Source organism: Aythya fuligula, chromosome Z (assembly GCF_009819795.1).
Source record: "Aythya fuligula isolate bAytFul2 chromosome Z, bAytFul2.pri, whole genome shotgun sequence".
Classification (NCBI taxonomy): Eukaryota; Metazoa; Chordata; class Aves; order Anseriformes; family Anatidae; genus Aythya; species Aythya fuligula.
Genome location: NC_045593.1, coordinates 113,813 through 180,174, shown reverse-complemented (window position 1 = coordinate 180,174; position 66,362 = coordinate 113,813). Strand labels below are relative to the sequence as shown.

General features: G+C 46.3%; 4 protein-coding genes across 4 annotated transcripts; 2 read left to right on the top strand and 2 right to left on the bottom strand.

Moving 5' to 3' along the window:
* Positions 1–9,225: 9,225 nt before the first annotated feature.
* SEC11C (SEC11 homolog C, signal peptidase complex subunit) lies at positions 9,226–14,675 on the top strand. The gene is made up of 6 exons (XM_032206402.1): positions 9,226–9,313; positions 9,503–9,612; positions 10,851–11,000; positions 12,751–12,870; positions 14,107–14,164; positions 14,571–14,675. The coding sequence occupies exons 1-6, from the start codon at positions 9,272–9,274 to the stop codon at positions 14,622–14,624; spliced, it is 534 nt and encodes a 177-aa protein (XP_032062293.1). The 5' UTR covers positions 9,226–9,271; the 3' UTR covers positions 14,625–14,675.
* An 11,096-nt stretch (positions 14,676–25,771) lies between these two features.
* GRP (gastrin releasing peptide) lies at positions 25,772–30,034 on the top strand. The gene is made up of 3 exons (XM_032206611.1): positions 25,772–25,919; positions 26,852–27,102; positions 29,981–30,034. The coding sequence occupies exons 1-3, from the start codon at positions 25,772–25,774 to the stop codon at positions 30,032–30,034; spliced, it is 453 nt and encodes a 150-aa protein (XP_032062502.1).
* Positions 30,035–38,684: 8,650 nt separating this feature from the next.
* Positions 38,685–40,445, bottom strand: RAX (retina and anterior neural fold homeobox). The gene is made up of 3 exons (XM_032206533.1): positions 40,163–40,445; positions 39,839–40,065; positions 38,685–39,137 (listed from the first exon to the last, which is right to left on the bottom strand). The coding sequence occupies exons 1-3, from the start codon at positions 40,443–40,445 to the stop codon at positions 38,685–38,687; spliced, it is 963 nt and encodes a 320-aa protein (XP_032062424.1).
* Positions 40,446–48,707: 8,262 nt separating this feature from the next.
* Positions 48,708–65,782, bottom strand: CPLX4 (complexin 4). Its single transcript, XM_032206581.1, has 3 exons — positions 65,616–65,782; positions 62,377–62,464; positions 48,708–48,935 (listed from the first exon to the last, which is right to left on the bottom strand). The coding sequence occupies exons 1-3, from the start codon at positions 65,780–65,782 to the stop codon at positions 48,708–48,710; spliced, it is 483 nt and encodes a 160-aa protein (XP_032062472.1).
* Positions 65,783–66,362: the final 580 nt, after the last annotated feature.

Below are 66,362 nucleotides of genomic sequence, written 5' to 3'. Positions count from 1 at the left end.
GAAGGCTGTCCTGTTCATAAACAGTCTGAAAAAGGGAGCAATAGCAAAGTCACAAGATTGCTAATGAGACAAAGTTACGTAGGATCTTATAAATGAAGAATGATTGCAAAGCAAAGCATTGCATAAGAATATCACAGTAATGAAAAAGGTGAAAAAGTGGCAGTGGAGAGTCAGTGTGGAAAAAAAAAAGTGACATGATTCAGAAGTGAACAAACAGGACCAACTTTATGTACCAAGTGACAGATCCTGAACCAGCAGTTGCTAATCAGGAGAGAAGACTTGGAGCAGGGACTAATAATGCTATGAGGTTGTCCTCCTGGCACTCAGTAACGATTAAGAAAGCAAACAGGTTAGTAGCACAGGAATACAGACATAATTATAAAACATAGTTGTGCCATTGAATAAATCCATGAACACCTGTCCAGGGAATTCAAGCCTTATACAGCTTAAATTCCCCAGCAGCACTCAAAAGACAGAGCAGACCCATGCAGCACAGGGAAGGGCTGGAAGAGGGGATGGACACAAGATGGACTTCTGTACAGGGGACATCACAATGGGGTAAGGGATGGGCAAAGCAGGTGTGACAGAGGTTACCAAAGCCACAGTGATAATGAACAGGGAATGACATCTCCCTTCATAAGATGCAGTGGCATCTAAACGAGGCGTGGAGTTCCTACAGGAGTGCTACATCCTGTGCATAGTGAAGCTGGGAAACTGCAACAGGATGTTGCAGATCTTGACAGTTCATATGCACCAAAAAGTAATTAGACAAATTTCTGGAAGAAAGACCCAATCAGTGATCTTCAAATGCAAAGAGAGCTTCTCTGACTTGGGCAGCACCTGTCCTTAGAGCCTCCTCCAGGCAGACGGTGGTCTAGGCTTTGTCAGAGACAAGGCTGGAGCTGGACAAACCTCCGCTCTGATCTGGGCAGGTTGGCTTTAGACTCCTTCCGATCCTAGCTGTAGTTTTCTCTTGGAGGCTGTGATGCTGTCACGACCTCCTCCTGCTGTGGTGCCAGGCTTGGCTGCTTCCTGCCTCTGGGGGATATTTGCAGACGCAGAACTCAAGCTGCCGAAGGCCCAGATGCTCTCAGTTCTTAACCGCTGCTTATCCACAGGGAATCCAGCATGCCAGGCCTATTTAGTTTTTAAAGGATTTTTATATAACTCTGACCTTTTCATTCTGTTAATATTACCTTTCTCAGTGCGCCTGGCATGCACGCACAGCTGCCAGGCTAATAATGGGACACAGAAAAGCCTATTTTATTTTAAAACCTTTCTCAAATATTAGGGCAGTTCAGGAGCAAACTCCTCATATTTGAATTTCAGATTATCACCAAAAGGTTACCCGTCCAGGCTCCCAGAAGGGCAAAGACTGAGTAATGGAGTGAAAAGAGAAACGAGGCCAGAAGGCGGCAAACAGCAAGCGGGCAGCACCCGACCCCCAGTGGGGCGCTGCAGCTGGGGCTGGGCACGGGTGCACGTGAAGCCATGCGTCTCCGTCCTCTGAAACGGTTGCATTTCCACAACGGTTTGGTTTCCACAACAGCGGCCACACAAAAGCTGTTTCATCAGTATTAATTTTTGAGCTTTGCAGGCCACCAGCAGGCAGGGAGACGTGCGGAGGATGCTGGGCACAGTGAGCACACCCACAGCGGCGCAGGGAGCTCTGCAGCAGGGTGAAGGCGCTGCCTGTGCGAAGCACCGCACTTGCCTCTGCTGCGACAGGGCACGTGAAAGGCCCAGGGAGAGCAGGGTGCTGGAAATGACTTGGATTCCTCTGGAAGATGAACTGGAGGCACTACTGTTGTCTTTTCTGACACGCTGGTTCCTTCGCTGAAGGGAAAAAATGTATTTGGAACAGTAAAGTGACTATTAGCAAAATAATCTGAATGTTGTCTCCCTCACAGATGTGTCCTGTAATGTGATTTGACAGAAGCCTTTATCCAGTTTGTTTATTTTATATTCTCAAATTCTGCCGTTTTGTATCCACAGATTCTAATGTGATAGTGGTGATATGAACGCGCTGCATTGTAAGCAGTGCCCCGAGTGTGCCTGCTAATGCCACCACAGCACTGTGAGCCAGATTGATATTTGAGGTCAAGGACAACGATATTTCCTACTTTAAGTGACTGTCACTTTCCCAGTTAAAATGCAGAGCAGTTCTTGATGGAATCAGACTGCAACTGGAGGAGCTGCTTGCTCAAAATACCACTTGACCATTACATTTACATACTGTTGCTGTTAGCAAAACGAGCAGGGCCCTTTATGTGCAGAGAAATGTCTCTTCATCAGGCAGCTCCAGCACTAGATGGTTTACCTCACCGAGATGTTTCCCACACATGCTGTGCTCCAGTCATGTAATGTCAAGTGCTTTCTAAATGCTCATAAAAGTCAAGGCAAAATCAAATATCAGGCTCTGTGGCCGGAGGCCAAATTCATCTCCAGTGAAGTCAGTTACCATGGATCAGATCAGTTTATGTGCTGCTATGACTGAGGCCTCCAGGAGCCATCACACGTATAATTTCTTTTCTGTTTTCTTGGACAGTGCTTTAGCCTCTGTCCTTCAGCACAGGTTAAGCAAATAGCAAAGTAAATGGGTATCATTATCAGCCTGAAACACTGCTGATCTTCCCAACTGTTTTACAACAGTTACAGAAGGGAGAAGAGATCATGGAAGAGGCACTGATAGTTCAAGACGTGGTGACAAGAAATTAAGAGCTGCAAATGAGATTCGCCAAAGAAGTCAAAACCATTTAGGAATGAAAATGCACTGTGACGGCCCAGAAGTGCCACGAACTTTGCTCCACACAAACGCTGCCGTCAGCCTCCCAGCTCTGCAGCAGCCCCCAGCTGCGGCTCACAGCGCACCAGAGCCGCATCTCCCCGGCAGCAGAGGGGCTTTGAGGTGCCCCCACGCCTCCAGCTGCCCTCAGCCCCGCACCCAGCTGCCCGGGGCCTGGGCAGCGGCTGCAAGCGCCTGCACCGGCCACTCTCATCACATCCCTGACACGCAGGGACGTCAGAGCATCAGTGCCTGGGCACACGGCACCCCAAAAACATCAATCCTTACTGCTACTGCTTTATTGCTAATGCTTTCTTTTTTGAGAAAAAGAAACAAAAAATCCCATAAGCCAGCTCAGCACCATCCCCTTCCCCAGCAGTAAAATGAAACCTAACACGTTGCACACATCTCAGGCTCACCAGGAGATTGCTGCTGGAAAATGGAAAAGGATGAAATGCCTCATTTTGTTGTTGTTGTTGTTGTTGTTTGTTTGTTTGTTTGTTTTGTTTTTGTTTTGTTGTGTTTTGTTTTGGAACTTTGTTACTGCCCCCTTATTTACTCTTGGGTAGTTTTAACAATTAATAACTCTTTTCACCTGAAAAATTCTAAACAATTTTTTCAAGTTATTCCTGATTTTTGTCTAGTTCTTGGAGGAAGGGGAAGGAAAAGAGGGTATTATTATCTGCTAAATTCAATCAAATGTTCAGATAGTTTGATTCCTCACTATTCTCTGCCTCCCCCCCCACCCAGCAAAAACAAAACAATCTGAAACACATCCACACAGCTGTAACCACATTAGCTATCCAGATAATGGGTTGCAGAGCAGAATGAAAATGTTGACTTATACATTTAGAAATACAACCTTGCAAAGTGACGTTTTGCTTGAAAACTGTGCTTATCAGTAGATCCTTGACAACTATCGAGACAGATAGCAAGATTCATGACAGAAGGTACACAAGCCAGATGCCGTATGTGCTCTGAAGCAGGCAGGCTCTAAAGCAAGGTGCACACAAGAATCCATTGGGGTTCAGGGGAGAACAGAGGAGAGGAGAACACAGGAGAACAGAGGAGAGGAGAGGAGTTCTCAAAGACTATTTAAAAAGGAATTGTTGCTGAGATATTTTAAATTAAAAAAAAAAAAAAAAAGTTGCTGCCCACCTAGCATTTATTCTAAAAGCAAAGAAAGGAATTTTATTGAGATAAAGGGCAGATAAATTTAAATGCAATACAAAACCAAAATAAGACTCTATGGCAAAATAAGAATGCCCCTCGGAGGCATGCACTGAAAATAATAGATAATCAGGACCTACACCAAGCCCCAGGGAAATGTCTATACTTAGATTTTCAGCCACTGAAAGAAAACCCTCTCAGAAGAGTGAGACTTAATCCGGAAAGGCCCATTAATAACCGAAACATGAAGGTCTACATTTCCAACAATGACAGGTCATTTTGCACGTCTTGCCTGTCGGGTGTCCAATTTTAAGGAACTTTAATGGGATTTCAAAGGAAAGACATGCAGCATTTCCTGAGACTACTTGATGTGGCATCTGAAATGACTTCAAAATCACCTCTGAAAGTAAAGATGTATATGTGGAGTCATATTATACCGTACCATTTCTCATATACAGAAAAACAGCCCTTCAGCGTGTCCATGGATATTGTGCATGTGAAAATGAATGAAAGATAACAAAGCCAATAAACCACACGCCAGCAGCAATGGGTACCGAAGGCTCCTGGATGCTGACGCAGGGGAGCAGGTAGCATCCCTGTCTTTGTCAGAAATGTGTTTTTATGCAGATGGAGGCACCTGAGGCACGCTTACATTCCAGCAACCTGTCCAGCCCATCCCCTGTCATCACCTCGGCTTTGTGCCTCAGAGAATGGTACAGTGACCAGTGACTGATTGTACTGAGAAGCTGAAGAGAAGTACACACTGGGGCTGATGTGGAATCCTCCAGGGCTTGGCTCAAGTATGTAAAGTTGGATGAAAAGATCTGAACACAGAGACACCTGGTCTTGTGTAGCTCCTCTGACAGCAAACCAAAGGTAATGGGTAAAAGTAATCATGGTCCTGCTTATGGACATAGCAAAAGAAAATCAAACTGAGGCTGGCCAAGCAGGTGATGAACAGTATTGTCTGCAGCATAAACACGAGCTAGTGTTACTTCCAAAGCACAGGTTCAAGGGAGATTTGTTTAGCGCATACACAAGCTGCTTGTTGACGTTCACAGTTCAATCCCTTCCTTCTGAAATACAGCCTTTCTCTGGTATGCATCTTTTCCCTTTCAGAGTTGTTCCTGGGCAGATATAGCGGAAGCTTCTTTCATAGCAAAGGTGGCTTTCCACTTAATTGCACTGCGATGCTGCTACTGCTCTGGGCAACTTAGTGCTCCAAGGATGAGGAGCCAGAGAGGAGCCAGAAGAGAGTGTGAACCAGAAGAGACTGGTGTGAGTGGCATCCCGTTGCTTTTGGACAGCTCTGCGTGCATTACTGGCTGCTCTAATAGCCTGTTGAGTGAGAGGAACAGAAAGGAGGCAAGTCCAAATGTATGCTGAAAAAAAACAACAAAAAAAGAGCTCACTCAGGAAGTCAGTTATTGCTTTTTTGTGTGTGTGCTTTACCCTGAGTGGCTGCAAATGGACTTCTGCAGCTTTCTCTATTAACCTACATTTTTCAGCTCAGGTGCAAGGTGCTAGTTATTTGCCCATGAACAATCTCTTTGAAAACAAAGAGCTGTAACTCAAATATTATACATATATATATATAGGTAGCACTAATGCCTGGATGTTTGAAAAGGTCTGGCAAAACAGACAGAATGTCAAGAGCTACATTTTTCTGTGGACTAAAAAAATTAGCATAATTTTCTAGCCGCTGAGCTTCAGAAGATCTGCTGTACAAATATTGAAGTCAAACATCTGGAGAATGGAAAGATTCAAAAACACGTGTAACCTTTGATAATCAAAACCATTCAGACAGTAAAATAACAAAGCCACCAGCAGAAGTGTGGGTGAATCCTAGCATCTGTGGAAAAGTGTGATCCTGAGATGGTTCCCTTGACTCATTGAGAACAATGGGTGCCCAAAAGTGTCTTCTGAGCTTTGGAAGGCTAAGCAACGGCAAGTTGTTTCCCAAAGGTACTGTCAAATGTACTCTGGTCTCAGAATTAAGTGTAGATTTGTGCTTTAGAGAAAAGAATGTAGCATCTTCTGTGACAAACAAAAAACAGACAAACAAACAACAACAACTAAGGGGCTTCAGTCCTCCTGGGTCACTCAAAGGTGCATTTTCTTTTCTTAATTCTCCAGAGACTAGCTCTGCTTTGTCTTTCTACTTGTTGCCAAATTAGAATTTACCACATGAATTTCCTTTTTTATTTTCTTCACCGAGAATGACTGCAAAGAACCATTCTAACACTGCCCAGTCTCTGGGCATTTATTTCCTCTAAGATGCTGCCATTTCCTTGCTAGATAGCTTGTCCTTAAACGCAAGAATTCATGCATTCCTAATTCACAACAGGCAACAATATTTTTTGTGCTTTGTGAATGTTTTGTGAATTAAAGCACTACCTACAAACAACAACAGAGATCATTCTCCTGTCAGCCATTTGGCTTCATGCTGCGTATTGCAGCATTGCAACTCTAGTCTCGGATGCAAAGTCATCCATGTACTTTCAGCCATTCATTTTGTGACCTCTTAACTGCAGCGAGACTGTACAGAGCTACATTTGCAGGGAGATGTAAGAGCACAATAGCCTCCTAAGCCTTGCTGTCATCTTTGCACTAGTGAATTCCTGAAAGAAATCAAAAAAGAAATCAAAACTTCAAAAGTCTCACTATTTATTCTGGATTGCAGCAACTACAAGAGCACTGCAAAACATCAGCTAGCCCATGGCTTATCGGCCATGCTTTCTTGTATCTGTGCAGTCCATTTTTCATATTGCAGCAGCAATATTTGAGGATTGCAGAGTTTGTTTACAGTTGGCCAGCTAGGTTTCAATCATGCATCACAGCAGTGCACTGTTCAGTCGTTGAACCAGTCTGAAACGGCTTATTGGAAGAGATGTGGTTAACCAACCTGAATGGCTCTCAAAATCACAGCCAGTATAACTTTGCAAATAAGGTTTTAAACTTGCTTAGAGGAGATGGGTAACAGAAAAGTGCAAAATTCTCACAATTATATATAAACAGATAATTAAATGCAAAGTAAAGCTTTAAGTTTATTCTACTTTAATAGGAATTTGGGAGTGGTACACAGGATTTTGGAACAAAAGCACTTATATATATATATATATACATATTTAAAGCAAATATAATATTCTGCATTAATACCATGAATTAATAGCTAAAGTGAAAAGTCCCTCTATAACCACAAGAAATACTGTAAAGATTTCATTCCAATCACACAGTAAATTTAACAGACTTAACTGTCAGATGATTTCTCATTGCCTATGACTTATGATGCTAAACTCAATTCTGCTGCCTCAGTGTAAATTAATGTATATTCAAAGAAATTTTCAGATGTACTCCAGGTACAAATGCTTTTGGTGTAAACAAGTATAACTTGGACTTACTTTCCTTGAAAGGAACAATTTTCTGGGAGAGAAATACAACTAGACAGTAAGTAGCTTGTGTGTTATATTTTAATTAGTAGCTTTGTGATCATCATCTCTCAGTTGTATAACTATCAGTCTTCTGGGAAATGCATTTATGGGAGCAGTCAGCTATTGAGAAGGAGGACAGGCTCATAAATAGGCATGGATTATAAATCATCATCACAGTATGCACCTAACAACAAGTCAGAAGCCGTGACTGACAGTTTACTCATCATGAAGAGACTCATTTCAAAAAGGAGAACGTGTGAGACACCATGAGCTCTTTTAGGAGAATCAGTAATTAACTGTTTTTAATTAGAGGAGCAAATGAAAAACCCCAAACCCCTATGACCACCCTCTCACAGTAACAATTCTCATGGTTTCATCGTGGGCAGAAGGTAACCAACAGGTGTTTGAACTCTTCATAAAGCTTCACTGAACTATTACCTTATCTTTCATTGCCTCTGTCTTATATGGACACCTCTGCAAAAGGACTCAATACACCATAGAATATGCCCAAAAACCTATACGCAGCTACGGATTTTGTGGGTAGCAGAATCACCTGCAAGAGACTGTGACTTGCTAATCCTCCTTACGCTGATTGCAATCTATGATCACGTTGTCTGAATCACCATTTTAAATCTTTGTTTAAAAAAAAATAAAAATCCAAGCAGATTCATACCCGGAAAAACTCTATTGTTATTTTTTAAATCAGTCTAAGTAAGTATCACGTTATGAAAACCTGCTCCAGGGGTATTAAAAAAACTTTTTGCTAGGCAAGAATCTATCAAGCGTTACAGCGGGCAGATCAGCCGTTTAAAAATTAAATACCTCTGTTCCACAGTGTTTTAATTCAGGTCTTAATTAAACAGAGAAAATTTGGAAACCTTCTAGCCACCTTTGGGTTTGCTCTTGTGCGGTTTCCTTCCCCTCGCCTGTCTTGTTAATTACTTCTCAACGCTGCCGCTGCTCAGAGGGGCAGTGACAGACGCAGATCGCCCTGCGCCCAGTCGCTGTGGCCCGAGGGACGCGCAGCGGCCCCGCTCCGCGGCGGTGCCCAGCTCCCGGTTTTACCGGGCGGCTCCGGGGCTCGGGCTGAGCGGGCGGGCGAGGCGGCCACACTACGGCCGCCGCCTGCGGCACCACGCGACGGGCGCGCCGTGAGCGCAGCGCCCCGCCCAGGCGCGGACGGCCGAGGGGGCCGCGGGGCTCCCGCTGCGAAGCCGCCCGCAGCCAGCACCGCGCCCGCTGCCGCCCCCCGGCACGGGGAGCCCCGCCGCGAGCGGCCTGACGCGGGTCGGTCTCTGCCCGGGGCCTCTCGCCCCGCGGCCGGCTGCCCGCTGCCACGGCAGCAGCCGGGTCCGGACGGCGGGGCGCAGCCAGGCGCGGCCGCCTCCCCGCCGCCCGCGTGCTCGTGCCCCGTGGGTTTGCCGGAACCGGCGGAGCCCCGCGGCACTCCCGGCACCGGCGGCCCCGCCCCGCCCGCCCGGCCGGGCCAGCCAATGAGCCGCGCCCACGCCTCCGGCGAGAGCTGCCCGGCGCGTGCCTGACCGAAAAGCGCCGGCCTCCCGGGCCGCCGCCGCCGCTCCGCCGCCCTGCAGACGCGCCCGGGTCGCTCCGCGCTGCCGCGGGGCCGCGGCTCGCCGCCGGGAGCCCTCCGGGCAGCAAACCGGCCGGGCGCCTGAGGCGGCGGGACGCGAGGGGCCTCGCCCGCGGGGGCCTCGCGCCGCGGTGCATGCTGGGAGTTGTGGTCCAAAACGGTGGCGGCCACACGCAGCGTGAGCGGGGCGGGCGGCGGCGGAGAACTACAACTCCCGGGGAGCCCCTCGCTCGGGGCAGGCGGTAGTGCCCTGGGGCCGCGGCGGTGGTGGTTGTGGCGGGCGGCGGGGCCGCCATGGACCTCTTCGGGGACCTGCGGCGCATGAACAAGCGGCAGGCGGGTGGCGGCGGGGCCCGGCGGGGGGCGGGACGCGGGACGCGGGACGGGACGGGACGGGGCGGGGCGGGACGGGGCGGGACGGGACGGGACGGGCGGGTCTCGGCCCGGGGCCGTTGGCCTGGCTGCCCGCCGGGGCTGCGCCGTGCCCCGGGGCGCCGCGCGAAGCCGTGCCCGTTGTCTCCGCAGCTCTACTACCAGGTGCTGAACTTCGCCATGATCGTGTCCTCCGCCCTGATGATATGGAAGGGGCTGATCGTCGTCACCGGCAGCGAGAGCCCCATTGTGGTGGTGCTCAGGTGGGTGGAGGCGGAGGTGGAGGCGCTGCCGGCCGTGCCCAGCCTTGTCACAGCCCTCGGGCACCGTCCCGCGCCCTCTGGTAACGCGTGGGGCTTCGGGCATCGCCCTGCAGGAGCCCACAAACGCTTCCCGCTGTGTCTGTGTCCGGGCGCTGAGCAAAAGCTGCACGCAGTTGCGATTTAATTTGGTGAAGTCTATGGAAGCAGTAATCGAGTGAAACCTTTGAAAGCCTGGGTTTGTCCCCGTACCGTACAGATCAGCAACTCAAGGTTGGTTGTCTGTATTGCTACCTAGGCATAGTAATCCTTGGACAGAGGGGTTATGATTCCAAAACCCAGCTCGGCTTTAACAGGAGTACACATAATCCTGTGAGGCTTCTGTTGTCTGAAGAATTCAGGAGGCGTATTGCACCTTCTAAAGGCACTGAACATTTTCAGGTTTATTTGTTCGTTTCTTTTTTACCATTTGTGCATTTAAAATTGCATTACAGTAAAGCTGCTTTTTTAGTAAATTACACTTCTGCATGGCTTTTATCACAATGCTAACTTACTTCAGGTACGTAAAGACCCAGTCCTGGAGGCCCCTGAGTACTGACCAAATACACAAACTCACAAACTTTAAACATATGTTAACGGAAGATTCAGCCCTGTAGAAATTGAGTGTGCATCAGTAAGGACCATATGCAGGAAATAACAGCGTTTTGATGGAAGAAGTCTGTTACTGCAGATGGTAATGGCATCTGGAGCCCTACCTTTAAGGATGTTACCAAAACCTACTGTGTCTGGCTTTGGAGAAAAGGCATGGACTTTTCTGGTCATCAGTAGTAATCATTGGTGCAGCTAAAAGTTTTGCACTTGTTAGCTCAACTCAATGTAGAGAAGTCTTTCTGGTGCTGCTCTGAAACATCTTTTGGGTTTTTGCTAATGGATTGGTTGTCTTAAGCAGAATGGCTTATTTTGTTCGTTCGTGATAGCTACAATACTGTTCACTTTTCTATAGAGCTTATTTGTTTTATTTCTTTCACTGAGGCAGTAAGAACATCTTCTATAGGCTGGCTCAGCTTGGAACTTGATGAGGTTTCAGTTGTGTGTTAAATGTCTGTATGGTGTTGCTGAATGGTGGAAGCTACAGATTTCAGTTAAAATTGTGAGTTTATCTGTAAGAATTAACTGCTCTCTGTATTCATGTTTCTTCCTTTGTTTGCCATAATGCTGATACATTTTTTCTTTGTTTGTAGTGGCAGCATGGAACCAGCTTTTCACAGGGGAGACCTGTTGTTCTTAACAAATTTCCATGATGACCCAATCCGAGCCGGTGAAATAGTTGTCTTTAAAGTTGAAGGCAGAGACATTCCAATAGTTCACAGAGTAATCAAAATTCATGAAAAGTAATGCAACTTGGCATTTTCTTTGTTTCTAAATATAGTTTTCCTACTCCATGATTTTCACTTACATTATAATTACCTAATATTTTGTGAAAAAGGCAAGCAAGGATTTGCTCTAAGATACAGCTTGTCTCTAGGATGTGATCAGCTTCTGCTCCCCGTTCTGTGGCATGCTTCTTGAGACTCTGGCTCCTGTCCCTCAGCAAAGTTGGTCAGGTTCAAAGTAGGTGAACCTACGCCAAAGAGGAGTCCAGAAACACAAGCTGTACACGTCATTTTTTTTTTCAAATACTTACATCCAAGAACTACCTCTTTTATTATTTATTTTTTTTTAATACTTAATTTGTCTTCATAAAAACTCCTTATTTGTTGATATCACTACTGGCAATTAGCAGCTTTTTGAGAAAACTAATTTTGAAGACTGGAAACCTACTAACTTTTGTTTGAATGGGAGTGTTAAGCCGAAATCTTGCACATATCTGCATGTGCATAATGCTTAAAAGGGAGCAAAACATGACAAGTTTTCTAACAGCAGCAGTTAAATTATATCATGTTGAAAACAAAATGTAAGGTGCTCTGTCCATTTGAAACAGTAGGGAAAGGCAACGATTTGTGTGAAGGGTTCAATACCTGTATTCCTACAAAAGGAATGAGCCGTCTAATGGCCAGGAGAAGTCAGGACATCAGCTCTGGCTGCAGGGGAGCAGCCAGGCTCTGAGCACTGCGTATGTTTGTTCATGTGGGGGAAAGAGTGCAGTGCCACCTACTGAAGCTGTTCGCATCACTTTGCTTTCCCCATACATGGCAGTAAAAACCCTACATAATAACTTTGTTCACCCAGTGTTATTTCAAGGCTTGTTACGTGTATTATTTCTTATCTGCCCCATTAACAAATAACAAAGATAAATGAAGTTTTGCCAGGAACTTGCTATATTGTTTAGCTAAACAGTAAGTGACTTGAAAGTGTATTGCAGTGACAAAGTATTGACAAAATATTTAATTTTGATGCAGATTTGCAGCTATGTTAAGGGGTTCTCAGTATTTACTTGCATCAAAAGGAGGACAGGACTTTATTTTGATGAAAATGCGATTACTAGGAGTTAAATATAAAAGAGAAGTACGTGGAGCATTCTGTTATACTGTTTTCTTTACTACAGGAAAATCTGGGGGTATGCCTCATGCTTCATGAACCTTGTGGTTGAAATTCAGTTAAATTCATTCTGCAATGTGCGATGACTTCATGGGGTCTTACTCAACGTATTGTCATAAAAAGAAAAAAGCACAAGCCTTTTAAGTTTTTGCACTGTTGAGATCTTTGATAAATAAAATACTGTTTCTAGTTTTTTTTGTTTGATTGATTTTTAGCTTAAAATTTCTGTTCTATTGAAAATAGAGAGGATTTTTTGTTTTGTTTTGTTTCCCTCCAGATTGGCATATCCTGATTTTGTTAAGTAAATTTAGTGCCGGTTCTGGACAGAAAATATCCAGATCATAACATCCTTTCATATTCATTGTGTAATTGCTTACATCAGATGACAGCCTAGGAAAAATGTCTCTTGTTAAAATCTGTTGACTCTGTCAGTAAAGTCTAAAATGTTAATGATTTAATGGTGTTTGTTAAATAAGCAGGACAGGCAGGACTGGAAGTAAACATTGTTATCTAATCTTGTAGTACGTTTCATTGTGCTTTGTAGATGTCAATTGTGGTTTTTAAATTAAGTGGTATTTACTTTATCACCTTGTTGCCTTCTAGAGAAAATGGGAACATCAAATTTCTGACCAAAGGTGATAATAATGAAGTTGATGATAGAGGCTTGTACAAAGAAGGTCAGAACTGGTTAGAGAAGAAAGATGTTGTTGGAAGAGCAAGAGGGTGAGTGATGCAAAGTCTGTTCTCTATAACTAAAATAGAAAAAAAAAAAAAGAACTTAACATCAGTTCCACTCTTCTATGTAGTGTGGTATTTATTGAATTTCATAAATAGAATGGTAATAAAACTAATTTACCTGGCAAAGTGGTGTTCTGTAGCCTTCTCACTAATGTGGACGGGGAATATTTTTTTTCTTTTTAGAAAAACAGCACACTTAACACACCAGTGAAAAAAACCTAGGCAACCTATCCTTGCAATTGTTAGAATTTACTAGGAAATGTTTCCACATCTCATGAGAATCTTATGCAAAGTTTGAGCTTGTTTCCTTTTCCCCAGTTGAGATAAAAATTCAACCTCTTAAGACTTTTCTCAAATAATCTAAATTTTTATGTAAGAAATACATAGGCATATATATATATATATACACGCACACGTGTGTGTGTATGTATGTATGTTGAGATATATAAACTTAATTCCCACGTCAGGTGTGCATTACTGACAAGTGTAAATGATGGTTTTGCACACTTGTGATTTTGGTCACTTTTGCTCAGAGCCTGTTGCAGAGCATTTTTTGGGCTAGGAGAATGTTATTAATGCAACAAGAAGCTTGATGCGTGTTCTGCCATATTCAGTGGGCAAAGATTAACAGTGTGGGCCAACCCTAGTAGAAAGTAGGACTTTTTGTATCAGGTTATACATCTGTGTATTTTCTTGCCTAATATAAGTGTTCCATAAGCAGTCATAAATATAGTAACTTGCATAACAGTACAAACTACTTTTCTGGAATAATATTTATTTGCTTGTTATGTTAATTTAAATGTTAAATTAAGTTCCATATTCACTTAAAATTCTTTCCGTTTTAGATCATATGGCTTTTATACCTTCATAACAACTGAAAAACTGATTCTGATGTGTTGCAGGATGTTAGGCTTGTTTTTGCCAGTACCCCTCATTTTGGTGATACTTGCCATTTTTGGGGTGCATGTGTACTCTTAATGCTATGAATAATATTCAGCAAGTTGAAGGATTTACATGATGGAAGGAGTAGGGAGTCAGAAATCTCGCTCCCAAATTTGCATTATCAAGTACATACTGTCTTTAAAACCTTTGTTATCTGTTTGAATGTTTTTGTTTTCTCTGAAATCCATTATCTAAAGTTTTCAAAACCGAGTAACATTGAAACATATCCATGTCATTTTTGAGGGTTAATTTTACATTCATCTTTTTTGTCAATTACAGGTTTTTGCCCTATGTTGGTATGGTAACTATAATAATGAATGACTATCCAAAATTTAAGGTATGTATACAAACACTTTGAATACTTAAATCTAAAACTAAAAAATAGCAAATGAAGGTAATATGAAAAGAATCATGATACATGCAAATAAATTTTTGTTGTTAGCTAATATGAAAGAAGTAGTGTTCTTATGCTTTCTTAATTTAGCTTGACTGTTACCCAGTAGAACTGACTATTTTCAATCATTTGAAAACCATGTATAGGATGTAATGAGTTAAGCATACACAGTTGTGATGCCTATTTATAAAGAATATGATCACACCAGAATACTGCTGTAATTCTACAGGAACACAACTCAGTAACTGTACTCATCTAGAGGTGTAGAGGGCATGTTTCAAACAATTCGTGATTTCAAAGCTTCTCGTAAAAGAAATTTTAATCAGTCTTCATTCTTTTTCTTCTGCAGTATGCTCTTCTGGCAGTAATGGGAGCTTATGTACTACTGAAACGAGAATCCTGAAGGAAGGAAAAGGGAAAAAATCACTTTTCCAAGAACAAAATACAAAGTTAAATATACAGGAGAAAAAGCCTAATATATTTCAGATGTTTTAATTTCTGTATACTGTTACAAAACTGTGCAAATTTTTGTCTTGTCTAAATAAACTGTGCAATTAAAGCTATTGGCTGATGGTTAATTATATAAAGGCAAATTTACCATCTGAACTACATATTGCTTTGTTAGCCTTTTGCAAAGGGGAGACACTGACTGTCGTGCTAGAGTAGCTTATGGCACTCCTTAACATGCTGTAGAATACAGTGATCTCGCTGTGGTCTGATGAAGGCTCTTTTGTTTTAAAGTGGTACTGCAACTGAACCTATTTTGCCTTTCCTGTGTGTTCAGTTATTTTGCTTGATTATTTTTGATCTCTTGTCAACTCAATCTCTTCACAATTTTGCAAACTATTTTATTAGTACTAGTAAAGACATAGCATATGGGTTGGAACAGGTGGTGAGTTGTAGGAGGTTAGTCGCACTGATGCCTAAAGAAAGTTGTCTAGATATGGTCTGAATGGGAGCAAAACAAACGAGCTTTTATTGTGATTAAGAATTGAGAAATGGAAATGTAGTGGTTTTACTGTTTGTTTGTTTTGTGAACATGAAACTTGGTCCTCAGTGGGCTAGAGACAAAAACGATTAATGGCTGGATTTTTAGGCACTCTACGTGATTCTAGAATGCAAGGTATTAACCTTTCTGCCTTTACGTTCCTTGCTGTAAGACCAAGCTAACAAAAAATCTTTGTGGGGATTTATTAATACTTATGAATTACTAAATGAAAAGCACAGTTGTGTGCTTCAGAAATATTACCAATAAGGGAAAAACATAACCCAAATTCCTGTTTTGAGGATGTATTGTTCTCTCCTGTCTTATGACACCTGAAGACTGTTGAACGTAAAATTTGTTTTTGTTTTTGTTTTTCATTTTAAAACTTACCTGATAACCATCTTACATGAAGTTCTGGGTCTTTCTCTTCTTGGATTCAAATGTCAATTTTGTACCATTGACAAAGCAAAACTTGTTTTCTTTACTTGCTTTGTTTTTGTTTCTTTGATAAGGAACAGCGTGATGCTTTTTTTCTATGGAGTTTTGTTTCTTCTGTAATCCCTCACCTCTACAAAAATATGCCATTATACAATAATGGCACCCCTTCTGTTGTAACTGCCAGTGCTGAAAAGCAGGTAACTGCTGAATTTTTCCAAGTAATATTACTTCTTTTGTGTCCTACTAAGCAGTCTAAGCAGTTTTCACAACAAACTGTATTACAAAAATGACTTATTTTGTATCAATTTGTGTAGAAATAAAATTGAGTATAATAAATAACATGTCAGAATAATTTAGGTATTCTTAAGGCAGTCTTTCTGGAAGTGTACCATCCCAGTTAAGAAAAAATAATTTTTGGAGGCAGTGTATGGGTAGTAAGTCCTGTTCCCCCGGACCAGTGTTCCTGAAATCAGAATTTATTCCCACTCCAATACAATTGCAGTCAATTCTACCTTTGAGAGTGGGATTCTGGACACACCCATAATAATGGGCCAAGCTTATCATTTGGGTTGTTTTATCTTCATAGAATCATAAAGTGGTTTGGGCTGGAAAGGACCTTGAAGCCTATCGTGTTCCATCCCCCTGCCAGGAGCAGGGATGCCTTCCAGCAGCCCAGGCTGCCCCCAGCCCCATCCAGCCTGGCTTTGGGCACTGCTAGAGATGGGGCATCCCCAGTTTCTCTGGGCAGCCTGTGCCAGTGCATCACTGCCCACATAGTAAAGAACTTCTTCCTAATGTTTAATCTAAATCTTCCCCCTTTCAGTTTAAAGCTGTTCCTCCTTGTCCTGTCAGTTGTGTTCAGCGGAGCCAACGCAACGCGCAAACCCAGGATGAAGTTAGTAACTCTCCGCTGGAAAACAAACAGGAGAAATATAAATGCAAAGGAGGAGGAGCAAGTTTAGCTTTTGGGAACAGTGAGCTGCTAGATTTTCCCAGCTGTGGCATGTTTTTCACCGCTGTGCTTCAAAAACAAATACACTCTTGCTCTAAGAATGCATTTGTATTTGCTTTGAGAAACAACTAATGAAGCAGGCTTCTAAGGAACACCAGGGAAGTAGTGGAAGTAGTATCACGTACTACGGAGCTGGGAAGTCAAACTGAGTAGCAATGTGCACCCTTAGATTAAGAATTCTCCAACAGCAGCAGGAAGTGAACATGAATACTTTGAGATTGATCAGACCGTGACTGAGATCATGCTGTGAAAGCCCCACCTGACCCAGTCTCTGCCCATAACCCACTGTGTGTTGCTGAGCATTGGCTGTTGTAGCTGCTGCATGTGGTTTGCATTGCACTGTTCAGTGGCAACACTCCTGCAGCCTAAGGCTTCCTGAAAATGCTAGCTAGCCTGAGCAGAGAGGATCCTCCATGTCGGGTGGGTGAATAGGAGAAAAGAAATGTGATTAGATAGATCATGTCTAAAGCCATAAGGCACAAAATTCCAAGCACACCACCTGAACCCTTCTTGCTTGCTCTCATTCCCAGCCCACTTTCTCTTTCTTCAGCTAGCATTTCCCCAGCATGTCACTGAAATTCTAGTTTATGGCAGTGAACTGGCATGAAACAAAACTATCCAAGGGTTTAGGATGTCTTCCAGGTCCAAGACCATAGCTTGCTAAGTTAGGTCTTTTGAGCTGTAAGCATTACACTTCTGTAAACTGTAGAGTGTGAAGTCTTTTTCTCAGTGGAGAGGAAATGATGTTGTATACTAAGCTTGGTTAATCACATCTCTTTTTCTCAGAGAAAAAAAATGCAAGCTATGCAGCACATGCTTTTTACAGGAGAAGTGCTTTGCAGTTCTGCAGAATGTGAATAGCCTAGCTTTTTAAGACATTTGTCTTATTTTGAACATCAATGCTGCTGACAGGATTTGTCACTCAGAAAGAAATGCTTTCAGCACTCACCTCTTAACATATCGGAAAAGATTATTCAGATTTTTTCCTGCCTTTTCTGTTAATCACACATTTTTCCACATCTTTTCCACATCTTTGTCTTACTGACTTAAGGCCCATCACTGATAGTTCCTTGAAAAGCAAAAGAGAGAGAAGGCACAAGAATCCACAGACAGCTGTATGTCTGTCCTGAAATGACTTTTAGTCCTCATTTAGTCATACCCGGGGGAAGAAGCATTGGCACCCCGAAACCTTCCCTGTCCAGCTGCAGGGGTGCCTAGCACAAGTGCTTGGTGCCAGCAAGATGTACACCCCTAAGGCTGATTTCCACAGGAATCCAGGTGTCGAGAGCTGTGGATAAGTATGTTTTCTGAAGCCAGAAGGTAGGCTGCACACCTAATTTCCATTCCAGCTTCTATGGAGCTGCCTTAGCACTTCACAGTACCCTGGTAAGCAGCCTTCTGAAGCTGGAAGCCTGAAACTTTTCAGTTTTAAAAAGAAAGGAAAAAACAAGTTTTGCTATGTTTAATTTGACCTCTGGTATATCTTGGCCACAGTATTTCATACAGCTTCTACCAGCCCCATCATCCAGGTTTACCTGCAGCCTGCATTGGTAGAGATAAAATGTGTGTGGAGTAAATGGAGAGAGAACTCCAGTTCAAGCCTTGTTAGCAAGTCATTTCTCTCTGTATTTAATCAAGATAGCAAGCAACAGTGATGAAAACATTTTCACTTGTGTGCATGGATTTTATCAGTGTTTCTTTGAACATCTTATGGGCCTAAAGGAAACAAAACGTAAGCTACGTAAATGACAAACAATTCAATACGTTTCCCTGCTACACAGCTTGGCTTAAATAAGTGTATTCCATCTCTTTTGTCACCATTTATGCTTCAGTACATTACCTTTGTACATGGAACCGACTCTGCTTCTCTATCATTTGCGTGTGACTGTGCTATCAGCAGAAATTACAAACACATATGGTGTGTACATGTAGTCTGTATCTATATGTAGATCTATGAAAACCTGATGTGGTTGTCACCACCATCTCAATTCTGAAGCTGTTTGCAATATGAGTATCTGTCTGGATTTGAGGTTTTTGGTTTTTTTTGTTTGTTTGTTTGTTTGTTTTTTTAAAAAGCCATTATGGACAAAGCTCCATTTCTTTTGTACTTACGTTAAGACATCAGTTTCCAGCATGGTGAAGGTCACATTTGTGGGAAGGGGAAGGTAAAGGGGAGTGGGAAAGGGGAAGGGGAAGGTGAAAGAGCAGGAGAAGAGAAAAGAGAAGGAGAAGAAGGAGAAGGAGAAAGAAGGAGTAGTCCCACCTGGGTTTTTGCTGTTTGGCAGGCAGCAAAAACAGCATGGCTCTCTTCAGGGAGACCCAAAGCCTTGGTTCACTGCCCTGGCCAGGGCCATGCTCCAACAGTTGCAGCACAGCTGGGGCTGTGTTTGGTTGCCTGAAGGTAGCCCAAGGGGCTAGGGGCTGGCCAGAATGGCCCCTACTTCCAAGAAACATCGACCTATTTGCCAGCTGCTTAGTGAGCTGCTGTTTTCTTGCTTTGCTTCTTGTGTCTGGAGTTTGGGGCCTCCTTATAGCTTCGTGGCTTGAAAATGCCTGTCCCTTCTGTCACCTATGCTTGTTCTGCTCATCATCTAATAGCTATCTAGACTTCTGTCATGCAGTTTCCTCAGCTCTATTTTCTCAAACATGTATCATGTTTATAAATCCAGCTTTAGCCTCTAAATATGGAAGAAAGTTGACATTTGGGAAAGAAAACCTGTAGTTTTATATTTCCACGGTACTTATTTTCCATAGATTTAGTTGCAAATTGACAAATCGGCAGATGAGTCACCTGCTGGGTTGCTGCACAGCTCAGCTACAGCTGGTGTGGAAGTCCTGCTGAAACAACTCAGCCTGCATGGGGAGAATGTCCCTAAACTGCTCCTGTGCCCTTCTCTAGACAGAGGTCCTTGCATGTTTGCAAGGCTTGCAGCTGTGCCACCTCTTCCAGCTTTCCCAGTGGCCCACCAGGGTCTGCCCCCCCTCTCCAGGCCCGGGCACACTGGCTGGTGAGCCCCAGCACCTCTGTGCACCAGCTCAGGCTGCCAATGACCTGTCCCAGCCCTGCGTGCCCACAGCTTGTGTCCCATTGCTCTGTGCTCCCCCAGATTGCCAGCACAGCTGTGCAACTTGAAGCATTTGGTCTTCTCTGGGAAGGCTCAGCTGGGACTGCCTGCATCTGGCCAACAGCAGTTCCCAAGAATGCAGAAACATAAATGCTTCCCACTTGGGTTCTCGAATATTGAACCCTTTCACCACAAAAACGAACAAACAAACAAAAAAAACTAGAAGGGATGGTTAACGCAGCCCTCTGACACACACTAAATTTGCAATAAACCATCACCTTAGTTAAGCCTCAACTGTCGAGGTCTAGGACTTCCTAAAATGAGGTACAAACGATGCCAAATATCTTAAACTGTGCCTCATTAAATAAATGTTTGTCATTTCACGTTGTTCATCCTCTTCATCCTCTGCAAAGTTGTGGAGCTCCTTTCTGAAAAAATGTCTGCAGTTCTTCAGGGAACTGTTGCTGCAGAGAGTCAGTGCTCGTCAGTGCTCAGGCTGTTTGCAGAACGCCTGCCCTCCATACGGGTTTGGAGCACTGAAGACTAGTCCATTCAGCATCTTCAACATTTACAAAGTATTCCTTAGTGATCGTGCCCTATTATTACATTGCTGATATGCTTAAACCATTGTTTGCTCTGTACATATGTCATAGCTATCTGTAACGTCAGAATCACTACAAATAAAACGATGAAAGGTACACCATTTTTCTTTTATCCCTTTTTATTTCCATAAAAACTGTCTTGCTGATGGAACAATCATATTTGTCTAAAATGTGAAGGAAGCAAAATAAACAGTGCTATTCTGATATCAGCATTTAAAGTCCATTACTGTTTTCTGCCATGAAGTACAACAGTTGTTCACTTTGCCACAGAGAAAGATACATGGCAAGTAGAAAGGTATCTGAAAATACAGAAAGCTTTTTCTTGAAGTTCAACCACAAATTTCATAGAATCATGGAATCATAGAATGGCTTCGGTTGGAATGATCACCTAACTCCAACCTCTCTCCCCCCTCACCCTCCACGATAGGCAGGGATGCCACCCACTAGATCAGGTTGGCCAAGACCCCATCCAGCCTCACCTCTAGGGATGTGGCATTCACAATTTATGTTATTATGTTATTACGTTATGGGAATTTATGTTATTGGATTTCTTCTTTAAGAAATAAAGGTTGTCTCATATGAACAAGTCACTTAAACTGATTGTATACGTTTATTGTACCTGGATCCTTTCCTGTTGTGGGGGTTCCAGTACATGATTTCTGTATATTATCAAATTATTTTTTTTTCCTGAAGAGGTTAATAGAAAAAATAAGAATTAGGATAAATCCATGTTACTTTTTTATCCTTATGAGGAAGCAAACAAAGACATGCTTGTAATGCACAAACATGTCGAAGCAGTGGGCCAGCCCTGTCACTGGGCTGAGTGGTGGCAGTGAGGCCAGGGAAGAGAGCTCGTCCCTGGACCTATCCCCGCAGCCCTGGCCAGCGGTCCTCAGCCTGCGCCTGGTCCAAGTTGCGACCCAGTGACAAGCCCTGCCATGGCGATTGGACTCAGAGCACATCCTTCCCTGAGTGCCGAGACCTCACCCCTGTCTGCTGCTCTGCTGCCGGCGAGGCGCAGGCAGGGCACGCGGCTGTGCCTCACACCCCTGCCGCCCTGGCAGCTCGGCTCCCAGACACACTTCGTGGGGGCCAGGCCAGGCTGGCAGCGTGTGGGCTGCTGGTGGCAACACACCACCCCGCGCTCCACTGCCTGGCTTCTTGCCATCGTGGTGGAGGTGCTCCCAGCCACCACGGGGCCTAAGATGCTCGTCTTGCCCGCTTTCTGCATTTGCAGATGGGAATTATTCAGCATCTTTGCTGTGCTTTGGCTTAGTTTTAATTGGAAGCTTGGGTTTTATGTCCGAAAGATTGTTTTTTTCTGCTTGAGATCTAGTACTTGGTTCTTTTTGCAGGTGTGTTTTCCATGTGCTGCGCTGCTCATTCACATTTGCAGCTCTGTTCTATCTGCAACCCTGTTCTAGCTGAAAGACGAGACAAGGTACGCAGTGCACCAGTTCATGCCCCATCAGTCTGAAGATACTGCCATTTTCTCCTACTCCTCTAAAGCCACTAAGGACCTGGGGAGGGGGTTGTCAAGCTGCAAGAGTTTTTTATTGAAGAGATTCAGTTAGTTCATTTAATTAACCTGTCTGCCTAATTGCTTTGAGGCCACAGGCAAGCAGCATTACTCAGGCATGTGTTCCCCTGGGCCTAAGTCGTCCTGGACGCAGTGACACAGCTCACCCAGCGAGGTGCTGTGTGCAGGACCAGCTGCTCACGTAACAGGCCACAGCCTGCCTCCTTCGAGCAGCACCCAGTGGTGCTGTGATAACCAACCGCTGGCTGTCGCAGAGTCCTAGTCTGGCCAGGGCCAGTGCCGCTGCTGCTCCCTGCCATCTGCATGCTCTGTGCCCACCAGTCCTGGGTCCCTACTCAGTGGTCCAGGTACAACTGTTCAAGCATTATCTTCTCTTCAGCCCACTGCAAGGCATGGAAGAGCAGGTCAGCTCACCTCTGCTGGGTTGTCATGGATTGGATTTGCCAAAGTGGCAGCCAGACATTCTGACAGAGGGTGAAGAAGGTCCTGTGAATGCCCTGATGGATGTTTTGATCCCCAAAGAAAGCCAGCTTTTCACCAGGCAGCTATATCTTACAGACAAATGAAGTAGAGTTTCCGGCGTGTCCAGCACATACTACAAACAATACGATATGTTCTGGGGTGTGTGTAAGCCTAGACTCCACAGAGCCTAGGCTCCTTTGGAAAAGCACAAGTCTGTCTCTGATACTCTCTGTAGATATGTTGAGGGCTCAATATTTAAGTTCCAACTTCATGGGTTTCAGTTGAGTGTTTGCATGAATCAAGATACATGTGCAAACTGGGGGACTGAAGATCTTATTAAGGTCTTTTTCTCCTGAAAAGAGCAAGGATAAGCTTCCACTGAACACAATGATGAGACCAGGCTGTCATGATGGCTGTCAGTATAAAAGCAAAGGTAGAACCTAAAAAGATTAACAGGCCTCTAGGGTAGCTTTAGTTTAGGAAAATCATTTTCCTTTTCCAGAAAGACCAAAAACCCTCTTAGTGGCTTGCTTCAGATAAGCCAGTTGAATGTTTGGGGTAGTTAACATGATTTTAAAATGTACCTTATGACAAACCCTGAAGATAAGTTTTCTTTTGTTGTTGTTGTTTTTGTTTTTTTCTCAGCAAAAAATGTCCCTCAATTCAAAAAGTCAATCCCAATTAAAAAAGAAAAATCAAATCCAAGTTCAATCAATTCTGTAGATCAGTACTTTTCACTGTAATTTTAATGACCTAAAGAGCAAACAAATTAAGACCATTGTGCAAGATACAAAAATGGAAGTGCATAAGGAGCAAACTCAAATTAAAGTAACCTAACACAGGGTGAAATGAGATTTAATGTGAAGGCACATCCTTTAGCACATGAAACATACGAAGACGTAGTATATATACAAAATCTGAGACAGGTTTATTTGTTTGGATAGTGTTTGTAGCAAGTGAGACTTAGGAGTGCTTGATAACAATCAACTGAGTAAGAATTCATGCTTTGGCACTGCTAGCCAAAGCCTGCTAACAGCATAGGCGTTGCACACAGCCGTGTGTGACTTAGCTGTATGTGACTTTTTGATCAGAGGTTTCAACCTTGGTTTATGCTATTCATCAGCAATAAACCCAGCAGAAAGCAACAGAGGCAAAACCACCAGAAATGGCTGAAAAGTAACAAAAGCATCGTGTGGAAGGTAGCAGCAGAAAGCAAGCGGTTTCCCAGGTTAGCCCGTGTGGCAGTGCCAGCAGCCAACCACTGCTCTGTCGATATCGGGCCCTGGCCCTACGGGGCCACGCCATGCGGGGCTGTGCTGCACCGTGCTGTGCTCACGGGCCTGGGGGCCGTGGGCCGGGAAGGCCAGGGTGGCGGGGAGCACGCTGGGGCCCCAGCACAGTGGCTCCAGAGTAGTAGGCAGGGAGGTGAGGACAACTGGAATGCTTTCAGTACGGCCACTGCAGCTTAGGGAAGGCAAACGTTTTGCTTTGCTTTCTTCTGAAAATAGACAGTTTTCTGAATTTTCCATTTCCTGTCTCGAATTGTGATGAGCAATTAGAATTTCCCACGGGTGGCAATGATGCAGCTGATCATCTGTTGCTCAGCACAGAGCACGTGTTTTCCATAGCTGTGCTGCAGGCTGCACAGTGAAACTCCTGATTGAGGCATGGAAATACTATTGTAAATTAAACAAGAATGCATAATTAATAACCAAAATAAAAGAATGAAACGCATGAAGCAGTAAAAGGAGATGCAATAAACTAAGACTAAACAAGGGAACAATTTAGCTCATACAGTAGGCCACACAATTGACTTCACAAGTGATTGTACTAGATAATTTGCCCAGTAATTATGTTAGTTTATACCCAAGGTAGTTTCCGTTAAGAAAGAACTATGGGTATAGTTCGGTTCTAGTTTTGTAGGGTCAGCTGAAGGACCTGGCAAGTCCCTTGCAGTTAGCTCCGTTAACTGTATCCTGACACATTTCTCTAGACACTAAACCAGCACACAAACTGTGCCAATTCCAGATGACTACATCCCTGTGTCTGTTCTCTTCTGGGACAAACAGCACATCAGGACTCCACATGCCTCTACTACTCATCCACCTTCCCTCCACCAAATCTACGTACCTGGAGCTGACTACGCCCTTAACTGTTCCAGTTCTTCGTGGCCTCCACAGTCCTCTGTTGATTCCTTCAGCGACTCACCCACCCTTTCCTCTTCAGCATCTCTTCAGGATGGAAATCCTTTCACCCATTAACTATCAGGAAGTCGGCCAGTTCCGGGTGCCTCAGAGTGCTGGAAAGTTTACAGGGTCTCTCTGCAAGGCAAGAATAAAGTCCTGCAAACCTGAGAGTCATATTCATAAACACATGTGACAGTAATTTCATGCAATGCTGAAAATTCAAAGGAACTCTTTGCCCAACATCTTTTTTCTCAATGAACTTAAAATGATGCTGTCCTTTGTGTTTTGTCATTTTACAATGGTTTCTCTGCCTCAAAAAAATGCTGGAGCAACTTTTTCCCGTAAGCTCTTCCAAAAGCCTGTCACCCCGTTCAGTCATTTCAGGCTAGAGCAGCAAATCAGTTCTGGGGACGTTGTCGTGCTTTCTGTACGCAGGCAGATTCGTTTGGACCGTCGAGTCCTTCCAAAGGGTAGTGTAACGGAGAGGGAAGGCAGACACCCCGGCTCCGGGGTGCTGCAGCCTGGCCTGGCAGCTTGAGAGCCCCCCCGCTCTCAGACCCGACCGCCCGCACCCGCGCTCCCTCGCCCGGCTCCTGCGCTCCCGCCGCGGCCCCGCCGCGCTCCCGGCACGGGGCACCCGGCCCGCCCGGCCCGCCCGCGGCCGCCGCAGGGCAGCACACCCGCCAGGGGGCCGAGGGGGGCCGAGGGGATCTCAAACTTCTCAGAAGTTGCTGGCTTGCAACTGCTGGTTTACACTCGCAAATTACGAGCGAAATTGCCGGCGCTCCCCGCAAGTACGGGATCCCCCGGCGTCCCCGAGAGCGGCCGGGACGGGGCGAGCGGCCCCGGGGCAGCCGGTGCAGGGGCGGCGGCTGGGGAGGGCGGCCCGACGGGGCGGCCGCAGAGCCCCGGGAGCGGCGCCCCCTCGCCTCCCCCCGCCGGAGCGGGGGGGTCCGGGCTGCGTGCGGCCGCCCCCGCCCCCGCCGGAGGCAGGCCGAAGGCACGGGGGCCGGGGGCGGCCGCAGCCCCGGCCCCGTGAGGAGGCGTCAGGCGCGGGAGCTCCGCTCGCGCCCGGTCCCGGCTCCGTATAAAGGGGGGCGGCGGCGGCAGCGCTTGGCCCAGCCGGAGTCGGAGCCGAAGCCGGAGCCGGAGCCCGGGCGGGGGCCGGCTCGCAGCGGAGGGCGGCTCGACGGCGGCACGGGCACCGGCACCGGCACCGACACCGACACGGGCAGGGGCACCGGCAGCGGCAGCGGCAGGATGGGCGGCGGCGGCCCGCGGCGGCCCGGCGCGCTGCCGCTGCTGGCGCTGGCGCTGCTGGCAGCGCAGGGCGGCGCGGCGCCCCTGCAGCCCGGCGGCTCCCCCGCGCTCACCAAGATCTACCCCCGCGGCAGCCACTGGGCTGTGGGTAAGTCTCCGTCCCGTCCCGTCCCGTCCCGTCCCGTCCCGTCCCGTCCCGTCCCGACTCGTCCCATCCCGTCGGGCTCCGGTCCACCTGCTGCTCCGCGGTCTCCGCGTCCCCGCCAGGGGCCGTCCCGTCGGCACCGCTCCCGGGAGCGCCGGGCTCTGGCCGGCACGGGGTGCCGGTGCCGGCACTTGGCGAGCGCACGGGCGATACAGGAGGGGCGACGCCGGCCGCGCCCGCCCCGGTGCTGCCGGCCCCGCCGTGCCGCGCTCCGCGGTACGGGGCTGCGCTGCACGAGGGCGCGGGTACGCGGTGACCGTGTCGCCTCCCGCTGCCTCCGTGCTCAGACCGGCAACCAGAGGCCAGCCCGAGGGCAGCTGGGCAGGAGCCGGAGCTCCCCAGCACCGAGGCGCAGCCGCTGCCCTGGGGTGCGCAGCACGGAGCCGGCCCCTCCCGGTGGTCTCCTTCGCAGCCCAGCGCCGATTACGGTTGCGTTTTAATGGCAGCAAAGCATGGGATGGCAAAAACGCATCCAGTTCAGCTGCTGGAAAGGCACTGGAGCGTAGACTTTAATATTAGAGTTCCCACATCCCACATCAAGGCAAGGAAAGTCTAAAACTTTCAGCTTCTCCGTCCAGTCCTTATTCCAGCAAATCTAACCAGGTGCCTCTCCCTAGCTCCAGGCAAAATGCGTGGTCATCTCTGCCCAGTTTGGAGAAACATTCCTTCTGCCAATGTAGGAAACCAGTTGTGCACAACACCGACAACATCTCCAGTCCCAGCTGTGCTTCAGTTTCAACATCTTCCCTGCTCTTCTCTCCCCTTCCCTCTCCTTCCCTCACACTATCGGTCAATTTGAACTTCCAGCTGATGTTTGAGCTATCAAATCCATGCCTGTCTGGGTGAATTTCATGCTACAGTCATTGTTCTTACAGGACATTTAATGGGGAAAAAGAGCACTGGAGATTTTCCTTATGGTTATGAAGAAGAAAACAAGATCCCATTTTCAGCACTACCTGAAAATATTAAGCAGCTGGATGACTCTCTGCAGTGGGAAGAAATGTCCAAATATTTGTTACGGCTGCTGGAAGGGAATGAAAATAAAAGTGCTCACTTCTCAAAAGGAGGGCTTCCCTGGTATACGAGGAACACCTGGGAGACAGATGACAATAGCAGCTGGAAAGATGTAAGTAAGACAAAATCTGTAAAAACATTCCTTAAAGTCAACTTTTGTGTTACAGTGACGTACTGGCTTCATCTAACTGTTGTGTTGTCCAGAAAAATAATAGAAATGTGCCTAATGCACTAGTCATTCAGTCAAGTAGGATTTTACTCTTGATTAGAAATTGTCAGTCACAGATTATATTGTTTATGAACTGATTTGCTACTGGGCATAAATTCGACAGGTGTTCAACAGATTGCAGTGTCCGGATTGCCTTCAAGTTGCTCGGTTGTTATATTCTTTTATTTCCTAGCACTTCGTGCTGAGATGACCACACCAACAGCAAGTTCTGTATCAACTCAGCAAAAACGAGCTAGTGTGAAAAACAGGCGTGCATGCAGAGAGAAGGCAAAGCATTGTGTGCAAAGCACATCACACCAGCTGTTCCCTTCTGTTGCCATTCCAGGTGCCATTATCATGTTTGCCTTCAAGGTGCCGCAGCCCCAAGGGATGGAGCAGCTGAACTGGAGGGTTTATTCAGCTCCTCGGTCTGCATTTGGCTCACGCCAAAGTCTTTTTCCCCCAGGCATCAGTTTTTCTGGCTGATGATGTGGACCACTACTGTGGTCATCTCTGGTCACGCAAAAAGAATCTGTGGCTACAAACAAGCTTTAATGTGCACCTAGGACCAGCCTCTTCCTCGCTTAAGTTAGTGTACTTATGAGTCCTAGTTCACGAGGTAACAAGGCTGGTACAAGTACAGATTTGGTACAAGTACAGATTCACCCCTATTCTTTTGGAAAATCCTGTGAAATTCACTCATAAGGATATTCGTGAGGTTTTACAGAAAGTAATCTGAGTCTAAAAGACTTATCAAGTAAACTGCAAAATGTACTAGAAAACTCCTTTCTTTGTAATGCACGAAATTCAGAAATGGTGATAGAGTTGCAGGATTCTTCTGGTTGACATTGAAACAGCATAGAAAGAATAATACACACCATTAAAGACATCAGTGGGAAGAGTTTTTTCTTCCCATATTCTACAGTGATATTATATAGTTAATATTCCTCAGCTAACTTCACCTTGGTCTCCCTCTTGGAATCCTAGCGCAGTGGTCAGTGAATATCTTGTCACTGACTTGCATAAGGATAAAGATTTACTCATTAAAGTAAGTTGTGCTTTTACGTCTCTTACACCACTGATATGAATGGTGTCCATATGTTTCTTTCTGGCTATGGCTTTATGACAGTGATGCTTATAATAACTGTGATTAATACTATCTAAAAAGTAAGATATTTATTGCATCCTCAGCTCTGCTGTGTGCAGCTTTGTAATCAAATTAGACAAACAAATTCCATTACATTATGTAAAGAGGGAAATATTTTGACGTCTATAACTATTTGGTAATAAATCATACTTAAAAAGGACAGATATTGCCCTTACTGAATTCTGTTCACATGTGTACTTTTACCCTAAATTAATATCCAGAGTTTTGGGGTCAGGCATTGAACATATACATGGAATAATGAGGTTATTGCCTTAAGTCTCCAGAATTCTCAAATGAGGGGTAAAATAAATATGTCTTTCCTGTAACTAAGACATAGAACAACTGGCAGAACCTCATTTTGCCATAGAACCTTTTGTTTCCAATGCATAAAGTTAGTTTGTCTCTATCCTGAAGTAAAGCATAATCATGAAAGAAGTGCCAAAGCTGTCCTTTCTGCCTGTTGGACACAAACAGCTGATTATATGCAGCCTAGAGAAGATGGAAGGTATTTTTCCCATTGGCTTCGGAAAGCAAAAACCCAGCACCTAAAAATCAAACTATATATCTATATACATCTGCTTGAGATCTGCCTTCCTGATGCAGGAGACCTGAAGATTAAATGTAAGCTTTGATTTTAGAAGACTGTGATAATTTCCTAAACCTTTAATTAATGGTAATCGTTACCATTTTTAAAAGTGGCAATGTTTATTTAAAAAAATGGAATTCTGGTACATACGAAATTCGGACATACATATATGCAGTGACAGAGGAGTGTAAATGACCTTTGGATTTTGATTCTGTAGATTTTTCTGGATGTGAGGGGTTCCATGTTGAATATACTTGGTGCTTTATTTCATGGAATTTTTCAAAAGTAACTGATGTAGTTTAAATTTTGAACTTTAAATTTGAAGTCGGAAGTTACTACCCCCAAAGTCAGAGTCTGCAGCAGTAAATACAGATATTTCCTTCAGGTAATTCAATTCAGGGTCTTGTTTATTAGCTCACATTCACTCAGTGCATTCTTCACCACTGATGCTCACACTGTGCTGTACAGTTCTCAATAACAATAAAATAATAATCATAATTAAAAAACCCTTTCTAGCAGACTGAACCAATGGAGGATAAGTATCATAGTACACACATAGCCAAAATGGCCAAGAATTGATCATAACAGGAAATTAGGCTTAGGGTGGTGTGCCTGAGTTACTTTTTCCTATATTCAGTTAATGCAAATGAAATTAGCAAATGAAGACTTTGCCTGCTCTTTATTCAGTGCGTTAACTACAATTCAAGTAGTTAAAGGACAGAAAGGAAATCTCTTCTGCAAGCTGTTCTAAGTGCAAAAAGTAAGTTGGAAAATAATCTTTAAATTGTTTCTGTGACTTGGCTTTTTATCACTAATGAGACATTATATAAATGAGATGGCAGACTGTATTATTCAGGAGAACGACTTTCCTCGTACTTCAGCAGTTGGTTATTAAGCTAACTGAGAAAAATGAGGTCTGTTTTGGAAAGATTATTAGGAATTTGTTTTTTATTTGAATACACAGAGCAGCCTGTGTATTAGGCTTATTAACTTAGTGAGTGACTTTTGTCAGGACTCATCTATAAATACTATTTTTCTTTCTTTATTAGATGATGGAGTATTTGCTTCAAGTTGTGAATACGAAAGAGAACACTCCAAGCTGAAAGAAGGTCTCTAAACCTTGAAGAAATGGAATACTTTCCATAAGAGACTATGTTTCACAAACACTTGATTGTATCAGATAATCAACAAGGTTTTCTTTCTGTAAACAATATTTCCTTTGAGTAAAATATCTAAATACAAATATTCTTGTATGTTTCAGCAATGACTACACTCTACTTCATTTTAAAGGTTGCATTTTCCCACTTGAATGGCTTTGATATGCATAATTGTCATGGAAGGGTCTTCCAATTAATTATACAACGTCTATCTAATCAGTTCATCTCTTAGTTTAAAATTACATGACATTTCAACATTTGCAATAAATAGTTTGAACGAAAAGGCCGAGTTTATACTTTTATTTAATAAAATGGAAATTGGCTGTGTCATAGCTAGTAACAAAGACACAATAGAATGATTCACTTTCCACTGAAGCTCTTCTTGAATTGCTCCCGGGCCTGTCATTTTGTTCAATAAGGGGGAGCTGACACTGCCTTCTCAAGGTAGCTCTGCACCAAGTGCAGGGAACGCGATGCACTGCCACGGCAGGCAGCAGGCAGGTCTGCTGAGCGATGCTCTGCCTTGTTTGACTCAGAGGCGAAGTGGCAGCTGAGCGTGTTCCCCCCCCCCACATGCACTCCTACAGATGTGACTAGCAGGTCCAGCACCTTCATGTTTCCACAGGAGTCTAAAGGAAGAACATTGCCTCCCAGGAGAACAAGTGAGTGACACCTTTTGTGGGGCTACAACACATTTTAGCTAAGCAATGCTCCTTGCTTACTTGTAGTTTTCAGTACACAACTGGACAGTCCCTTCATCAAAAACCCAGACAAGGAGATAATGTGCTGCCACCTCTCAAGCAAGAGCACTGACAGACCAGATCGTAAGGATGGGGGGAAGCCCAGCACAAAGCAGGAGAAGCAGATCTGGACAAAGATCTATCTTTAGCGTAGTTTCTACCTTCCTTGGCCCACGCTGTGGAGCAGGAGTGTTTGTTCAAGTCATGGGCTCACAGCTATGCCTGTGTGATGCAGCTACAAGAAGGATCTGGAAGTTTTGGTAATAGACTGTCTCATCATGACAGGAGTAACAGACCTGGGTCAGAGAAGAATGAATAAGAAAGAAAACGGTGCCTCCTAAAACAGCAGTGCCACAGTCCATGAGCTGTTTACTCACCACAAGAGCAGGGGCACCAGCGTTTGCTGTTCATTAAACACCAGAGCACAGGCTGAGCCACTGTGTACTCGGGGATAAAAGGTTAGGAGGGTTAAGGAGAAAGTAGGCAAGAGAGAACAGGACCTGCACCGGCGGGACCTTGCAAGGAGCATGCCTGCAGAGCAGGGCACTGCAAGGTGGCCAAGATGTTAGGCAAGCACAGGTCAGAGCCAGATGTCAGAGCGCCCCATTTTTCAGTACCACTACTGAGGCATCTTCATCCCTTTCGGAGCATCAAGCCTTGTAGCTAGTGGTCTGAACACATCTGAATCTCTGATGCAGTTGTTTAGGGACTTCTTAGGTACACCGGTGTGCACTGACTGCTGGGGAAGGATCTGGAAAAGGCATCACTGAGACACTCAGGTGTGAGCTGGCTTCCACATTGCCCACTCTAGGTTCAGGCAGCTGTGAGCAAGCCCAGCCACAAACCATGCATCTCAGATGCATGACTTATGGCAACAATGGACTTCAGGCACTCGCAAGCTAGCTGTGCAGGTTGGAGAGATCTCACGATGGGAGCTGAGCATTGAGGCCGACCAGGCTACAGAAGGCAATTCACAGTTTGGCACTCTGTCCAGGCAGTGGGATATACAATATCCTGCTCGTTCACTGGTATGCCCTCCTTTGGCATAATTGCATTTATTGCATTTCCCCCCTTAAGAGGATGGAAGATTTGGGTTTAGGACCCTCTCAGTTCAAGGCTAGTGTGAACCTCCAGTTTCTGTTTGAGCGACACAGCTTTAGGGGATATTGACTGTGATAGCAAACAGCATCTCCCGACTCTTCTGCGGGCCGTAGCGGACCCCGGCGGCTCCCCCTGCCCGCCAGGCCGCACTCCTGTGCCGGGCGGTGCCGCAGCCCTGGCCCAGGCTGCCCAGAGAGGGGCTGGGGGCAGCTCGGGGAGGTCTCCAGCAGCCGCCGGGCCGTGGGGCTGGGCACCCTGCTCGGGGGGCTGCTGGGCCGGGGGACCAGGGGCACCCGGGGGAGCCTCCGAACCCAGCCGTGCCGTGTACCGGGGAGCCGACCACGCGGCGCATCGGCGAGGCGCCCGCCCTGCCGCAGCACGGGCCCGCCTCACGGACCGCCGCGGCCGCCCGGCGGGACGGGCCCGGTGGCGCAGCTCCGCCCGGTCCCGGCAGGGGGCGCCCCCGGCCAGCGGATGCCTCGCAGCGGACGCAGCCCCGGGCCGCGGCGCCCCCGGCCGCCCCCGGCCCCTCGCCGTGCGGGAGAGCGGTCAGTAGACGGCCGGTGGTTACCTGCGCGCTTCGCTGCAGGTATCCTGGGCTCCAGGGCAAATTCCGGGCACCTCAGCGAGCATCCCAAATTAGGACAGCCGCGGCGGAGACCCGGTGGACTTACCTGCTGGCCCGGGGCGTTTGTCACTCGAGCCTGCTTACCGCTTCCCATTTCTCCTTTTTCTGGCCGATCACCGCCCTGCCCTAAGACAGCGTGAGACCTGGCCCGCAGGTAGGATTGGCACCTCAGCGAAATCGCTCTGCTCTCATGGCGTTCCAGCCCTGCCTCCCCTCCCTCACACCACACGAGGCGGAAGGACCTTGCTCAGCATGCTGCAGCTCAGCCAGCACCACGCACCCCCAGGGCTATGATGCCATCCCTGGAAAGTTTTCCTTATACATCTGAATCAGTCGTCCCTCACCCTGCCCTGTCGGTGGTGAAGGCAGAGTGGAGGAAGGGGTTGAGCCAAATCAGAAGGGCACTTGGGAAGGTGGCTTTGAGTTTTCATGTGGCCAAAGGCACTGAAGGCGTGCGTGTGTTGCACACCCAGGAAGGAGAAGAAGCCTAGCCCAAAAGCCGAAGCTCCATCCAAAGGCTCAGGCAGTCTTCGTACAGACTCCAGGTGGGATCCAAAGCACAGCACCTGCTGCCACCAGCAGCCTTGGCCTCTGGCTGTGGGTCTGAGGGAGCAGGGCTCTCTCTCTTGCAAAGCCTGTGTGGTATGTGCCAGGCCTGTGTGGATGGCTCAGGCTACCCGAAAGGGGTCCCAAATGTCACTAAAAGCATATGCATAGGTAACTCAGTCGTACCATCCCTGTCTGATGACTGGGTAAGTCATGTGTCTCTGAGACACAGTTTCTCTGCGTGTTAAATGGCACTCTCCTGTTCCACAGAGGCAGCATCTAATAAACTAGAAAGTATATGGCAGGATCTTGCAGGGAGGGGGTAGGGGATCAGCATGTTTATGATGGGTTCACCATAAACACTAGTTTATGGCATCTGCATAATCATCTGCAGATTTGCCTGCCATACAAGCCATGCTGTGTTTGAGCTATTCTGCAGCCAGCAGTGGCATTTGAGCAGGAGAGGGCTGCTGGTGGGCCAAACTTTCTGAGGAGCCATTTATTTAAAAACACGGCTTAAAACTAGCATCCCCTCCTTGGTATTCTGGGTTTGTCCAGTGTTCTGTCTTACTCCTTGCAGCTGCCCCCTCTCTGAGAAGGATTCAACAGAGAGACATCTGACCTACCTGAGATGGTCAGCAACTGGAACACCATCCTCTTTGTTTACCCCAACACTCCCTTCTTTGAGTATCAGTTGCCAAAGCTTCAGTTCTTGCCATCCAAATTCCTACTGCCTACAGTTAAACTCTTTCTTGAAAGTCTTGCCCAGCTGACTTTAACTTCTTTTCTGTACAGGACCAGAGCTTATTTCACGGTTCTTAGTGGGGCAGAAATTTCATATGCCAAAGAGATGACAGCTACATGTCAGCCAATTTTCACATCATCCATTGGCAGGACATGGAGATGCTAGGAGAGAGGAGACACAATATTCACTGTGCCAGAAAAGTTGGTAATGTCAGGGTGATAATGTCCTAATCAGTATCTCCTTCCTTGCTTTTTATTCTGCTCTCTTTTGTTTGATTTATTCCATCATTTGCTCCCATGACGGGATTTTATAAATGGGTACTCAGTGGCTGACAAACTATAATGAAGGAAGTCAATAAAGTTTCAAGTTTATATCCCATGGCATCAGTGACACAGGACAATGCTGACTGCATGGAAGAAAGAATTTGAATGTCTGGCCCAAAAACACTGTAGATGAAGGAAAAACCCTTGAATTAATGCCTGTTGGAGCTGGATTTCACATTATGTCCCAATAGGAGGTACCTGAACGTTCTTACTTGCAACCCCTGCCAGATGTAGCTGAGGCAGCTGGAAAGAAGAACCTTCAGGTCTCCATCTCACCTGCAGACACTAACAAGTCCTCAGCAGAGGAAGGGAACAAAATTGCCCCAGACTCCCACAGCCCAGAAAAGAAATTTGAACTGTGACTGAGCTCTGTGTGCTTTCATCTCTGGAGCTGTGACCTGTCATGGCTGTAGAGCAGACACCATGGCCAGCTCGCTGCTGTAGAGGGGTGACAGCAGGGTGTACTAATGAGTGCCAACCTACATGGCCACATCTCCTGACACCATCCATCAGGGACTGAAAGAGCCAGTCTTGCTTCACTGGAAAGCAGCTGAGCCAAACTGTGGGTCAGAATTCTACTCAACTTAAATAGGTCAGGATTCTTTGTGAGTTTTCTTGAATACTGACAGGATTTTGAGCAGGGTTGTGAAAGAAAAGAGATTAGAATATACTTTCTGCTGAGAAATGGTGGCATTGAGACCAAGTTTCATGATGACATTTTATTTGTAACTACTAATTCAGAGATCTTCAAAGCTCTTGATGATAATTGTCTTCTCTCCTGCATAGCTCATGCTATTGACCTGTACAAAACTTTACAGAGCACTTCTCTATATTAAGCCTGGGATTTCTGTCTGGGTAAAAGCAGCCAAGCCTGATGGAAAGACTTCTCAGGAAAAGCTGTCCGCCTCTCCACATTTCATATCTTAATGAGAAATCACCCAGGATTAACCTCATTTGCAAGTGGAGAGATTGCTACAGGTGAAGCAGATGCAGAGATGGTGATTCAATTTTACTTTTCCAAAATTCTGAAGCCAAATGCACAGAGGGTGATCTCATGATCTGTATAATATGAATAAATGTATATCTATCCATCCTCTCCCCAGGTAAAAAACATGAAGCTCAGACAGGTCGTGTGGGATTTACCTGGAAATGTATTGGAATGCTTTCCAAACATAGCTAGGGTCCTAGCTCAGCCTGTTCATTCAATTAAAATGCAATGTGGAAGGAAAGGGGAAAGAGCTCCTCAGCTACTGATACTGGCTGCCTTCCCCATGGCCAATTTAACTATGAGTAATTCCCTTTTGACCGGTAGCAGACATACACTGTCTTGCTTCCCAGTCCCAGCAAGGTTTGCCTCTCCCGGCTCATCACATCCCCTGAGCAAGGAGATGCAGTACCCCCAGGAGAGCATCTGTGCACATCTGTGTGTGTGGAATGGTGGCAAGGATTTGTCCCGCATGTACCGATCCCTCCCAGGAGTCTCCCGGGGCAGCCCCTGCCAAATGCCCCGTAACCAGGACACTGAGTGAAGACCAGGCCACACTTCTGAAAACTCTGAGTGTTTACAGCTTCACCCACCAAAGCCTACACACTGCCATGAGCGGTTACCCTACCAATAACCTCAAGTTACTATCCAATAACCTCAAGTACCTGTTCCCATGTCCTGGCCACCCTGTCCTACAAGTCCACTTCTCTCAAATGCCATGGTTAGCATAACAACCTTTTCTGTCTGAAATTGTCTCCATTGCAAGGGCGTAGATTTCTTAATATTTTCACTTGCTATCTTTTATTGGTGTAATTTTTCCTTAGAACTTCAGATGTTGCAAAGAAGTTTAATATAGACACTAACAATACTAGCTTGTTAATACAATTTAAGCAAAAGAATAAATAGATCACTCAGAAACAGCCAGGCTAAGAGTCTTAGCAAAGTTAGAGTAAAGAAGTGGTTAAGGATCTAGATGATTTAATCCACTTTTAAGAAAAGGTTTTACAGTGAGCAATTAGATGCTGGTTAAGGAATTAATCACTAATGGGTCATTAACTCTGACTGCCATTGTACAGTTAACAAGCCGAGGCAGGATTATTAGACTCAGCACCCAATTAAGGAGGAGAAGATATTTACAACAAACTGAACAAATGAGCTTTTAAAATGGAATGGGACAATTTGAAAGAAAGTGTAGGAATACAGGAAACCAGACAAGGTAGGAGAGAGATGCAAGTTCTGTCCCTTTATTGGTTTTAAAAATATTTACCTCTCTGTGACCACTCATGTTTAGCAGATTAGAATGTTTCTTTTTAGCAATAAACTTGTCACTTTCCTTGAAGCACACAACTGATCTTTGTGTGTAGATAATCCATTGCAGGGTTCACATTTACAAAATATAAAAAAGACCTGCTTAATATCCAAGTAAAAGAACAATTGACACAGCTTGACATAATTACCATTTTTTGCTTGCAGATTTTGGATCAAGAGCTTGATAAAAGTGAACAGGTGTCTTCACTTTGCTGTCCTGTCGCTGTCTGTTATTAGTGCTTGACTCTAAGTTACTGAGCGTCAATGCTGATTCCGGTGCTGAACAGAAAGTCAGGGGGTCTTTCACATGGCTTTGCAGGACATAGGAGAATAGGAGGCAACAGGGAGGGAGGGTAATAGCAGCAAAATGGGGGAGAACACCACTGAGATCTCGGGGTTTTGCTTGCTAATCGTGAGCAAGAAGCACGGGAAACAGGTTTTGGGTGACAATTAAATGCATTCATGTGCAGGAGGGTTTTAAGCCGAGTAACACCAAGCGGGACTGTTCCTGTCCCTGGGGTACCAGGGTGTGTGCAGCCTGTGTAGACATCTGTTAATGCGTGTCTTCTTTTGACGCAGCCCAGGTGTGCAGGCACATCACAAACACGAGGAGACATCTCTCCCTCACAGCCACCGGAGGAGATGTGCCTTACTGCAAGCCCCGTATTCTGGGCATCCTCAGCGATACAAAGCTCACCTGTAAAAGGGGCAGCGGGGCACACCTACATGCCCCCCAGGCCAGCACGGCTGGGGAAGGGAAGCCCGGACACAGCATGGGGCCTGATACAAAGAGGCAGGCTGGATGCGCACAGAGGCCAAAGAGAGAGGGAAAGGCGTTTTCAAAATAAAGGGATTCTCATTATTATCTGCAAAAGGAGCTCTCCAGACAACGGATGGGGCTGCTGTGGAGGAGGCTGTGAAGGGATGTTTAGAAACTGCTGTCTGAGGTTAAAAAGCTCCCTGAAGTGAAGCTGAACAAAGCTGACATACTTGTTTCTGACAGGACTCTTAAAGATACGCACAGATTGTGAAAATATAATTAGAAGCCAGCCTTTGTCTGGCCACAACGAGTGGGAAATGGTGAAAGGAGAGGTCTCCCAGTCTGCATTGAATCATCCCCAGGACACAATGAGGACGCTTGTGCATCCTTCTCCCTTCCCTAATGAGAAACGTTAATTGCCACAACCTCCAGAGTGTGCAGAGCGCCCCGTGCCCAGTGGAGGAGAAGGGGTGTTTCATTACAGCTTCTCAGCCCCATTACGGGCAGTAACGGAGATAATGGAAAATAAAGATGCCGCAGATTTAGTTTAGGCAACTCGGGAAGGGTGCTGTGCAGTGTGGGGTGAGCGCGGCCCAGTGCCTTGCCAGCACCCCAGCCTTGCCAGGCCAGCTGCCCCAGTCAGCCCCCACGCAGCGGCTGGGCTGAGGAGCCAGGAGCCTGCAGGACCTACCGGACCCTTCTCCGAGGTGGTGGCGTGGGCCGGCAGCCCAGGATGGGGGCAGCAAATCCCATCCGGCCCCCGGGCTGTCCTGCTGGGTGTGGGAACGCTGCAGCTGGGCCCTGGTGGGGCCCCGGCCACTCTTTGCAGAGCATGGAGCCACTGGCTGGGTGTGCGCCCGCCATGGGACCACACCTCTGGCCCCATCAAGAGCCCCCGGCAGTGACTGAAGGGAGCCACCACAGCCAGGGGCAGGGGGAAGCATGAGACCCCCAGCAAGGCTAGGCTGCAAGGAGGGAAAGGGCCACGGCCAGGCCTGCGGCTCCCCACCACAGGCCAGAGGCAGCGAAGGACCTGGCCTGGGCAGCCCCCTTGTGCAGACACACAACGCACAGGCTTCACACCAGTTGTGGCATTTAATGGTGCAAACAGAAAACCCTCCCCAGATCACACAGGCCTTGGTTCCCAGCCACCCTACGCCGCTCTTCGCCCTACTTCAGCTTTTATTGCAACTAAAGCATCCAGCCAAGAAGGGAGAACGAAAGAGATTTTTTTCCTAAGCTATGATCTGACCCCTAACTCCGCAGGGCATGTGGAAAAGGAGATTAAAAAGACCACAAAATACAAAGCAAGCCAGGGCATGGGGAAAAAGCTGGTGTGAGGGACAGCCCTCTGTTGTCAGGTCCTTGTCCAGGGGAGTTGGAGTGGGTCAAGGGCATCCCTTGGGCATCCCGGTACCAGCCTTCCCAGTGCTTTTGTCCCAGGTGCTGGAAGAAGGAGCTCAGATCGTCTGCCAGGGTTTGCCGATGGACTGGATGTGCTCCTTGGCCTTCATCCGCAAGGCAGCAATGCTGGTGTTGCGTGGGTCCGCCTCGTCCAAGGGGAACTTGTCCACAAAGGTGGCCCCGCACTGGTAAGGCGGCGGTGGCCCCATTGCCCCCAGGGGCTGCAGTGCGTGGGTCATGGCCGGAGAGTTCAGGAAGGGCGGTGGCGTGTAGCTGCCAGGCAGGCTCTGCGGAGAGGCCACAAAGCCAGGCAGGCTCTGCAGGGCCGTGCCGCTAGGCACAGGCGGGCTGAGCCACGTTTCCAGGGGCAGGCTGCTGCTGAGGGGGCCCATGGGGGTCGCCTGTGGTGAGCGGTTGAAGGAGAGTATAGGTGAGTCCTGAAGCTTCATAGAGGTCACCTCCAGCTTCTCCTGCCGCCGCCACTTGGCCCGTCTGTTCTGAAACCACACCTGCAAGCACAGCCGTGTTAGCCAGGCACCGCTGCCCCCAGACAGCGCTGCCACTGCCACGGAAGGCAAAGGCTTCCCCGGGCACAGAGGGAAACATGAGATGGAGCAGAGGGAATAGAGCAGGGCAGGGCAGGGCAGGAGAAGGCACCGAGGCAGGAGCGGACTTGGAGGTGCTTCCCCGTGGGCTTGGGGAAGAAGCGTGGTGAGGGCCCTCTGGAGACACCCTGCCGCTGGCCGGGCACGGGCTGTGCGGAGCCACCTTGGGGCCGCGCCGCTCCCGGCTCCACCGCCCGGCTCTGCCGCCCCGGTGCCCCGGAGCGGGACACGCCGCTTAACCGGCGGCGGCCAAACGCGAAACGGCCCCGGGCTCCGCCGGTCTGTGCCTGCCGCGTCGGGGCCGTGCGAGCGGGGCCGGCCGGAGACGAGCCCGGAGCTGCGGCGCAGCCCCGCGCCCCGCGGTGCCGCTCGGCCGGGCGCCGGCCGGGGCTCCGGCAGCGGCACCGGAGCAGCGAGGCCGTCGGCGCGGCGGGGCTGAGCGCCTCCCGCTGCCACGAGTGAGGGGCCGGGCCGAGCCGGGCCGGGGGCTGCCGGCGCCGGCAACGCGCGGCTGCGCCGAGCCCGGCCGGGCCGTGCTGCACCAGCACTCCCGGGGCCGGGGCCGGGGCCGGGGCCGGGGCCGTCCGTGCGGGCGCGGGCGTTACCTGCACGCGGACCTCGGGCAGGTTGACCTTCATGGCCAGCTCCTCGCGGCTGTACACGTCGGGGTAGTGGGACTTCTCGAAGGCGCGCTCCAGCTCGTGGAGCTGGTAGGTGGTGAAGGTGGTGCGGTTCCGCCGGTGCTTCTTCTTGGGCTGCTCCTCGTCCGACGGCTTCCCCTCGCCGCCGCCGGCGGGCAGCTCGGGGCTGGCGCTGCCGGGGCAGTACGGCTCTGCGGGGGGAGAGAGGCGAGTCAGCGGCAGCGCGGCCGCCCGGGGCGCGGGGAGAGCCGCCCGCCCGCCCGGGACCCGGCGCCCCTCGCCCGCCGCGCTCACCTTGGAAGCGCTCGGCGCGGCCCTGGCGCTCGGCCGGCGGCGGCTCCCCGGGCATCTTGGGGAGGCCGTGCCGGGGACCCCGCTTGTCCGCCTCCTTGGCGCTGCCGGCGCCGCCGTCGGGCGGGAAGGGGCCGAGGAGGCCGTCCTCCTTGCTGAAGCCCAGGATGGCCTCGATGCTGTGCAGCCTCGACGGGTTCCCCCCGGGGCTGCGCGCCGCCGGAGCCGACAGCGAGAAGGCGCCCTCGGCCATGGCGAGCGGGGCGCCGGGCGGGTGCATGGGGCGGCCGGCCCGGGGTCCCGGCGCGGCGGCGCTCCCGCCCGGCCCCGGGGCGGCGCGGGCAGCTCTGGCACGGCGCCGCCCGGCGGGCTGGCCTCCTTGGGGCGGGGGAGGAGTGCCGGGGGGCGGCGGGCCGGAGGGAAGGCGAGGCCCCGCGCCGCTGCGGCCTGGCGGGGGGGCAGGGCATCCCCGGGGCCCCGCCGCCGCCGCCGCCCGCTGGCCCCCCGCCCCTCCGGCCCCCCCGGCGCCGCCGCGGCCCCCGCCTCTCCCCGCCCCGCCGGCCCCGGACGGCACCGGGCGACGCCACCCGAGGCGGGGCTGGGCGGGCCCCCCGCTGCCGCCGGGGCCGGCCCTGGCCGGGCGCCCCGCCGGGCCCCGCCGCCGCCGCAGCCCCGCGGCCGGCCGAGCGCCGTCGGAAGCCGTCGTGGGACAGGCGGGGGGGAGCGACCCGGCACGGCGGGGCCCGGGGCGCGGGGGCCGCTTGGCGGTAGCGCGGAGGACGGGCCCGGGGCAGAGGCTCCCGGAGCACCCCCGCGCACACGCTCCTCGCCCCGGCAGCTCCAGCCCACGCCTGTCCCGCGCCTTTGGAGGGCGCCTCGGCCGCGGAGGCGGTGTTCATCTCGGACGAGAGGCGCGAGGGGGCCGTGGCACTGTCCCGCGGCTAAATGCAGAGGGTGAAAAGCCCCGGGGGTAAAAGCTGCTGCTGTGGACCCCCGACGGGGTACTTGCCCTGGGTTCGGCAGCCTTCCAAGTCACGTTTACTGCCCGGGTGAAAACGCACGTGGGCTTTTTGGGAGGATGAGCTCCGGAGGTATCGGGGCGGGGGTGGTGGTGACTGGGCTCAAGTTGTTGGTATCACTCCCGAGAGGACAGAGGACGACAGGCCATGTGAGCAGAGCCAATTCGGCAGCCCAGTCCCCTGCTGAGGGAGTGGGGCTGGAGGCTAGAAGGCAGGACAGGGTGCATGGGACATCTACAGTTTGCTTTTGAAGGTGAGGTGGAGAGCTGATCCCACACCCTGCTTTGCACCGGGCTTGGTGGAGGACATGAGCTCAACGCAGTCCTAACTGGGGAACAGCATCGTGTCTCCCGCCTCCAACTTACTTCTTTCTGCATTATTATTTTCCCTGCCTTTCTCTTTCCTTCTCTTTATCACTTTTTCCTGCTAGCACCTGCCCATTTCTTTGAGGTACCAACCATCTTTTGTCCCAGCTAAAGTGACAAACACAAAAGCGTCAAAGTGGTTTTCAGCCTGCATTTAGCTTCAAAGATGCTTCCATTTCGAGCCTGAGGAGGGTGTATGTGAATGAAAAACATTGGTACTGCTTCTTCCAGATACACGTGCTACTGAAAGGTATGGCTTCTTCCCTCAGGATATCTTCACTCCATCTTTGTGTCTTCCTCCCGATTGACAGCGTTTGCTTCAGCCCTCGCCCACACCTTTTTAAGGTTTATGGTCTGATGTCCCAAAGTTAATTTCTTGTAGCTCAGCAGCTTTTCCTAATCGTTCCAGGTGAGGTCTGCCCTCACTGGCTGCTTCCAGGGAGAGTGAGAGGGGGGGTGGGAGGAAGCTCAGCCATCCATTGGCAAAGAGGGAAGAGGCCAACAGAAGAGACAAAAAAAGGTTAGTGTGGCTTTTGTGCACGATATAAAAAGCAAGTCAATACCATTGTAGGGGCATTGGAGGGTACTCAAAGCAATCAGCCAGGGGCCATTGTGTTCCTTTAATCTACATGTGTATTTCCCAAGAACTCCATTAGCGAAGATGAATGAACTGTGCAATGTCCCTAATTTCTTCTAATTTGGAGCTGGGTTTTTATGGCACTCACAACCAGCACTAAACATGCCTGTTCCTCCAGAAACCCTGGGCACACTTGGGAATCCTTTTTGCTTGTTGTAGCACACAAACACACACACACACACACAAAAAAAAAAAAAAAAAAAAAAGCAAGGAAAGCAAGGTGAGATGAAGCAGCATAAGCTTTTCAGTCAGACCCTGGCCTGGCAGTTAAGAGCCACTAAGGGTATTGGATCGTGGCACAAATGCAGCTTTTCAGGTTCCTGTCAGAATTGGCAAATACAGGAACAAGACTCAGAATTTTTGCTATTACTTCCAATGTGACATACAGCAGAAGACTTCCACCCCAAAGCAGGGTGCACATTGCACACCGTACATGAGAGACCTTCTTCCCCAGTAGAGCAGTCTCCTCCCTCCTCAGCAGTAGATCATTACAGGCGTACAGAAAGTCTAGAGCCGTTTTTGTCATTGTTTTTGCAGAGGAGTGGAGTTGCTGAAGGAAGCAGCGACTCCCTGGGTCAAAACATGTAAAAATATGGAAAAAACTGTATCAGAGCAGAGACCAGCTCTGTCTCTTCCAGCTCTGGAGCTGCCTTTTCTCTCTTGCCCTGCTTTATACATGCTGACTTCAGTGCCCTGACACACACACACATGAAGCATCAGATGGCACTGAGGAGGGAGGTTCTGACTGCAGCACAGAAACTCTGATGGTTCCTCAGAAACTCTGATGGTTCCTCTAATAGTCAGAGACTAACAGAGAGAGTTTAGGGTGGAGAATGAAAGGGGGGCATCTGAACATTTCCTTTAGGGTCTAATGCACTGGCTGCTAGCTGAATCTCTGTTGTCACAGTCTCCTGGGATATGTCTCATAGGTACGAAGCCTAAAAAAATTGATGGTACGTCACAGCTTCACAAAGACCATTGCTCTTTGGAAATGTACAGGGCAATCAGATCTGAGAATATTCATTAGGTAATCAAGTAGGTGCGATTTATTACTTGTCTATCCAAAGGCGGCCCCTGATCCACCACCTTTTTAATTTATTAATATTAGTTTCAATGCATTATTGCAACAGTTATTGCTGAAATTATGTTTGGAAGCTAACAAGAATTCTTGAGATGGAGAATCTCTAAAGTGCAGCTGTCCCCAATGCCTACTTCTGGTTTATGCATAATGAAGACTAAATGGGAATAGTTTTGAACTTGTTGATGCTGTTAAGAGAAGTGTACTGGATGGGGCTTTGCACAGTGAAATTGGCACCATAAAATGCCCCAGATTCGTGTTTCCTTTTCTCTTGTCTTTATGTCAAGCCGAAATAATTTACTACCTTGTAGAGAAGACATCTGAAGCTGAAGTCAGTCTGCAGGTGAGAAATCATTCTCCAGACCAGTGATGTTCAGCAGGGACTGCCACCCTGAGAGATGAACAGGACTTTCAAGGTCAGACAGCAAATCGACAATGTAGGGGGAATATTCATCCAGCAGGAACCTGTACCCTGCTGCAGTTTGCATGCTCTGAATCACATCACAGATTGTTAAAAGCTATAAAAACTGACTTTGCTTCTCTCTCTGCAGAAGTTTGCAGTTCAAGAATCTCTTTGAAAGCATAATGTATGAGAAAGCTGCTGCCTCCCCATCACTTCAGCACTTGTACCTTGACAGTCACCTCCTGATTCCTTTCTGGTGGGATTTTTCTCCTCCATCTCTAGGAAAGCTTTTTTTTTTTTTTTTCCTTTTTTTCTTTTTTTTTTTCCCCACCAGGACAGAAACCCCAGGGAGCACTGGCTGGAGTGAGCTGCTGCCAGTGCTTGCCTTGGTGGTGGGCACAGGAGCAGCCATGGCTGCGGCAGGAGTGGGGGTGGCCACGTCAGGACGGTAAGTGGCACGGGCCTGGTGCAAGGGCTCAGGCTTTGGGTTTGCCATGCTTGAACATCCCTCCAGGGCGGGGGAGTGGAGGTTCATGCTGTAAGGCTATATTAATGAAATCCTTCTTTACTTGTTTTCCAATTAGCCTAATTGAATTCGGATTGCTTAAAAGTGGGCACCAGAGACATTTATCTTGATGGGATGACGGCCTTGAGCTCCAGCGATCCTATTAACTGTAAGAACCCAAATCCCAGGTAGGGCAGGTCCAGCAGTAGCTCCCATGTGACCTAACGCCTTTAATCTGCTCCTCTTCCGTGCAGCTCACACACACACGTGCACATACAGCCATGTACTCATATGCACACATGCGCACAGGTGCATGCACATATATACACGTGGATTTGCACACACATGCACAAAACACACACACACATGCACACACAGACAAGCACGCACATGCAGTATCTAACTCTTTAGGTTCCAGCAGCCTTAGGAGAAAGATTATTTAGTGAAAGACCTTGGAGAAATACCTTACTTTATTGTCCTTACGAGTTCACAGAATCAAAATCCCAGACTCACAGACCGGTTGGGGTGGGCAGGCAGCTCCTGCTCCCCCCAGCCCAGCAGCCCCCCGAGCAGGGTGCCCAGCCTCACGGCCCGGCAGCTGCTGGAGACCTCCCCGAGCAGCCCCCAGCCCCTCTCTGGGCCGCGGCACCGCCCGGCACAGGAGTGCGGCCTGGCGGGCAGGGGGAGCCGCTGGGGCTCCGCTACAGGGCTGCCGCTGCGCCTGGACATGGGCAGCACTGACAGAAGCCTGCTTTTTCATCGCATCATCTCTTCAGGTATTTATGTAGATAGGTGTGTTTAGACACACTGATGTATTTATATACATCTATTTATATTAATTGAGTCAAATTGGTGTCAGCATGCTGCTTGCCTGCCCTCTGTGCTCCAGGCTCCCCGTGAATCGTCCCCAGGGCTAAGCCTAATGAGCTGTGGGGAGGCCTCAGTGCTGAGGCCCTGCGAATGCTTCACCCCTGAGAAATGCTGCACCCCTGAGGCTGATGGCAGTGCCCAGCTCTGAGGGATCCCTGCACTCCAGAGGCCACACTGGCTGCTTGGGGATGGGGGCAGCTGGGAGTGGTGCAGGCCCTGCCGTCTCTGGGGTCCGCTGGTTTCACCCCAAGCCTGCTGCCCTTGTCCACGGGTCACTGGGAGCTTTCTGTGGTGGAGGTGCCGCCTGGCAGTGGTGGTCCTGGGGTGCTGGCTGTCATGGTTGGGCACTGTCAGCCCCTCCATCCTGCCTGCAGCCCAGCAGGGCCTCAGCACCACTTCTGCTGCCTGCCACCACCACTCCTGCCTTCTAAAATAAGCACATGGCTCCTCCAGACAGCGCCCGGGGCAGCTTCCTGAATCCCCAAACAATTGTGGGAGCCAGGACAGCTTTTACCCCATAGTTCTGCAGCTGCTGTGGGAGGATGGGGACAGCTGGTGCCAGAGGGGTGAGCTGCACCGTGCTGCCCAGGGTCAGCCAGCAGGGCAGATTTGCGGCCAGGCCCTGGCCATCATGCTGACCCACACAGAGCTGCTGGGGCAATTTGGTGCAGTGGCGCTGGCCCCACCAGCCCAAGGCACACCCAGTGCCAGCCCGGGAGCAGGCGCAAGCCCTGGCAGCCCAGGGAGACGCCAGTTGGAGCGGAGGCCATGCCGGACTGAGAGTTTTTACATCTACAACACTAAAAATGGTGCCAATGGCAACCCAGGCTGCTCCAGCAGCAGATCAGATTGGCTGTGGCCAGCACCAGGGCCAGGCAGCGTCCCCTGCCATGGACGGGGTCCCTGATCCATCCCACACCAGCCCCCAGCTACCTCCCAGCCCCGCTTGCCTCTGCTAACCCTGATTTTTTTTTTTTTTGAATCTCGTTAATCACTTGTTTGGTGATTCTGACTGTACTTTCTTCTCTGACCCTTTAAACCGTGAAAATGCTGATCCTATATGTGCTGACGAACTTAATTAGCTCCTTTAAACCACCAGATGCTTTCAATAAGATTTTCTGGATGTCCCAGGCACATTTTAATTCAAAGGTCAAAAGTCTTAGACTTGTTTACTGTGGTGTTTTAGAGATAAAATAATTCACCCTGTAAAGTAACAGAACAGTGTGGAGACACCTACCAGCTTTATATAAATACAGAGGGAAGAGTGTTTTCTTGGGGACTGCGGTGGGGGAAATGTTTAATAACAGGCTTTAAAACAACTTTGCAACTCAGATTTGAGCAGTCATTGCCAAGCTTTCTCAAGAAGATTGCAAGCAGCCAAGAACCCTCCTGCACAGAGGTGTCCCATGGGCCAGCATCTGCCACCTATGCCCGCCTCTCCACTGGCAGCTCTGGCATCATGGCCATCTCCCAGCTCCACCAGCTCCCAGCAGGATGGGACCAAGCACGGTGCACAGCTGGCAGGGCAGGGACTCTCCAGCCAGGGCTGAGCCCTGCTCTGCCTCGTGGAGGCACAAGGGCAGCCTGCAGGTGCTGCCTGGATTCACCGGAGAATCCAGACGGCCAAGCAGGCAAGGCACGTGGCAGGTTCTGTGTCTGTTTGCCCCTTGGCACTGCCGCCATGCAGCTGTGGGTGACTGTTGTCCCACTCTGCAAGGAGAGGTGCTGTCCAAGTGCATGTGGCAAGCTGCTCTGGGCTGCCACAATGGGGGGACTTAAGCTGCCAGATAAAGAGGCAGGTGTTCTTCCTGTACTTAAGTCTGAGGAGACCCAGCTGTCTTCTGCATCCCTTGGAAGATCCTCCCTGTTGGTGGTGGGGCCTTCCGCAAAGTCAATCCATAGGACCACCCAATTTTTCTCCACAAAACTCTAATTTCCCAGGGCTTGGCAGAGCCACCACAGGTGGTGAAGGACATGACCCAGCACTGGCAAAGGGAAATCAGAACAGGGTGAATTGCACATCTGGAGCACACTCTGTGCTTTGTAGACCAATCTTCTGTGCTTTGGAGAAGAGAAGAGAGAGGGGAGGGGAGAGGAGAGAAGAGGAGAGAGGAAAAAAGGGAAGCAAGGAGGGAAGGAAAGAGAAAGAAAGGAGACAAATCATATTTAGTGCATTTATTCATTTTGAATGAATATTTTTACTTGTTTGGGTGGAGACAGAGAAAGAGAGAGACTTATAAACCTGTAGGAAGTTGCTACACACAATCACCTGCATATTTCATTCACAGACTATCTCTTGTAAAACTTACAAAGTACTTCATTTCACAGAATATTTGGGCTCCTCATGAGCAGCATGGTATGCATCAGCCATGTGTTAGAGCAGTATGGCCCCTGTATGGATTAGCATGCGTGGTAACTCATTGCGGTGCAAGTGCAGAGACAGGTCGATGTTCACATCTGCCTTAAGCACAGGGCTCTGCCCCACAGGGCCAGAGAGGTGTCCTGTGCTGGCCCAGGTTGCTCGGGTCTCCGGGCCAGTGGCACAGGCAGCCAGCTGGGTGCTCATATGGGGCTGGGCTGCTCTAGCTGTTACCCAGCATCAGTCCCCCTTGCTGGGGCGTGGGAGCTGTCGGGTCAGCACCCGCTTAGCTTCTCCACAGGAAAAAAAAATAACAATAAAAAAAATTTTGCTTGGTCCTGAACCTAAGGCTGTTGAAATGGGTCTGGCTTGTCCTGCGGACTCAGTCATTCAACACCAGTGAAAGACACACTTTTTCTCATGGTTTGGGTGCACTGCCTGGGCATAGTCTGCCAGGGAGGCCAGGTTTATGTTTACCTCTGCCTGGAGCTAACTTCTAGAGTAAATGCAGTGAACTATACAAGTTACATGCTGGTATTCCAAGCCCCAGAATTTGGCTCACACAGAAGCCAAGCAGAGGGGCAGTGCTGACAGCTTAGATTTGAGCTGCATTTGAAGACTGGCAGGATGCGACACTGGAGCAGCCTGGAAGAGTCTGCATTGCTTGTGGTTCGTGGTTCACTGATAGCTACCAAGCCTTGGTTTCCTGCAAAGCCCCACTCATTGCTATGTACAATGACATTATTGTCCCAAGCTGTAGCATTTTATGCTTTTTTATATGTAGTACAGAGGTGTTCAAAACCTTTTTTTTTAAAAAAAAAAAAAGTTTTGCAAAAAACATCAACATTTGAATATTGTTTTTCTTTCAAAATGTTTGAAAAAGACATTTTATTACATATATATATATATTTCCTTCTGAAAGCAGTATTAAATGAGTGATTACCTATATGTTATGCAACAGAAGCACAATTTTAATTACAAAATACACATTTAGTAGCATTTTGATCAGTTTGAAAAAATGGAAAAAGGCACATCTTTCCCCCACTTTTTATTATTATTATTTTTTTTAAGCCATCTTTTTCCCATGGAAAAATGTCATGTTAAAAAATTAGGATCATTTCTAACTTTGCACTAAGCGAGTCACAGCACTTAATTTTTTGACCCCCTGGAGGTTTTAAAGTCTCTCTCCCTCTCTTTTATATTTACATTTACTGCTATAGAGCTAAGTGCATTCTTCTGCCTGCCCTCACCCCCCACTCCCATGAGACAAGGTTGAATTCACAGCCCTGGGATAGCAGTGCCTCTTCTACATCACAGAACACTTCTGCTCAGCAGCCTGTTTCATTTCAGTGAAGGTGGCTTGTGCCTTTTCTTTGATCGCATCCATGTCCATATTCTGAATATTCTGCAACTGTCCCAGGATAGAGTCCTTGTCCTCTTCTTCTACCTGATCTTCTGCCACCATCTTCTGAAGGTCTTCTGGCAAACCCACATCATCTCCAGCCATCTGAATTTGATTCTCATCCAATTCACTCTGATACAAAACAAAATAAAAGCAGTACATGAGAGTATTTCTGCTTCCCCAGGACCTAAAGAGCCTCTTTTTTGTTCGTTTGTTTGGTTTGGTTGGTGTGGGTCCTGCCCACAGGGCAGCAGTACCTGGCACACCTTGTTAGGGTGCTCACCACTAGGCTAGTCTTTCCATGAGGCATGCGGCTGTCCCACTGCAGTTACCTCCTTGAGAAGGAAGGTGAACAGCCCAGGCTCTGCTGCCAGCATGCACAAGTTTTGTGCTGCATCTTGATTACCCTTCCCTTCAGGACTGGATGCTTTGGGTTTTGCAATTTTTCTTATATATATGTATGTATGTATGTATATAGGCAAATTAAGATACTACACTTTTAAATAAGAGGCTACTTTGTGCTCCATGTGCATGCCAGGATAGCTGTAGCTGTGAATCTGTAATGCTTTCAGGTAAAAGTAGGCGGTGTGTCAGTTTGTAGAACCCAAGCCACTGGTATTCCAGTGGCCTGCTGGAAGCTGCCCCGGAGTCAGATATATGCAGGTGCTGAGTGACGGAGGTCAACTTCCTAGAAACTGGCCACTGGAATATCATGGTAGGTGTTAGCTCCTCTGACCTAATATAGAAAGTAAACTCACTTTTTCTGCCATTTCTTTTCAGGCTATTGACAGATTGCTGTTAATCCTCCATCCGTTTCATTATATGAAAATAAGTATGGCATTTGCCTGATAGACTACTTTTTTGTTTTCATTACAGCTGGGAAGGTAAAATAAATGGCAGTTAAAAACAGTGTGAATCTGAGCTGCTAAATGACATATATTTTGCTTAAAGTAAAAATAGGTCCTATTTATAATGCAAGCCTAATAGCCACAGGGCTTTATTTGATCAGCTTTACTGCTTTCTACCTTTTGTATTAGGGAATGGATCAGCAAGTAAATTCACCGTTTAGATATTTGCATTGAAACATGTTGTAGCAACAGGGCTGTCATGAATAGATTCTTCTGCCCCAGCACTGAATTATCGACCACTATCATGCAATGGCTAACTATCGCCTACAGTTACATAACGAATAGCAGCCCCCCTCCCCGCCCCTCCCAAATCAGGTGCTCTATACACATGTATGCAACGAGGTCTGCAAAAAACTCACTCTGCTAAGGTCTACCACAGACCCACAAGTATATCAGCAGCACTTTGTTCAATACTTCAGTTTCACTGAAGTCACACTAGTTGTGAAACTTCTTTTCTACTCCTGTTCTGCAGTTTCAACCTGGAAGGTTGCTATTACTTTTGTGTTCCATATACTTTCTGTTAGGCAGCAATTAAATAACAATAATTAAAAAAAAAAAAAAAAAAGGATAATGCTCAAACTGTACAAAATTTTATATTAAAACAGAGAGCATTTCATCGGGATACCTGCCATTTTAATACCTAGACATGCTCAGGAGAATAGACTGGAAAATGGCCTGCAGCAGTTGCAATCGAGAGAGAGTAAGGGAGAGATGAGATCTGGTGATTATCAAAAACTGGTTTCAGCAAGGTTTGACACAGGCGCTGCAGTTCCCGTCTTGGCCATGCCAATGCCAAGTCCCTGTAGCAGCTCGCTGTTCTAGCAATGGGAAGGGACAGTAAATGACCTTCCCCTTTTAAGACCCTTTGCATTGGCAGAGGGGCATGAAGAAAGCTGCATTAATGCAAATAGGATTTCTGACACAACTGAGGTCTTTCTGGGTTTTCAGTGAACTGTAGAAGGAGCCTGCCCAGTTTGAGTGTTTAATATGAAGTATCTTCTACTTAGAACTTCGCACAATACAAAGGTCACACAGTGTAAGAAAACTTAGAATTACTGGAAAAAAGGTCTCCATCTTCACCAGACCATGTCTAAATCTTATCTAGGCCTTTGGTTGGCACTCCAAGTCATGACGAAGAGCAAGGGATGCCTGGCACATAATCAGAGCAACGCTGTAGTGCTGGTAAGTGGGATAATAGGAGGACTTAACAAAAGCAAGGATGGAGGTTTGGTGCACGTCTGAGAAAGCAAAAAGAGACAAGAGAAGGAACTGGTTAAGCAATTAAAAGGGCTGAGATGCAGTAGGCACTAGGCACACTTGCTTCCTGCCCGCCTGTTGAAACACTCTATCAGTGGGGCTATGTCAATTTTTCAAACAATGGCGATTTTGTTCACATTTTGTTGTGGATTCTGATGGATCCTGAGCACAGAAGAACAGGATATTTTGACACAGTTCACACATCAAAGATAAGCATTAATGCTTCATTACATCTCCAAAATGAAGCATGACAGCAGCAAAGGCCTGATATGAATAAGTAGCAATGCTGTCAGCAGGAGGTGTTTTTGAGAGTGAGAGGGGTCTTGGGTTTGCATGAATGAATGAATGCAAGGGTGAATGGAAGGATGTATATGAGCAATGGCTGTGTAGTTTCAGGCTTTTGCAAGAACAAGCAGGCTGGTATGCTTGACTGCATAGCCACTATTTACTGTTACATTTACTTGCACAGCATTATGCTTGTAATAACTATACTTCCCGTTAATCTGATTTCCCCCATTTCTTCTGAAAAATACAGAGAGGTTTATCATGACTGATGCTACTCAATCATGTAGCTAAAATGAGTAAGGAGATCTCTTGACCCTGTTGAATATGGTTTGCTGCCATCAAATCTGTGGGAGCTAGTAACAATATCCCAATCAGCAGAAGTGTTCTTTATTGATTGTGTAGCAGGAGCAACAGTTTAAGCTTTTAATCCACAAGCAATAGCTATCAGAGGAGTTTTCCTTCTGAAATTCTCCCACATCACAGTACAGGATGATAAAAAGATACTGGGCTACTTATTGAAGAAGTCTTCCTAAGCAGCCGATGACACGTTTTCTTTCCTTTAGAACTACTTATAATTTATCATCACTGCATGCTAGCATATATTTTGTGGAGAAATGGCCATATAATGCACATGAAGGCAGTGTTGGCAAGTTGAATTACTGTTTGGCATGTTTTTGCAGCAATGTCCCCTGTCCTGCTGAAGTCTGAGATGTGATGCATGGCACAGTTTGGGGTTTCAAAGTGATCTCTGACCAAAGATGAATGTATCCAGATGTGGTTGAAAGCAGCAAAATTCTGTCAAAGTCACTGAAATTCCACCTGCTTTTATCCTCTTGATATATAGCCTGGCCTTGAGTAGAGTCAATACGAGCTCCAACACAGGAGCGTTGCTCAACAGCAAGCAAAGAAGCCAGCAAGATGCACATTGCCTCTTCTTTTTTCTTCTAAAAGTTGTCAGATCTGGTTCTGTTCCTTTGTTGTTTAAATGGAAATGTTACCTTAAATACCTGATTTTACTCAGTGTTGGGGGGGGGGAGGGAGGTTGTTTTGTTGTTGTTGTTTGTTTTTAAGCCTGGTGGAAACAAGCTTTGCTTTCTCACAAGAAGAGATGAGACAGTTTTCCCAAAGAATGTTCTTAAAGTCAGGTAAATGCTGCTGCAAGCATCTGCGTACACAGTGAGCATGTAGCTCCAAGCACACACTTTCAGAAGCCCAGAGCAGGAATGCGGTGCTGGAAATGCACAATTATGTCTGTTAGTTGCAGGCAGCAGCTTGGGATCAGAGTGCAAGCAGGGTCTGCAGCTCCCTGCTGCCCCAACATGCACACAGGTGGGGACTGTACCTTGCTCAAAGCCAGGTACGGCTCCAGTAGTGATGGAGGCACTACCCTGCATCAGAATACACCCATCTTGGACCACAGACAGCATCCAGATAGGCAGTGCTAGTGGATAGGACAGGTTAGGGGGTCTCTGACAAAGCCACACAGAAAGCCCCCCTTCCCTTAGTAAACCTACAGCAGGCTGGATCGTCTGTCTCCTCGTGAATTAGCTCTCCTATCCCCATAGTCTCCATGTCTCTGCAAGTGCTCAGCCACCCTTTTAGGGTCTCTGAGAACACAGAAACAACATCTATTCCTAGCAAATTAAATATACCTCGTGCTGGTCTCTTGCCCCAAGGCCAGCTGGCCTGCAACAACCCACGGCTATGCTATTGAGCTTTTTTGCCCTACAAAACAGGGTGGTCCCATCTAACTCCCTGTTGGGAATGCCTGTCCCAGCTCCCAAACCAGCCCTGGGAACTGCCTGGGAGAGTGCCCAGGCCAAAACTGGGACAGACACTATTCTGACAATTCAGCAGCACAGATGCTGGAGCCTGAGTGCCTGGGAGTGTTCTTTGACCCCAATTATGCACCTGGTGCAGTAATGCGGGTCAATGGATCAGACTCAGCCAGATCCATTTTGTTACAGGAGCGATCCAGCTCTGAGTTCTCTGTACAAATGTGGCAGGCAGCTGTAAGCAGAAAACAGGCTGTCTATTTTTACCAAGTCTGTAAGAAAAAGTGATGAAAGCTTACTGACTAATCCCCAGTGGAGCCAAACTGTTTTCCAGCATCACTAAGCGACACGTAATTTTCCTTTTGGTTATCTTCCTGCCATAAAATTTACCTGTGCCTATACACAGAGACCCGTAGATAGGAGAACCCAGACCTGATCCTGTCTCTTGTCCCCTGCAGTGCACCAGCTGTGTGCAGAACCAGAGCTCACCGACAACTTGACCTGCAAGCAAGAGCCGCCACGAGCGATGCAGCATCATGGTGCTGACCTGGCCTCTCCCCGCGAGCCTCTCCTGTGCCATGTCCATGGCCATGCTGGGACCACAGGTAGGGGCACCGGGCAGGATGAAGTAGAAGGCAAGAAGTGAATAAAAGGGTTTTTTGTTGGGTAGTGTTTTTTGGTTGGTTGGTTCGTTGTTTGTTTGTTTGTTTTTTGTTTGTTTGTTTGTTTGTTTGTTTGTTTAAACACACATTATTACTTGCATCACTATGCATTAGCGAGGTTTTAGCATATACATTTTTGGATGACACTCCTCTGACCATAAACACAGCTCTTCAGGAAAAACACAGAGGGGATAGTGCAATTTCCAAATTTCAAATACAAGGATGCTGAAAGTAATTTGTGTTCCCACAAACACAAACTCACCAGGACCATCTTCTTTTCTTGCCTGATCTTCTCTATTGCACTTACTTGTAATTACTGAATCTTTCCTGATTCTGGAAATGAAGTTTCTCAAGTTCCATAGTTAGTGGAGTTGCCCAGTCTAGTCCCACACTACTAGTATTTTAGATGAAAGCCTTCCTCTAAACAAAACTAAACTAGATGAGATCAAATCACTAGCTTGCAAAACATAGCATATGGTGGAACATCTCTTTTCACCCTATCTTAGATACCAGATTTATGCTAAGGTGACCCTGCCCTGCTGTGTGTGTAGAAAGCAGTTTACAAGAAAGCAAGTGGAATGAAATCAGCTGGCATGAATGTTCAAAATGGATGTTCAAACAAGTGGTAAAAATGCACTTTGTTTTGTATGGAGGTGATGCACTGAGTACTCTGCAGAGGCAAAAGTTGTCCACAGACTAAATGTCTCACGGCTAAAAACATCTTTCTGATGACAAACCTAAGTTGACAATTCTGTTAATAGGATTAGGTTCATTAAGGGACTGCTTTCTCTTATAAATGTGTCCCAGATAGCATGGAGTTTTAGATTTTGAACTGAAAAGGGGGCCCTGCTTAGTTCTGAGTTTCATGCTTTCATTTGCAATGTGTGCTAGTGAATGATACTGGCAATATTCAGAGTTTCTATCCCTTAATGCGCTACCTGATATGACTTGCAATTTTCAGAATAACTAATGTAGCTGGTCTACGTTATCACAAGTCTGAGAGCATTTTGCTGGCATAATTTTGTGTCATAGAATTGATTTATATTTTTTTTTTCAGGGACATACGCTATGTATGTAATAATATCTTTCTTTTTTTTTCCTGTTTTCATAAATGGTGGTGAAAAGAAAGGAGACCTTCATGCAATAAATGTAGAAGTATTTTCTATAAGTAGAAAAAAAAAAATTGAAAAGAAAAGCATGTCCTACTAAATTACTTGAAACCACTGAAAATCAGAGAAGCAAAGTATATGCTTAATAAATTCTTTGCTGGCTTAGAGCTCCTGTCCTACCTGAGAGGCAGGTCCTCTTGTTACTGAAGCTATGCTTAGTGTGTACCACAGACAAATCCTGCTGGAGACGGGGCAGGCCACTGCTGCATGCCCTGGGCATGATGAGGCAGCAGCGCACTGGTAGGAGGTCAGCCAGGGGCAGCTGCAGAGACCTTATCACCCTCCCAGAACTGGAGAGAGCACTGCAGATGGGAGACTTCCAAAACCACAGACACCTTGCTCCGCTGGCTTTTATGCGAGAGCTGGGTATGTGGTTATGCTTAAGCCTTTGAAAGAAGCATTTTTTAGGGCCTTACGGAGTGTGAAGAGGATGTGGGGAAAAGCTGTTCAGTAGCTGTCTCAGCACATGCTTCCAAAAAGGAAAACAAAGCATAACAAATGATCTAGTGTGATTTTACTACATGTCCACTATCTAGACTAATGTCTAGAAATTTAGGCCAACAATCCAATCAACCACTTAAAATCTTGTACTTCCCTGTTTTGCATAATTAATCTTTCAGTAATTAAACTCACCCCCAGGATATTTTTTTCCTCTTTCTGTTCTTGTCATTCTGCTGAGTACCTGCAGCCCAGAACAAATGGTATATTGCAGCTGATTAATACAGAATAGCATGGAGGATGCTCCTTATATCCCATGTATGACACTGGTCATGCACAGAGCTAACATATATGCACATTTCTCCAGGCATATCTCTGTCTCTTCTGGCTGGACATTCTGTTCAGAGGGACTCTCAAGATGAGTTATGTTTGGCTAGACTTTCCGACGCCAGGCTATAGCTGTGAGCAGCTGCCTACTGCTCCCTAGCACATTCCCTGCAGAAACAAAAAATCAGCTTTATTCACACAGCATGTATCCTGCACGTTCCTCGGGCCCTGTGCTGTGTGCAGGCAGCATGCACAGTCTGTCTGTCTGTCTGACTGCCTCATCAGGACTGCACGACTGAGCTGAGGCGCTCAGTGGCTTTGGCTCAGCCCAGGCTGGTCCGATGGCCTGCAGACGGTCTGTGCAGTCTGTAGGAGGTACGCAGGTCTGGTACCTGCTGGAAACATCAGACTACACAGTGCAGACATGTATGTCTATTTAAAGGGACACTCAGCCATAATACCAAGACCTCTGGGCAGTGAAAAAGAGTAAAGTGTAAGTACAAGTACAAGTACAAGTAAGCGTGTGGCCTTGGGAGCAACCTGCAGAAGGCCAATCATACTTTGATTTAAAGGGGTCACTTATATGAGAAGCAATAGGCGTGGCAGAAGTCCTCCATTTTTGAAAATGACAAAATGTCTTCAGATAATTTTAAAAGCCCAATGCCCTTACAGAGAGTTTGTTGATCTGAAATGAGTTTTTATGTAATACTGTATTCATTGTAAATTTACGTATGAAAGCTTTGTTCAACATTTATACATTTGGAGGGAAGGGTGAGTGGAAGTAGCTTAGGCGAGGCTTTCTCCACAGAATATTTTCCCCTGATTTTTTTTTTTTAATCGTTTGTTTGTTTTTTGTTTGTTTGTTTGTTTGGTTGGTTGGTTTTGGTTGCAAAAAGACAAGTTTTTAAAAGCTAGAGAAAAAAAAATATTTTTCACCTCAGATTATGAATGAGGCCTGCCAGACTGGTTAAATACAAATGGTGTGATTTTATCTAAGTCACAAGATTCATTCATTTTTCAACCAAATTGCAAAGTTTGCCTTTAGGTTCAAGCAAATAATTGTGATTTCACATAAGAGTGATGTAGTTTTATGAAAATGGCACTAGAGGGCCTTCGACAGCTCAGGGTTAGACACAGCATCTACCACCTCATAGAAGAAATACATTATTTATAACTGGTGTTTACATTATATAATCACTTTCTGAGCCTAGGTTTCCTGATTTGTTTCCTAATTTGTAATTGTTTCACTGCTAAATCCTTTACTTCTGGCATTTCTGATGTTTTAGTAGGTAATTCTTTAAACAGTACATCAGAGATGGTTGCAAACGTTTTAGTATTTAGTTGTGCTTTCCACAGAAAACGCATACCTATTTAATTTTATTCCTTACACACTCTAGGATAGTTTTTAAAATTACTCAGTTACATTTGACTTTGATCCCAGTACAGGGATCAGGCCAGGTAATGTGTCTGAGGGGCTAGCAAGCTGAGGCCAAAACTGCAGTAAGGACTGCTTATATCTAATCTAAATCTCCCCTCTTTCAGTTTAAAGCCATTCCCCCTTGTCCTATCCCTACACCCCTGACAAGGAGTCCCTCCCCAACTTCCCTGTGGCCCCCTTTAAGTACTGGAAGGCCACTGTAAGGTCTCCCCGGAGGCTTCTCTTCTCCAGGCTGAACGACCCCAACTCTCTTGGCCTGTCTGCATAGGAGAGGGGCTCCAGTCCTTGATCATCTTTGTGGCCTCCTCTGACTCACTCGAATACATCCATGTGCTGGGGACCCCAGTGCTGAACACAGTGCTCTAGGTCTGTAGCCATGCAACCTTGCATTTTTCTTCCTCACTTCAGTAAAACACTTTCCTCTGGTAGACATCAGAAGACATTATTGAAGCTTCAGCCTTGCACAAGCACTTTGCAATGCTTCTGCTTTGACAAAGTTAAAATTGCAGGACTCGGCAGCTCCTGGGAAGGTTTTTCTTTCAGCTTTTCTTTAAGTTGGGTCACCACTAGCCTTGGGGTGACTCAGTGTTCCCTGCTGTTACGTGACCTCTGTGATGGCAACCCTGAGCAATCACAAATGAAATACCCTGGGGTATTAATAGTTTATTAGTGGAGAATATTTTGAGTGTGTTGGACTTCCTCTTCATAATTAATCCCATTGCTACTGCTTAATTAATATAGAAACGGAGAAGTTTCATGGGTAGTTCTCAACCTTGACCAGGGCCATCATCCCAATTAAATATCTCATCCCAGAACAGAAAGGGCTGGAAAATGTGGGCTACTTACTGCTAGAATATTGTAATTACACTGGTATAATAAGAAAAATTCTATCTACCTGGGCTCAAAATCAATGAAGAATATGGGTTCTTAATTTTCTTGAAATTCCTTGGAGTTTATCACCTGAATACCTTTGCAGTTATGCATCACAGAGCAAGAACATAGGACTTTAGTTAAACACAACTGAGTTCATCCCATTTGGAAGCTGAGTGACATGACAAGGGCCACCAAAACACAGAGAAATCCATATCTTCATGTGACTGACAGACCAGCAAGCTCCAAAATCTGCTGACTGCAGGAGAGGCAAAAAAAAAAAAAAACAAAAACACAGAGACCACACAGATCACAAGGTCGTAACAATATTTGTGAAGGTAAAAGCAAACAAGGAAATCCAGGCAACAGCCAGGAGGCATTTTCAGGAAGCGTTTGCTCAAATGACAAAATTTCAGTAAGTCACTGAAGTTGTATTTCACATAACTGTACCTGAAGCACATCTTAAGGAAGCTGGAAGAATAAATCTCTTAAGAAATCCTTTGCAAGCATTGAAAGAGTAACCAGGCTAAGAGCAGTTTAATAGCATATAAACCACTAGTGCTCAGGCTCAGTAATTCCTGGGAGAACTCACATGACTTTTTAACAATAGGGGAATAAGGAGGCTACACAAACTTGAGTCTGCAAAGCCCTTCCAGAAGTGACCTTTACTCAGTGCCACTGCACAGGCCCGAGCCCAGGGAGAGGCGCAGCCTGAGGTCAGCAGAGGGAAGGCTGCCTGCAGGGCAGCAGGCTGCAGGAGTGCAGCCACTGCTGTTTGTGTCAGGACGAACCCAGGGAAGGGAGTGCTTCCTGAGCTTCCCCCCTTCACCCAGTAAATCTGCCAGGCCAACAACAGCAGCTGGAGAAGCTGTGTCATGGACACCTCATGCAGAGCCGCAGTGCTTGCTAGGCTGAACCATAGATGAGAAACCAGAGCATAGAATGAATAAATGTTATGCATGTGCATAGTAGAGAAATTCAGTAAGCTCAAGACACAAATATTCTTCTCCCTCCTTGTAAGAGTCCAAACTACACAGTCTCTGGGAACTATTTATAACACTGCTTAAGACAGCATTGATTCAAGCAAAGACAAACTTCCTTGTTCTCCAGGAGACATCGAAGCCTTTTGGTGCATTGATTTCCTCACTGCAGTGCTCTACAGTGCCTGATAAACAAGGCCAAAAGTTGCAAAGCTATTCAGATCTTCTGCTCTTCACTGTCCTGTCAGTAAGACTTGAGATCACAACCTGATCTCTCCTCTTAAAACCAAGCTGGCAACGAACCCAGAAATTTGGGACACCCCAGCGTCTCACAAAATTCAGATTCAAGCTCAAGTTTGTGAGCATAGAGTGAAAGATGGGATTGTTCTGCTAATTCCAGCTAAAGCAGAGTATAAGAACCAGTGTTTTATGGATTAGGGGTGGAATGCTTCTCGCCTAACTTCAGCTAGTCTAACGTAGCAATGTGACCCCTTCTGTGGGAGGCATGCATCACTGGGAGGTGAACCAACTCCACCTTAAACACCTATCTGGAGGTTTGGCTAGATGAGGTTTCGTGCTCATTTCTTTCCATTGATGACAGAGTCCCTGAGTGGCTGTATTGCATCAAGTGCTAATTTTTTTAGCAGCTAAGTGTACATATGATGGATTCTTCACCTTCCTCCATTTTAATTAACCAGAAAAACAATGAGAAATACTGACCAGAAAATAAATAGTAACGACTCGGAGCTGGCAGGCAAGTAGCAGTAATATAAGCAAGCTCCAAAACTGCTAAGAAGAAAATGCTTCCTTGGGGGATATAAATTAAATTTTCAAAAACACTAACATTTCTTGGCAGCAGCAGTTCTGAGCAAACACTGTTCCATACTACTGCTTTCCTGCCTGTTGAAGAAGCCTATGAAATAAACATAAAAACAATCTTTCAAAGCACAGAATCCCGAGTTATTTTCTCTGTGTTGGAGCAAACAGTGCAGCGTACTCTGGATAAAATGGAAAAGCATAACTAATGGACAACACCCACATGCCAAAAAACCCTTGGTTGAACTAACTCATAGGCTTTCAATTCTGTGGCCCAGAGAACAGTCTCAAATTTTAGGGAGTCCCTAAGTGCACGGTAGTAATTTGCACACATGAGTCTTCAGTTACATCTTCAAAATGAATGGGAACTAAATGTAACTTCAACTTTACAGATGTTTGAGTAGAGCACCATTAAATGCTTCAGGATGACAGGGAGATATTGCATGAATTGGAAAACTATGTTCCTTGTCCTTTGGGGAAAAAAAAAAAAAAAAAAACAAAAAACGGGGGGTGGTATTTCATATTTTCACTGTATATTCAAAGGAATTTAGACAACAAAAGTCAGAGCTTAGGGCACAGGGATGGGATTCATCTAATCTAACAACTATGAACAACTGTAAGAATACAGGTATCTAACCTAACATCAGCACTCAGGCTTCCACTAGTGATTGAAACTTTCTGTGGAACACTTTTGATTTCATCTGCTGTTTAGAAATAGTGTATTATTGTTCTCTATTTACTTCCTTTACAGTGGTCACGAATTGACACATCTCCATTGCATCCCCTCACAGGCACGTTTAACCGATGCTTGTGCCAAGGCCATTCGAAACTGCAGATTGCTTTTGTTGTTCTCCTATCATTTTGAGACAGAGTGATTAAAACTGCATTCCAGTTTCAAGTTGTTAAAGACTGCTAATGTAACCTAATAATGTTTTCTGATTTTGGTGTCTATCCCTTTCCTAATGATTCTTGAAATTTCTATTTTCCCTTGGACACCAGTGAGGACTCCTCTGATGTTTTCTGTGACTCATTTGCAATGACTTTGAGATCTCTTTCTTGACTGGTAGCAGTTCATTTGAAACCACCCATCCATAACACACAGAGATAGGGCGGGTATAACACACAGAGATAGGGCGGGTTTTTCTTCTTCTTTCACTACTCTTGCAGTGCACCTCATGCAGCGTTTCACTGCCCATTCACTCACTATCATTATCGTTTCCTGTAACTGCTTAAGCAAGTTTTAATTTCAACACCCTTAACACTTCTGCACATTGAACTCCCTCAGCTAATTACTGAATATGTTAAACAGCTCAGATTTTTCGCAAAATCTTATTGCTTACCCTCTCCATTGTGAGGACTCATCATTACTGTCCTTTTTCTCCTAGCTTTTGAATATTTAGTACTTCATGGACCTTCCTTCCTGTTCCACCACAGTTTGTTTTTTTCAAAGAGCCTCTGGGGAAGGAATTTGACCAAAGGTGTATATATATATTTTTTTTTTAATCTAAAACTAATCATTTTCACCTTTATAATTAGTCATCTCATCAGAGCATGGTGATCAATTTGAAAGGTTGGGCTGTCTGATACAAAGGTCTTTTTACTCTTCTTCCCATCACATGATTTTTGTCCATATATCTGTTAGCTATCTTTGGTAGTTTTCCCCGTTTTCCCCACATTTCCTTTAAATAAGTTAGTTACTGATTTATTTTCCCATCTATATCTTATGGAGCCTTTTTTTTTTTTTTTTTTTTGAAAACATGTTCACATTTGCCACCTTCTGAGATTCAATGGCAGACAGAGTACCTCGGTAAGTGTGGCCATTCATAATCTGAAAGTCCTTTACAACTCTTGGGTAAATACCCCGTGGCCCTGGAGTACTGTGCATGGTGTAACAACCTCCTCTGACAACCCTGAGTGGAGAAAATTCCTCTGATTCACTCCCACAGAAGAGACTGACTGACTGTTCGCAACTTAAATTGCCACCTGGGCTTTCTGCCACGACCCAGAAGTTATCACGGCTGCTTCCTGCTTTTAACAAACCTCCAGATTTCAGTTGTTTGCAGCTTCTGATATCTATCTCTATATATTTGTTTTGTTTTGTTTTGTTTTCTGGGAATACTTTGCAAAATAAGGCAGCAATAAGGAAAAGCAGCACTGAAGAAAAAAAGAATGGACTGTTTGCCCTACTTGAAAGACGATAATACAAATGAGCACTCAGAAGTTTGGAGAGTTCGAGTGTACAGCTTGTAGAAGAGTTTTCAGTAGTTTTGCTTATTTACTTTCTGGTTTATTATTATATATATTTTTTATTTAACTGGTGTATGTTGCTGATTTAAGAACATATGTACTAGCTGCAAGGCTCAGTCAGACCAGATGTCCAGCTTGCCCGGTCTCCTATTTCAGATCTGACATTACAGAGATTACTACAAGAATCTTTCCATTTAATTCATCTACTGAGCAGGAAAAAAGGGGTCTAAAACCAGCAGCCACTAGGAAAATCCATAGCTGTGGCCACCTTGGCTTCTGTACTGAGCTGCAGCAAGGATCTTGCTAACGAAGGCAGTTGGCTGCTTTCGGAGTTCTGCACGGGCGCTGTCTGCTCTAAAAACAGCCACTGAGGTAGGTGAAGTCACAAACTACAGGCTTACCTTAGGGAGTCTGTACTTTTCTCTCAGATGAACCCTCAGACAGGCTCTCTCTGCCTTTTTCTGTGCAAAGGCTGCATCTCTTTCCATCCTGGAAATCAGAAAGGATAATAAAAAAAAATTAAAAAGGAAAAAAAAAAAGTTTCTTCAAGATACTGATGAAATACTGTCTGTTACAATGGCAGAAGTTATTCCTGAAGTCATGTAACTTGCTCGCAGGCACAAAAAGAGTGATAACAACAAAGTGATGCTCAGGGGCTCAAATTCCTGAATCCCAAGCTTACTCTCAGTGCACCTCTCTTAAGTACTATGAAGAATGAAATACTGCTTGTCTGGAGTTTGTGTCAGTACAGGCTGTTATCGCTCACTGTAGCAATTCTAATACACAAAGCAGAAAATTTATGCTTGTTCCTTGTTTATCCCACCAGGTGCACTTACAGTGATGGCAATGTTCCTGTTCTGCAAGCAGGACATTCTTCTAGCTTGGAAACCCATGGTAGAGTGTTTTTTCTAGGTCAGACCAAAAAGTTCACCTATCCTAGAGTCCTGTCTACAACAGTGGACAGTGGCAGACAAAGACAGAATTTAAGAGCAGGATAGGCATCCTGTATCATAACCGTCCAGCTTCCTAAATTCATTAGTTTAGGGACTGCTGGAGCTGGAAATTGGCCCTACATCATCTTCAATAGCTTTGGATGGCTTTTGTCATCTGTAAATTTTCCCAGTCTTTTCTTAATCATTTATTGCTCCAGAGCATCCTATAACAACTAATTCCACAGCTTCTCTCTGTGGAAAAGTGCTTCTTTTGCCTGTGATTTTATAAAATGCTTTAATTCAATTCAAAGATTCTTCATAAAAATTCTTTGTTAGATTACTTAGATATTTATTTCAAAATGTATGTTGTCAAAGATGATTTCTGGTAATATTTGATATCATTCACCTTCCCACTTTTTTTTTTTCTTTTTTTTTTTTTTTGTTGTTTTTTTTTGTTTTGTTTTGTTTTGGTTTGGTTTTTTTTTTGTTTGTTTGTTTGTTTTGTTTTGTTTTTTGTTTTTTCAGAAGAAGCTTCATAGAAATTCTCAGGCAAAATTGTTTTGTTCCAGTATAGATATTTTATCATGTTGAAAATTTGTCATGTTGGAATGAAATATTACCTTTCCTCTGCTTCCACAGAAGAGTTTTTGCATCACTCTTCCTCTCTCTCATTTTTTAAAAGAACTAGTTCACATCAACTGCAAGCCATCTTAAACTTCTTTCATCCAGTAATAGATGGGATGATTGGGAAAAGGGTTTTTTTTTTGCACTTCCTGCACATTTTTGCCTTCTTTCTCAACCTTCCTCTTCTCCTGTCCATTCCTTCTCCACAGGAGCCCTTACTGGCCCAGGCTGGTGTTGGGATATGTTCCCACAGGGTAGTGCTCCCTGCGATGTTACAGATCCCTTTGGGTGCTCTGTGAGGCTCGGGGGAAGGAGGGGATTTTCTATTTAGGTAGATCTGAGCTTTTCACTTGTCCTGGCATCACAGGAAGACTTGGCAATCTTCCACCGTTGCCTGGGCCCTGATCTTACACCCTGTTGTTCTGGAGGATTTAGTTATTCCCAGGAACGTGAAGATTCGTGGCTACAGGAAACAGATACAGGGGTTGTTGCATGACAGCCAGGAGCTGATGTACAGCACAAACTGGTGCCCCCCCCCCCCTCTTGCTTTTAAACTCTTGTGGTGCTGGAGACAAACTCTAGAACCATGCTGGAAACTGCTGGCACAAGCCAGCTGTTTGTCTCTGCATATCACACACTTTGCTGAGAAACAGCAGTCCTTGAATTTTTGTGGGTTAGTCACAAAACAAAACAAAACAAAACAAAACAACAACAACAACAACAAAACAAACAACAACAAAAAAAGACAGGACAGTCATGTATCAAGGTGCCTGAGTATGACTCCAGCAAGGCACTTTACATCCCTGACCTCCACTCTGTACAGCTGAAAGCTGGGTAAAATCCAGACAGCCCTTGAGCAGATGTTCTGCCTGTGCCGAACATTTCTGACACACATTTACATAACCACACAGCATGTGCTATCCTCAGCCACATCTTCTCTCTGAAAGTACTGCAGATGTTCCTACTGTAGTTCCAAATTGTACTTTCAGAAGTGCTCCGGCAGTGACTCCTCAATACATTTCTGTATGTAACAGACATGCCACACTTGAAAACTTCATACAAATAATAGTTTTTCCTGCATTCTTCCCATTCCAGGAATCCTGGTTTGACTCTGTCTCTTTCAAATATCCTGTGACAAAAAGACATAGCAAAACATTCTGCATTTTATTCAAAAGTGAGTATTACCCACTCAAGGTTTTATGATAGAAACAGCTGCTGCTAAATACAGACCTGGATACCTCAAATTCCGTCAGTCATTAGCCTTTCACCTATAATCATCTTACGTGAAGGATTTACACAACCATTATGTAATTGATCATTAGAAGAACAGATGCACCTGAGATTTAAAAGTCAATTGTTTTCTTATAAAGAAAGCAATTATAAATTATGCATGATTTGACTTACACTAAAAGTCCTTTATTTTACTTCTGTTTTGATATTGGAACATAACAAGGGGTGAAGATTATAACTACAGGAAAAAAAAAAATTACATTCATGACATTTAATCATCTGAAAAGTTCTGCTTTATTCAAGTAGATTTTAGGAAAAGTAACTAAAAATGCAACTAGAAGAAATAACCATCTTAAAACTTATGTCTAGATAGATATTAGCTGTTTTACATAGCACTCATTACTTTTTCTGTGTCTGCCATTATAAACATGGACCAAGAAAGAACTATACATGTAAAGTGTACTACACATGGAGTTCTAGGAGAGCAAATCATATGGATTTTAAAATCAACTACTACAATATAACCACCTTTGTACATGTGAAAAAAGTGTTATATATAAGGCAACTCCAATTAATCCAACACATCAAGCTGTGGTGAGAGCAGGAGAGTGTAGGAAAGAGTTGTAGGATGAGGGGGGAGAAGGAGGAATACAATAGTTTATCATTTACAGTTGGTGAAGTTTTTTTTTGGAAAGCTTCTCCAAAAAAGACTTTTCTGCTAAATATATATATATATATATATATATGTTTGAAGCCCTAACCCTAGGAATGTCTGTCTTCTTCTTGGGTTATTTTTACCTGCACAAAGTCACAAAGAATCAGCCCCATACTGGTAATAAGGATCAGGTACTCACTTCTCCTCAACCACTTGCTTTTGATATTCCTCATACTCCTCTCTGGTCATTCCTGCAGCGGCTGCTGGGTCGGAAGGAGTGCTTTCTTCCTTGTTTTCTTCCCCTCCACCTCCAAGTCCCAAATTCTTTACCTGGTTGCTCAACATACTTTTCATTAGGAAGGCCATCCTCTCCTCAAGAAAAAAAAAAAAAAAAAAAAAAAAAAAAGCTACAAGAAAAAGCCAAGCCAAACAAAAAAATGTTTTCAAAACTGACAGTCATAAGAGAGTTTCTACAGCCACAGCGGCTCTTCAAGGGCACAGCACTAGTGAAACGTGAATGCCAACACCAGTTTGTCAGCCATAATCTGGATTAAAGAGTGAACTCCTTAATATCTAGAGGCAGATGGTTCAGATTACTCAAAAAAAAAATCATTAGATGCAGCTACCTACTTTTTATATTAATACCGTAAGCTAATTATATATATATGTGTGTATATATATATATAAAAATTATTGTGTGCAACATCCCTTTGACATCTTCCATCTCAAAACTCTCACAAAGACCAAAAAATTTTCCAAGGAAACAATCAATGTGAAATAAAAGCCTGGTTGACTAAATGGCTATAATAAAACTACAAATTCTGGGCTACTGAGCAGAAAATCCTTTGAGGTTTACACAGTCCAATGAGATTTGAAAACTGGAATTCTTCATTAAGAAAAAAAAAAAAAAAAAAAAAAAAAAAAAAAAAAAAAAAAACTAATCATT

Bases quoted from the DNA above. Each gene is read 5' to 3' on its own strand.
- SEC11C (XM_032206402.1), top strand. From the start codon at position 9,272: ATGGACCTCTTCGGGGACCTGCGGCGCATGAACAAGCGGCAG. The intron at 11,001-12,750 runs GTAATGCAACTT...GTTGCCTTCTAG, and splicing joins GTAATCAAAATTCATGAAAA to AGAAAATGGGAACATCAAAT. The intron at 14,165-14,570 runs GTATGTATACAA...TTTCTTCTGCAG, and splicing joins ATGACTATCCAAAATTTAAG to TATGCTCTTCTGGCAGTAAT.
- GRP (XM_032206611.1), top strand. From the start codon at position 25,772: ATGGGCGGCGGCGGCCCGCGGCGGCCCGGCGCGCTGCCGCTGCTGGCG. The intron at 25,920-26,851 runs GTAAGTCTCCGT...TTGTTCTTACAG, and splicing joins CGGCAGCCACTGGGCTGTGG to GACATTTAATGGGGAAAAAG. The intron at 27,103-29,980 runs GTAAGTAAGACA...TTTCTTTATTAG, and splicing joins ACAATAGCAGCTGGAAAGAT to ATGATGGAGTATTTGCTTCA.
- RAX (XM_032206533.1), bottom strand. From the start codon at position 40,445: ATGCACCCGCCCGGCGCCCCGCTCGCCATGGCCGAGGGCGCCTTCTCG. The intron at 40,066-40,162 runs GCGGCGGGCGAG...CTCCCCCCGCAG, and splicing joins CGAGCGCTTCCAAGGTGAGC to AGCCGTACTGCCCCGGCAGC. The intron at 39,138-39,838 runs GTAACGCCCGCG...CTGTGCTTGCAG, and splicing joins TGCCCGAGGTCCGCGTGCAG to GTGTGGTTTCAGAACAGACG.
- CPLX4 (XM_032206581.1), bottom strand. From the start codon at position 65,782: ATGGCCTTCCTAATGAAAAGTATGTTGAGCAACCAGGTAAAGAATTTG. The intron at 62,465-65,615 runs GTGAGTACCTGA...TCTGATTTCCAG, and splicing joins AAGCAAGTGGTTGAGGAGAA to GATGGAAAGAGATGCAGCCT. The intron at 48,936-62,376 runs GTAAGCCTGTAG...GTTTTGTATCAG, and splicing joins AAAAGTACAGACTCCCTAAG to AGTGAATTGGATGAGAATCA.